Source organism: Physella acuta, unplaced genomic scaffold (assembly GCF_028476545.2).
Source record: "Physella acuta isolate Inbredline_101_S28 unplaced genomic scaffold, ASM2847654v3 ptg000694l, whole genome shotgun sequence".
Classification (NCBI taxonomy): Eukaryota; Metazoa; Mollusca; class Gastropoda; family Physidae; genus Physella; species Physella acuta.
This window is the reverse complement of record NW_026732213.1, coordinates 22,764-90,000: the sequence shown is the minus strand read 5'-3', so window position 1 is coordinate 90,000 and position 67,237 is coordinate 22,764. Positions and strand designations below refer to the sequence as shown.

Here is a 67,237-nt window from a genome sequence, read left to right as displayed (position 1 = left end):
GATGGTAGTTTATTAATGTAAGTTCGGATCTCGTTTCGGATTTGTGAATGTGGGACATCCATGTGTCCACTGAGCTATCAAGGAGGCTGGGCATTGTGCCGACCACATTATCCCTTCATATACAGAGGTCAAGAAACATGTGAACTCTATTTCATCTGCCTAATGGATCGCCAGGTCTATAGAGGAACTTAAATATTAATATAAGAAACTAATAAAAGAAATGATTAAAAAGCACAAAATGTAATAACTCATAATTTCAAAATTACTTATATCAGCATATTTACAATACAAATGGTATTTTTTATAAATTAGTGGGCAAATAATCAATTTATGTAAAAAAAAATTAAAACACAAATTAGGAATCTATAATGTCATAAAATTATAAGACATACTACTGTCAGAGACACATCATCATTCTTAAAACAAAGATATTTTAAAAATATTTTTGAGTTAGCACTAACTTGACAGACGAAATCACCCAATTAAGAAGTTGTAAATTAAATTATAACAGTTTTATTGGCTGGTGTTTAATGAGAAATTTACTAATAGATTTTAGTGACCTTTTGACTCGACTTGATCCTCTTTACTTCTTGTCGAGCCTTGACCATAACCTTTCACTTTCCAGTACCCAGCCGTGTAGTTTAGTCTCCCAAGGCATCCATGTGGTCTGTAGTGACGCCTATCCCATATCTAATACATTGAAGTAATTCCCTATATCGGTCTGTAGTGACGCCTATCCCATATCTAACACATTGAAGTAATTCCCTATATCGGTCTGTAGTGACGCCTATCCCATATATAATACATTGAAGTAATTCCCTATATCGGTCTGTAGTGACGCCTATCCCATATCTAATACATTGAAGTAATTCCCTATATCGGTCTGTAGTGACGCCTATCCCATATCTAATACATTGAAGTAATTCCCTATATCGGTCTGTAGTGACGCCTATCCCATATCTAATACATTGAAGTAATTCCCTATATCGGTCTGTAGTGACGCCCATATATAATACATTGAAGTAATTCCCTATATCGGTCTGTAGTGACGCCTATCCCATATCTAATACATTGAAGTAATTCCCTATATCGGTCTGTAGTGACGCCTATCCCATATCTAATACATTGAAGTAATTCCCTATATCGGTCTGTAGTGACGCCTATCCCATATCTAATACATTGGAGTAATTCCCTATATCGGTCTGTAGTGACGCCTATCCCATATCTAATACATTGAAGTAATTCCCTATATCGGTCTGTAGTGACGCCTATCCCATATCTAATACATTGAAGTAATTCCCTATATCGGTCTGTAGTGACGCCTATCCCATATCTAATACATTGAAGTAATTCCCTATATCGGTCTGTAGTGACGCCTATCCCATATCTAATACATTGAAGTAATTCCCTATATCGGTCTGTAGTGACGCCTATCCCATATCTAATACATTGGAGTAATTCCCTATATCGGTCTGTAGTGACGCCTATCCCATATCTAATACATTGGAGTAATTCCCTATATCGGTCTGTAGTGACGCCTATCCCATATCTAATACATTGGTGTAATTCTCTATATCGGTCTGTAGTGACGCCTATCCCTTATCTAATACATTGGAGTAATTCCCTATATCGGTCTGTAGTGACGCCCCTATCTAATACATTGGAGTAATTCCCTATATCGCTACATCTTGTCAGTCACCAGTGACCCCTAAAATATGTCATACAAATACTATAAAGAACCAATTAACCATGACTAAACGACCAGTTAACCACGATTTAACCACCAATTAACCATGACTAAACGACCAGTTAACCACGATTTAACCACCAGATAGCCACGAGTGAACGACAAGTGACCAGCCAACGAACCATTTTTGAACCACCAGTTAACTACGATGTAACCACCAGTTAACCACGAAAGAACCACCCAGAGCCGGCGTTAGGGGATGGCTAACGGGGCGGTCGCCCTTGGCACCGCGCTTGAAGGGGCCCCGCGCTTCAGCACTGTCATTGTTATCTGAATTTGTTTGTAAACTTAAATAAATTGTTGCTGAATTCAATGGGGAAAAACTAAATGATCGAATGCCGAAGTTGTTGATTGTTATAACTGAGGCCACGGTTGATGTTAGTGAGTTATCACCCACCTAACGTGGGATAGGCCATATTTCGATACAAAAACAGTGTCACACCTCCCCTTTGTGTAGGGTACGGTCGCCTCGCATTTGACCTGAGCTGACTGGAGATATTTGACGCGAATCAGCCCCCGACCTGACATGGGATGTAAATTTGGGAAACACGTAAAGTGATACCGATGAAGACATCCTATTAGTGAGCAGACTGGATACCTGTAGTATACAGTTAGTGACCTGATGAACGCTAGTCCTGACTTTCTTGTTGTAGATGTCGTATATGTAGCCCTACTTGTCTTGATATAACAAAATTAACATTCAATTGCGTGCAGAGGGGTGGAAGAGGGCGATGAGGGGGGGGGGGGGAGGCCCTTAGGATCTATGTCAAGGGGCATTAGACAGAGTGATTTATTATTCTTTTTTTTGGAAGAAAGTTAAAAGTGTTGATGTAGCATGTTTTCTCTATCATTAGCAGGTTTACGTCATTGTGTCACCAAACCCCCCCCCCCCCCCTCCACCCTTGTCGGGATTTATCAAATTTGCTCTTAAAAGACTATTTAACACTCTAATTAACCACTTTTTGAAGTGAAACTATCATTTTTGTATATGTTTTGCTATTTTTTTTTGCCTTGGTGTCACCCCTCCCTAAATGGTGTCACCCGGTGCGGTCCGCACGCCCCCTCGCTACGCCCCTGATTTAAATTTATCAATTAGTCATCAACAAACAATAAAAACAACTTTATTTTCCTAATACTTTGGCACGTGATTGAATTTTCTTAAGTGATTTGGTATGAATTACATAACTGTCAAAAGTGATTTAATATCTTAGCAAGGAAAAAAAAACTAAGAACATTTGGTTAAACCGTGGGAGAGGTTAACTTCTGTTATTAAAGTCTTATAGACTCCAAAACATTTACGTGTTATTATGTGTGTATGCATATTATATAGGACTATACACACACACACACATATATATATATATATATATATATATATATATATATATATATATATATATATATATATATATATATATATATATATATATATATATATATATATATATACTAGCCGTCCCGACCAGGCCCTGCTCTGGCCTATGTGAAAAACCTATCTGTAAAGGACCATGACATTTGTGTTTTGTAATCAGCATATACCCGGCATTGCCCGACCTAATCACAACCAGCCAAAACCAAAACACGCAGAAAAATAACCGCGAACATAACACAAACACAACACAACACAGCCACAACACAATACAATCACAACACAACATAACATAAACAAAACACAACACAAACAAAAACACAACACAACACAAACCAGGACGGCTAGTATTATATAAAATTGTATATCTTCTTGTAGTTTGGTGCAGGTGTCTATAAAAGAGCTTTCTGAAACCTATCTGTAAAGAAACATGACATGTGTGTTTAATAAACGGCAAATACCCGGCATTGTCCAACCTAACCACAACCAACCAAAACCAATTAAAGAAAGGAAACATAACATAAACGCAAACACTAATACAAACGATAACACAAACACAAACCCAAAACCAACCACAAACACAAACGAAAACACAAAACCAACCACAAACACAAACACAAATACAAACACAAAGAAAAAACACAAACGAAAACTAAAAACGAAAAAGAAAGAACGAAAACGAACCAAATCAAAACGCAAACCCAACCACTAACGCAAACCCAAATCGCACCATGCTGGGGCGCCGGCGGAATCGCCTGTTTCAGCTTAATAAACGACTATAATACACCAACCTATTTATAGTCTTTTGCACTCACTTAAACGAACGTAGGTGCCAAACCGAACACGGGAATGCCAGGGGCCCCAAATAGCACCCGGTCTGGGCGCTTGAGGACTCCCGGATTCGATTCACTTAAAGACTATAGTAACCTTTCTTATCCATACTATATGGCACTGAATAAAGCGAAATTATGCACCATAGCGCTCACAGGATAGCCCAGGGCGCCAAATTGAACCCTGGTGGGGCGCCGATGGACGCGCCTATTTCAATTTAATGAACAATTATAATACTCCAAGCTTATCCGTAAACGGAAAGAAATAAACATATAGGACATGTAGGACCTGGCTTATTAACTGTTATTGATTTTTTAAAAATAATTAGTAAACAGTAATTTCAGTGTAGTGAATAAATAAAAGGCAGTATTCAAAAAATACCTACAACATTGTACTTGATCAATCTGCGCTAATTATGTAATTATTTTTCCCAACACCAAAACTAAGTAATAAAGAGTAAATTCTGTTCCACCCGATGGTTTTTTAAAGGGAAGTAACCGTGTTTTTTCTAATCAAGGGACTCAATGCTGACCGGCGCCTTATATGGGCTATATTACAAAAAAAACTTTTGCCCGACGACCCCCCCCCCCCTTGAAATTTTGTGAGGTGGTAGGAGATCGCCTTGGGGTGTCACAAAAAACTCGCCATGTCCGGGAAAAATTGGGAAATGGGTCAAAACTGACCAGTCGTATTTCCCTATGTAATCTTTGTATTTTATGGGAAAAACAGAGGGTCATTTCAAAACGGATTTTTTGGGCACTTACCGTCTTTACATCTGGCTAATTTTTGGCATGCTTATAGGTAAAGGGTTTGGCCGTAGGGCAAACCTGTCGGTTTCACTCAAAGCTCTCGAAGAGGGCTAAAAAGTGACCGCGAGTGAAATTCTCTTTATATGGGCTCTATTACGAAAAAAAAAACTTTCGTCCGACGACCCCCCTTGAAATTTTGTGAGGTGGTAGGAGAACGCTTTGGGGTGTCACAAAAAACTCGCCATGTCCGGGAAAAATCGGGAAACGGGTAAAAACTGACCAGTCGTATTTCCCTATATAATCTTTGTATTTATGGGAAAACTTGTTTGTGAAAAAGTAATTAAAGACTGTCATTTTATCTATGAACAGGGGAGTTAACTTTTTAATGTAATAATTTTTAAATATTGTATATACTATTTTTAAGAAAAAAAAAAAAATCATAAACAATAGCATTCTTTTAAATAGATATTTTGTTATAAATTAACTTTTGTATTGTACTAAAATTGTAAAAATTAATTGCGAAAGTAACTTAAAATAGTATTTGTGTTATACTATTAAGAAAGCCCCCCCCCCCCCCCAGTTCTAATAACCTTGTGAGTAATAAGTTTGCGAATATTCCATCAATGTTTACACGAAACAAAATTACTCAACTGTATAAATCTAGGCCCTACGCATTTAACATCTACGCCGCTACATGCCAACCCTTTAAAAAACGAATCACCAAATAAAATTCTGACAACATGGGATCCTCAGGAAAGTCTAAAAATACAGCTGTTCGTTTCATTAAAAGTTTATATGTTGATCCTTTTAAATGGTCCTTTGTAAAAAGTATCTCCATCTTTGCTGTAGCTGTCTTGTTTGCCCGGGAAATGGCTGCTGCCAGTGCTGAGCCCATTCCCAGCTAAAAGAAATGTTTTGGAAATAATGAATATTTAATTTTATACAAGTGAGATGTGCCCCTGTGTGAGAGCTGTGGACAGATCATCTCTCCTTATGTTTGGCTTGTTTATGAAATAACACTGTTCATGGAATAAAGACATTTGTTCCTCTTGTTTCTACTTCCCTTGTTTTCTTTCTTGCGGGATCAATGTTGAGCTCAAAAATCATCAACTTTGTCGTCCATCTGCGTTGGGTCAAACTCTGACTGAGTAATTAGTTGACCAGCTTTGAAGATACCACATTTAATTTGTAATATAGAGCTAAGATATGAGAGGGGTATACAACAAGACAGTTTGTGCTATCACTTCAGTCTATCTTTTGTACTTAAACTTAAATAACTTCATTATTTACTTTTGTTAAGAACATTTAGAATGTTGCAACAATAAACATGTTATTACCTGGTTAAACATAACTCATTCATTGTTGGCATCCCATAATATGGAGTTAGTTTGATAAGTGTGTGTCAATGGTAGATTTTTAAAGTAGACTTTCATAATTTTCTTTCTCAAAATCAATTTCATTGTAGGTGTTAAGCAGCTGAATCAAATGTTTATGATTTAACCACGAGTGAACCATAACTTAACCAACAGTTAACCACGACTGAACCACCAATTAACCCCTAGACAACCATGAATGAACAACGAATGACCCACCTCTCAACAACACTATTTTTTTCGATAATTTCCGCCAGTTAATCACAGCATTTGGATAATTTCGTCAATTATTTTAGCAGGCTCGTTATGAGTGAGCAGCATAACGTACTGTGTGAGTCTGACACTAGCGACACTGTGCTCACAACCAGCAGGTCTTAACATGTTCTCCAGGCTGTTTCTTCTCTTGGTCGTGTTCCTTCACATTTCTAAACAGCAAGTTGGTGAGTTCATTCACAATTTCAACATCTAGTTATTGTAAAAAATGTTTTGTTGATCCAGATCGTAAAGTTAATGCAGGAGTTTTAATAATATTAGAAGTAAATAAATACATTATGTGATATATATATATATATATATATATATATATATATATATATATATATATATATATATATATATATGTGTGTGTAGATTGTGGAGTTAGTTTGGGTTGTATTGGTATGTGGGTCTAAATGAGTGCATATGTTGCGGGGTGTGGGGTGTGGGTGGTGGTGTTTGTGTTGGAGCAGGGTGGCGTGGAGTGTGGTTAGGGTGTTGTTCGTGGTGTCGTGTGAGTTGTTATATGGTGTCAATGGTGTGTTTAAAGTGGGGTGCCTGTGTGGGGAGTGGTGTGTATGGTATGGAGTGATCCGGTGTGGTTCGTTAAGTTAATGGGCGTCGGGTTGATTGCGGGTTGAACATCGGTTGTTGTGGTGTGTGGTTTGATTTACTTTGGCGTTGTATGTGGGTTGGGTAGGGTGCGGTGCGTGGCTTATGGTGTGCATGTGTGTGATGTGTTATTTGTGTGTGCTTGTTAGGGTGAGATTTTGGCTGGTTTATGTGACGAGGGTTATGGTGTGCAGGTGTTTGATGTGTTATTTGGGTGTGGTTTATTATGACCTGGCTTATGGTGTGAGGTGTAAGTTGTGGTGTGTCGTCTTGGTTTCCAGGTGGGTTGAGGTTACAGGGTAAGAGCGGGTGGTGTGCAGTTTGGTCTGTTTCATTGTGTCGTGCGAGTTGTGGTGATGTTTATAATTTTCTCTTCTCTAATTCACCCCCCTTACTAAATTTCAACATTTTTACAATAATAAAAACAAAAACCATCTCTTTTCTGTTTCGTGCTATCATTTTTATTTTAAAAAATACATTTTAAATGTTGACACAGTAGCGAATTTCGAGTATGCAGCTCGTAAGTATATTTGTCGGTCTGTGTAATCTATCTACATACCTATCTGTCCATCTATTTATATATATATATATATATATATATATATATATATATATATATATATATATATATATATATATATATATGGACATTTAGGTTTATACTTTATAATGGTGTTCTTGGGTGGGTCAATTTTTTCTGAACTTTGATGAGCTTACTTACATGTTTCAAACTGATATGATAAGCAGAAGTAATATTTACAGCTGACACAATGTTTTCTATTCTATCAACTGTACTGGAATAACTAGTTGGGTTTGATCTGGTAACACGTTTTATTTCATCTAGTGCACATAGAACTAACTCAATACTTTTTCATGTGTTATTTCAAAATATCTTTTTTTAAATTAATATCCCTTATAGCCATGTGTTGCAAGTTAATAATAAATTATATACAGGGTTTAGATGGCCTACTGTCCAGATAAGCTGGTAATAGATTTGCTGTAGATATGTTGTATCTACTAGGTATGGAAGAAACTAAAATGAATTCTTCATGCTTTATTTTTCTCTTACCAAGGAAACCTCAGCATTGCAAACAGATATATTTTAAGCTAAATCCAACAGAAGACATTTTATTTTTACATTTCACCTCAACTGGAGAAGGGTTTCTTTCAAACCTTTTCTCTGGACTCGGGTCATATACAACTTATGGAAAGGGCCTGAAAAAACACTGGACAGGCATATTTGTTATGAGATTCAGCTGGTTTGTTATCTGTACTAAGGCATTCCAATACTTTGATGGCCATAAATCAATTAAGTAACTGAGGTAGCTCTATAATGGCTTGCGAGAAATAAATCAAGTAACTAGGTAGCTCTACAATGGCTTGCCAGTAACTAGGTAGCTCTACAATGGCTTGCCAGTAACTGGATAGCTTGTACAATGGCTTGCCAGTAACTGGATAGCTTGTACAATGGCTTGCCAGTAACTGGATAGCTTGTACAATGGCTTGTCAGTAACTGGATAGCTTGTACAATGGCTTGTCAGTAACTGGATAGCTTGTACAATGGCTTGTAACTGGATAGCTTGTACAATGGCTTGCCAGTAACTGGATAGCTTGTACAATGGCTTGCCAGTAACTGGATAGCTTGTACAATGGCTTGTCAGTAACTGGATAGCTTGTACAATGGCTTGTCAGTAACTGGATAGCTTGTACAATGGCTTGTAACTGGATAGCTTGTACAATGGCTCTCCTGCTGTTCACACAATAGCCCCCCCCCCCCGAGTGTTCATCTAGGGGCCCACACAACAGATTAGTACAGTCACAGACGTCTTTATTTAATTGTGAATGTTACAAAAGTTCACATTCTAAAATACATACATATATATATCTATCTATTACAGCAGCTTCCCGTCCAGATTTCTGCAGCCTACCACCAATTGTAGGGAGCTGTAGAAAGTACGAGCGCAGATACTACTACAGTGAAATAACAGACCGCTGTGAGATGTTTCAGTACGGGGGGTGTGGGGGTAACGACAACAACTTCAAGAGTGTGGCCCTGTGTACGTCAACCTGTAAACCCACGAGTAGATAAAGTGCTATCAACCTGTCAGATGAATCAGCTGACAGATTATCTCAGCTATGGCACTTAACGATAAGATTAACCTTGTTACATAATAACATGGCATTAAAGTACTAAGTGAAGTTTGTGTTTTAGTTTTTATGTTCACAAATTTGATCAGTGTAGCCTATATGATAATTTTCTAAAAATTATAAATTATTTGTGTTGGTGGTCAAAAAACAGATAGGAGTTTTTATTGAGCTGTGACGAAGTCAAATATCAGCAGAACCCAAAAAAGAGCAACACCACATGATGAGAATACATTCAGACGCACATTTGAATGAAAACAACGGTAGCATTCTATCACATAGACAAGCTCTCAAACACTACTTTAGACAAGCCCAGCTACACAATGATTGGTTAGTTGCTGAACATACGTCAGATAACAAGGTGTCTGATGTTATGTGGGTTCCCAGAGAAATTGGTCTGCACATTTTCCCCTTGTGGTTTATTGCATTGTGAATTTTTCTGGTAGCCCAGTCTGGCATAGCTTGCTAACACTATCATGACCTGACTTCTGGGGGAGGGGGGAATATTTGATAACTGTCCAAATGAGTCCATACAGTCAGCCACACAGAAGGTTTGTAACCAGCAATTAGTTTTAAAAATTTTAATTTTTTTTACAATTCATGTGCTTAAATATATGAATATAATAATAGTATGAATAGAATGTTTGAAATCTTGGATGTCTGGTGTAGAACATCAGAGGTAGGTGCTAACCTGGTCAACATTCCAGTGGTGATACCTGCTGCTCCAATCACCAGCACTGGACTTCCTGCAGGTTCTTCTGCTGCTCAGAACAAACCAAATAATTACTAAAGACTGAGGATAAAATATTACTTGTTTTTCTTATACATAGTGTGGGTGAATATAACAGATGAATCAGACAACAGGCACTTCAGAACTTTTAAATCCAGACTCCAATGTGTTGTTTAAAAGAAGTGCAGTACTTAAATTAAGTTGGCCAAGTAGTTTCTATATTTGACCAGCTCTTAAGGCTAGATCAGAAACCTTTGGTCAGTAGTTCAAATAACTTATCTGGCCATCTACTTACCGTCTCTTGTCCTTAAGATCTTCAGCATGACAGATGGCCCTGAGAGTGGGCAGATAATCTGTGTAAAGTGCTGGGTTAGATCCTAACATGATGGGCTCAGATGTTTTGCACATCCTCCTTACAGCAGTCTCTTGTGATCTACAACAGTTTGTGGTGGTTAGAACATTCAGTCAATTATTCAGTCAATCAATCAGATAGAAGAATTCAAGTTACTTTGTAATTTTTAAAATAAACTATCATAAAATATTTTGTAGAACTGTACAGATAAGATATAAAGCACAACTAAATATCAGCCAATGAAATCAAAGAAAAACTCTACTACCTGGTGTGTGCCTTCCAGATTTCTGGTATCTTTTCCCCAACTGGCAACTCTAAAGAAGTTTTCCAATCTTGACATTCTGTAGACCCACTAGTCTGGCAGCCACTTAGCTTTGTGCCATCTCTCACACACCTGTCCCAGTGTCCCCTGCAGCTATAGCCCAGTCTCCAGCAGCCAAGGATTCTGGCTGTACCAGCTAGCTGCCAGGACCACTCACCACACACCTCATCAGGGCCAGTCTGTTCCTCATCATCCATCCCTGGACTCAGTCCTTTACTTCTATCTGAAGTTGCCAATGTAAACGTTTCTAGACAGTCAACATATGAGGTGGTATCATAGTACCTGGCCATCTCAGTTAGCACAGAAATGGTTGCACTGTTACAGACTTTATTCCATTCTGATTTAGTGGAGTCTTCTACTTGCTGAACATTTGTAGCTTCCATTTCAACAGAACTTTTAAAACCAGAATTATCTCTAGAGATGCAACTGTTTGCATCTGATGAGAATTTAACATGAGTGTCAAGGGCTGCTGGGTTATCCCCCACGTTTGTTTTGATAGAGCCATCAAGGGTTGCTGGGTTATCTCCCATGCTTGATTTAATTGGTGGATCGTCCTCATCATCACTATCAAACCAGTCACCCTGAATGATCCTTTTTCTGATTTTCTTCCTTGGCTGAGCAGAGTCATGTGACTCCACTGACTGTGTTGTAACCAAAGTGCCACTGGTGACTGGGACAGCTGACTTAGGTAAGGGGAGACAATGTAAAGCTAGCAGGTAGGTGACATCCAGCTGCAGAGCTTGTCTCAGTACATGACACAGGTACAGCAGCTCATTCAAGTCTCTGCTTTGTAGAGTGGACGACTGAAAATAGTTGACATCAATGACTTTATACAGACAACAATTTTTTTAAAACAAAGGGGTAAAAAAATACAACTATGGGCAAGAATATGTCAGCAAACATTTGTTCGGTTGCAATATGATGACACTTTTAACACACACTAACTTTAAAAAAAAACTTAAAAATTACAAGAAAATAATTGAAATTAAACCATACCTTCAGATGTTTGATCACAGAATGAATGGAAACTTTACAACCAGGGGCTAACCCTAGCATAGTTTCTTCCAGCTCTTTATGAAGTTCTGGAACTTGAACCCCACTCTCACCATCAATAATGACACCATTTTTGGCACTTGTGCCACTGGAACTTGAAGAACAAGAAGAGTTTGACTTTCCACTGTCCTCGTCATCACAGATCATCCTGCCAGCCCTTCTGCCTGGCCTCAGACAAACAAAGTCAGTGTCAGAGTCCCTGTCATCTGGCGTGTCAGTTGTGTCACACTGTGACGTCTCCTGCACCACTCTGGGGTGGGGTGGGCTCAGACATTTTTGTGCTTTGACTCGGCCCCCACCAGAGCCACACCAGTACTGCAAGTAGAGCAAGCAGCGCCTGACATCACCTTTCATGTGCTGCAACATGTTGGAGACTGACCTGCGACTCACTCGTACACCGTGGGCTAGACACACAGTACACAGGAAGCTTGTGGCTGACACCTGCACATACAAGGTTTTAATTACTTTGTTGCAAAACTTATCAGGGCAAAGGCAACAAAATAATTTTAAAAGTTTTCTGTTAGAGATTTGATAGAAAATTCTGTAGTAACGACAAAGGTAAAGATATTTTGCAGTCTACTTATACCAACTGTGCATATGAGCAATCTTTCAATAACTAATCTTTAACAGGCACGAAATATTCACTGGTCAGAGTGAGTTCATACAACAGACTAGCAATCCTTGACTGACATGTTGCGTAGTATCATGTTGGGTTAGATGTGAGACTACAAAAACATATAACATAATTTAACAACTGAAAACATTAGTTAGGACAAAGAAACTTCTAATTGAAGTTGTTTGATTTTTAAGTTTTAAAGTGAAGGTATTTGCCATTGAAAATTTATGTTTTGAATTCTTTTTGAAAATTTATTTTGAACGCAACTCTTCCAACACAAGGAAAAACCATAACTTGGGTGTAAGAATCAGGACATTACAGAGAAAAACCAGACAAGTTAGTAGCCCAGCAGCTGACCACTGGCCCTTACAAGAAGACACACACACAATCATGACATTACAGAGGAAACCAGACAAGTTAGTAGCCCAGCAGCTGACCACTGACCCTTACAAGAAGACACACACAGAATCATGACATTACAGAGGAAACCAGACAAGTTAGTAGCCCAGCAGCTGACCACTGACCCTTACAAGAAGACACACACAGAATCATGACATTACAGAGGAAACCAGACAAGTTAGTAGCCCAGCAGCTGACCACTGACCCTTACAAGAAGACACACACAGAATCATGACATTACAGAGGAAACCAGACAAGTTAGTAGCCCAGCAGCTGACCACTGACCCTTACAAGAAGACACACACAGAATCATGACATTACAGAGGAAACCAGACAAGTTAGTAGCCCAGCAGCTGACCACTGACCCTTACAAGAAGACACACACAGAATCATGACATTACAGAGGAAACCAGATTAGTTAGTAGCCCAGCAGCTGACCACTGACCCTTACAAGAAGACACACACAGAATCATGACATTACAGAGGAAACCAGACAAGTTAGTAGCCAAGCAGCTGACCACTGACCCTTACAAGAAGACACACACACAATCATGACATTACAGAGGAAACCAGACAAGTTAGTAGCCCAGCAGCTGACCACTGACCCTTACAAGAAGACACACAGAATCATGAGATAAAAGAGAAAAACCAGACAAGTTGGTGGCCCAGCAGATGACCACTGACCCTTACAAGGACCCCACAGATTCCATACCAGAGGTGGCTGCCTGTAACTGATGTGCTCATGTCTGGCTGCCAGCTGTTGACTGAAGCCAGAGTTGGTGGAGGTGAGGATGATGGGGATCTTGGTGGATGTCATGAAGTGTTGTACTGTTGACAGGAAGCCTTTGTCTTCTTCAAACACCACATCCACCTGAAGACAACAACATGTTCATTTCAAGGCTTTGGGTGAGAACCTCTAAACACGATTCAGAGAAATTTCCTACATGTACACATATTTAGTGATAGAACATTTCTCTTTTTTGCATGATCAAACATTTATAAGCATTTTCTACTAATTGTTAAAAAATGTTTATTAAATATAGTTAAATTGAAACTTATATTAAGTTAAATTATATAATCATTAACATTTTACTTATTATCAAGTTTAAAATATTTTCTTGGTACTATGAGCAGGAAAAGCTATTGCCGTTAAATTCATATTCCAGTATTTATCAGGTATTTTGCAGAAATTTAGTACGTGAGATCAGAAAATATATTAAGTGTTCCTGTCTAAATATTTAAAAGATATTTTTAGATTATGTAAATCTGATCCCTTAATATATGCCACTTATAACCACTGATGTGCTTATTTTTTTTTAGCTGTAATGCCTTTCATGTTCATACATTTAGAATATCAACCTTTGAGGTGACTATCCTTCAACAAAGGTAAACAGACAGGTATAAAATTTTGTCATTTCACATGTAACCTGGAACACACCTCATCAAATAGAATAAGAGAAGCTGAAGCAAGATTGAGTGACCCTGATGTACTGCCACCAGCAACAAGTTTCACATCAACACAGCTCTCATTCTTCTCAGCCTTGGACTTGCTTTCTTTAAAAAAAAATTGGGTAAAAAAATGAAACAAAAATATAATTAACTAATTTAAGAAAACGTATTAGACAAGATACTGGTCATTCATGACAAAAATGTATAAAATGATGCTAAACCAAAACAAATGAACTATCAAAGAATGATAACTTAAAATATAGAAAATAATTGTGTGAATACAATATTTTCTCTTACTTGAATCTTTCTTTCTGTTGTTTTCAAACAGTTTATTTTCATGTTTAGTTACTTTGCCATCTTTAGATTTTTTGTTTGCGCTACCTTCATTCGGTGCTTTACTCTCACTAGGTTTTGCTACCTTAGAGTGAGAACTGAACAGATTTGCAAAGCCAGATGCTTTAGATGCTGCTGATTTGGATTTTGTTTTCTCAGATTTCTTTGACATGTTTTTTGAGGATTCTAAAATCATACAATAAAAAATTACCTTAAAAGGATTCATTTAGGAGTAAAATACTGGTTAATTAAAGCAATTTTTTTAGAAATAGATTTTAACTGAAGAAAAATGCTTCAGATGATTTAAAAATTTATTTTTTCAGTTTTCTTACATTATTTCTCACATCTATTTAGAACAAAACTATATATTTAAAAAGGCGTGGGTGAAAGTTCCCACCTGTAGGTAGATTGTCTTGTGGCGCAGGTGTGGCAACTTTATTCTGAGCTACTCTGTGTGACTGCGTGGCCTCCTCTAGCTGTGACAGGAGCTGTTTGCCACTACGCAGGGATGATGAGTTCACCTCAAACACCTGCATCAGGGGCGACATAAGTTGGTGATAAATATCTTTAAAACAAAACCTCAAAAATAAGATCTTTTGTTACTTTTTGTTAAAAAATCATCATCAAACAGACCTTATAGTCTAGCTCCTAAGCTAAAGCATTTTAACAGACCTTAATCTAGCCCCTGAGCTAAAGTGTTTAAACAGACCTTAAAGTCTAGCTCCTGAGCTAAAGCGTAGACTGAAGATGTTTTCCCACAGCCATGTGGTCCAGTGATGAGAAAAGTATTGCAGAGAGCTGAGTCCTCGTCCTCGCTGTCTGTGAAATCACTGTCTGACCAAGTGCTTGCTGGTGAGTAATTTAAAATAAATTGTAGCAGAAATCACTGTCTGACCAAGTGCTTGCTGGTGAGTAATTGAAAATAAATTGTAGCAGAAATCACTGTCTGACCAAGTGCTTGCTGGTGAGTAATTTAAAATAAATTGTAGCAGAAATCACTGTCTGACCAAGTGCTTGCTGGTGAGTAATTTAAAATAAATTGTAGCAGAAATCACTGTCTGACCAAGTGCTTGCTGGTGAGTAATTTAAAATAAATTGTAGCAGAAATCACTGTCTGACCAAGTGCTTGCTGGTGAGTAATTTAAAATAAATTGTAGCAGAAATCACTGTCTGACCAGGTGCTTGCTGGTGAGTAATTTAAAATAAATTGTAGCAGAAATCACTGTCTGACCAAGTGCTTGCTGGTGAGTAATTTAAAATAAATTGTAGCAGAAATCACTGTCTGACCAAGTGCTTGCTGGTGAGTAATTTAAAATAAATTGTAGCAGAAATCACCGTCTGACCAGGTGCTTGCTGGTGAGTAATTTAAAATAAATTGTAGCAGAAATCACAGTTTGACCAGGTGCTTGCTGGTGAGTAATTTAAAATAAATTGTAGCAGAAATCACCGTCTGACCAGGTGCTTGCTGGTGAGTAATTTAAAATAAATTGTAGCAGAAATCACTGTCTGACCAAGTGCTTGCTGGTGAGTAATTTAAAATACATTGTAGCAGAAATCACTGTCTGACCAAGTGCTTGCTGGTGAGTAATTTAAAATAAATTGTAGCAGAAATCACTGTCTGACCAAGTGCTTGCTGGTGAGTAATTTAAAATAAATTGTAGCAGAAATCACTGTCTCATTTAAAATAAATTGTAACACTGCTACTGCTGAAAAGTGCTACAGTCCCATGAGTGGTGCCAACAGAACTACAATTCCAAAAGTGGTTACATAAGGTGCTTTTGTCCCAAAAATAGCTATATGAGGGGCCAGAGTCACAGGTCAATTGACTATTTCTAACCGACATCTATTGTCACAGATAAAAGACATCTATTGTCAGAGATAAAAGACATCTATTGTCACAGATAAAAGACATCTATTGTCAGAGATAAAAGACATCTATTGTCAGAGATAAAAGACATCTATTGTCAGAGATAAAAGACATCTATTGTCACAGATAAAAGACATCTATTGTCAGAGATAAAAGACATCTATTGTCACAGATAAAAGACATCTATTGTCAGAGATAAAAGACATTTATTGTCAGAGATAAAAAGACATCTATTGTCACAGATAAAAGACATCTATTGTCAGAGATAAAAGACATCTATTGTCACAGATAAAAGACATCTATTGTCTGAGATAAAAGACATCTATTGTCAGAGATAAAAGACATCTATTGTCAGAGATAAAGACATCTGTTGTCAGAGATAAAGACATCTGTTGTCAGAGATAAAGACATCTGTTGTCAGAGATAAAGACATCTGTTGTCAGAGATAAAGACATCTGTTGTCAGAGATAAAAGACATCTATTGTCACAGATAAAAGACATCTATTGTCACAGATAAAAGACATCTATTGTCAGAGATAAAAGACATCTATTGTCACAGATAAAAGACATCTATTGTCAGAGATAAAAAAAGAGCAAAAAGTCACTCACTTCCTTTAGTTTTAGACTTCATCTTGGTTGAGTTCTCCTTCCTTGCTTCCCTTTGCATGAGATTCTTCCACTCTAGCAGCCAGTGCTTGAGCTGTTTGACAGCTGCAACATTGCCAATGATTTGCTCTGAGCTCTCTGGTTGATGCAGCTCAGTCCACAAACAGTCTGGGGAAGTCAGCAAGTCAAATCCAGTCTAATGGCCACATACAAGAAAATACAATAACATGGCAATAACTTAATTTTTTACCTACAAACTACCCCAATTAAAACATTAAATCAAACCTTAGTGCAAAAAAACAAGACATTAGACTAAATGACCAAATCACCTTTAGGGTCAGACCATGTTTTTGTACCAGGTGTTGAAGCAGGGGACGGGCTGTCGTCAACAATTACCACATCAGGATCAGCCAACTCAGTTGACTCTTCATGTTGATAAGAGAATACAAAATCATTGGGTCTAAATTTTTATAAATTGCAGAGTCAAAGAGAAAAATCCTACATATTTCTGGATCTAGGAGAGATCCCCATCAATTACTCCCCTTCTTGATTAGTTTAGAAACTAGACATGCCTAGGTATTCTACAAAATGGGTTGCCTGAATACAAAATAAATTGAATAGTATACTTTAGGGACTCCATTTAATACAAAATATGGAAACCAGCTGATTATATCCAGAACAATTGCTAACCTATATATAACAATCCCTAATTAAAATCCAATCTCTAACCTAACAACTATCTGTAACCTTACCCTAAGGTATCCCTAATGCTAACCCTAATTCTATCCTTATACCAGAGGTGTATTCAACGCTTTCTTACATAAGTTTAAGACCATTAGATCTAGGCCCTAAACCTAACCTAAAAACTATCTGTAACCTTACCCTAAGGTATCCCTAATGCTAACCCTAATTCTATCCTTATACCAGAGGTGTATTCAACGCCTTTTAATATAAGTTTAAGACAATTAGATCTAGGCCCTATTTGATCACATGTAACCACATCATAATAAGCCTACATAAGTGTTTTGTATTAAAAGTTAAAACGTAGACTGAGTGGGTATTACGGGTCAGATTGGAATAGGTTAGGATAGTCTCGTACTTGGGGTGGGGTGGGGGTGGGTGGGGTGGGTGAGAGTTGAGTTCACCCTACTGTGTAGTGACCCAGTGTGTTGTAATCCCAAAAAAAAGGCGAGTGAACGGTTGTAGGGGGTGAGTCAGTGGGTTAGTTGCTAGTGATTAAGACGAGGGCTACGCTTGAATGTATTTGAGACGGAATAAAAGTAGCGAACAAAGTCACGAAGCGTTGTTGTTTGTCTAACCCGAACATAACAGTGGGTTTTTTCCTTCAAATATTTAGTAAAAAACTAAAAATAACCTTGTTAAAATTAGATATTTAAATAAAAGAGCTTGTAGAATGTGCTTGTACGCTCTTGCATTGTAAGCCTCACTGTCAGCGCAACCATGAATCGAAATAAGAGTCTAGGTCGGCGTAAAACTTTTCTGTCATTCTTTTAGGAATAAACAGTTCCTTAATATGGAAAAGTTACATATCTGCTTCAGATAATCATATAAAGAAGCCCTTTTCCTCATTCATTTACAATCAATTAGTAGTTTAACTTATTAGTAAGGCTGGCATAATGTCCTGCCCCCATATTTTACATAGATAAAAAACACAGCCGAGTGATATTACCAGATATGAGATTGCAGCTTAGTAGCCTAGCCTGCAAGTTGCTGTAGACTTGAGAAAATGGAAACTTAGGATCTGATAACTGGAAATGTTGAAGTACTTGATTCACCTGCATGTCTTGTAGGGCTGGCAACAAGGATAAGTTCTGGGGGAAAATAATCAAAGATTAGAGGGATAGCCTAGAGACTGCAGACAACAAAATTAATTCAAGCTTTGGTGAAGCAGGCACAAGTCATGCTGGGGCTGTACAGCAGACATGGATAGATGGATGCCTGCTATTATCAACAGTTAATAATTAGTTAAATCTACAGATCAGCTGTCATCAGCTGACTTAATTAAAACAAAACATGCTGAATACTAGCAATCCCAATATCAATGAACGATCAAGCCAAGGTTACTACTCAACAAGAAATGGGAGTGAAAGTTACCAGAAAGAAACTGAATTTAAGTTTAAAGTGTTTTATAAAAGAATTTTTAAAATTTCAAATTTAAGGAAGGCAAATTGAGAATACAATCAAATCAATCAAACCACTAATGAACTTACATGTCAAAATGGTAAGAATACAGTGACAACAGTACATGTTAGCTCTGTCTAATTTAAACAAAAAATTGGTATAGCTTTACACATACAAAAATAAGTTATTAAATACTCTACTTCAAAGTACAAAATTTTCTAGATAACATTATTAACATTGAAAAACCAAACAACTTAGAAGCACCTCTCACCTGAGAAACCAAGTTGCCAGAAAAATCTTTCACCCTAAAGCAACTCCAACTAGAAGAGTTCCACTTGACCGTGTCCAGTGAACTGCCTACTAATCTCTCTTTAAGATTTAAATTGGCTGGAACATGGCAGGATGTGCTCGGCAACTGCTGGACATGGCTAACTTCAGGCCAGGGGGGATAATCCAGTGAAATGGTTTGACTAGTGGATATTGTGATTTGACGCTTCAACTCCTCTGGTATGCCACTCATTAAAAATTCTCTCCGTCTCCTCAAGGTTTCAGGATCCTCTTTGGGAACAGCTGGCTTTTGATCTTCTTTTGTTTTTACAAGTGTAAAAATTGGTGCTAATTTACCTGAAAGCATTTTTAGACATGAAAACAAAATCAACAGATGAGTAATAATAGTAAAATAAAAAAATAAACAACAGTAAGAAAATTCCAAGAATTATTAAAAGCCCAAATACAAGCACTGTATTAAGTTGATGGGTCTGCCTAGATGATTTATTTAATTAATTTATTTGTGTATTAGTGTTAATAATAAATACTTTTGAGTACTTTTATTAAGGAATACTTATCTATAAATATTTCATTTTTTGTGCACCGTAGATAAGTTAAGTAGGCTGCTCGTGCTACAATATTTTTAAGCTCCAAGTAGAAATAAATTCAATTTGTTTTATTACCAGTAGTCTTTTTGGTGGGCTTTCTCTTGCTGCTTTTAGACAAATCAGTGTCTTCGCTGCTGTCACTGTCAACTTCCATGACGTCATCTTCCACCTCCACAAACTTGACGGAGCGAGATATTCTAGAGCTGCGTCTTAGTGTGGGATATTCAGGTGTGTTGACTAGGTCAGCTGTGCTCTCAGGTGTGCTGACCACAGCTGGTGTGTCAGTAGACAATGACGAACTTAAATCGTCTGAGTGACCTTTGACCCTGGAAAACATAGTAGTGCACTAATTAAAAGATGACAGTATGAACAAATGCTTATGTTGGACTTCAATAAACCACAAATCTAAAATAGATCTGCATCACACTGTTCTTATGTTAAATGATCAACCACTAATTAAGTTATTAACAATCCAAATAGAAGGAAATATATTATGTAAACTTAAACCATGAGAAATCAGAATTAAACTTAAAACAATGTTGAGCAGCTATTGAATTATTACTAAGAAACACTTGAATATATACCTTAAGTTTCTCTTACTTTCCCTTCTATTAGAAGATGTGTTTTTAGAAGAGCTTGACTGGCCTAGGACCTCTCTACTGCTATTAGGTTGGTGACACAAAGTACTGGCTTCACCCAACTTCTTGCAGTGATCATCAGATTTCTTGGTTTTTCCTTCAGTTGTCTGGGCCTGCCCATCAGATTTCTTGGTTTGTCCTTCAGATGTCTGGGCCTGCCCATCAGATTTCTTGGTTTTTCCTTCAGTTGTCTGGGCCTGCCCATCAGATTTCTTGGTTTGTCCTTCAGATGTCTGGGCCTGCCCATCAGATTTCTTGATTTTTCCTTCAGTTGTCTGGGCCTGCCCATCAGATTTCTTGATATCTCCACTTTTCTTGCTAAAACCATCATTTTGGGGAGGAAGTTGTAGACTTATATCCTTCTTGTGTTCTGATTTAGACAAAGACAATCCCTTTTTGCCAAAACAAAGTGTTGACTGCGAGTGTTTAGAGTGAGATCCAGCAGAGCCCTCAGTGATTGCATTAGATAAATCCTCTGAGGTCAATGCTTTAGAATTAAAAACTGAGCCAGGGTCTACAGATTTACTGATAGATTCAATCTTTGGATTGACACATTTTGCAGTATCTTCTTTATTTTTAAATTTCTGAGATTTGGATTCGGTTTTTGGAACTTCCTCAATTTTTCTTTTCTTAGAAAAGAAATTCAGAATGTTACTTCCCTTAGGTTCAGCATCTTCTATTGTCTCAGTACTAAGAAGGATAATATCATCAGCATTCTCTTCTGACTTGTGTGCTGCAGGTGAGGGCTTGTCAGGGGAGTGAGATCTTTTACAAGCATTCCTTTTACCAGAGTGTACCTCTGCAGTCACCAGCATTGTTGCAGAAGCTTTGTGATGGCTAGGCTGGACTGGGCTGTTGACAGTCTTGGTGAAATATGATGTTATAGACTTGCACTTGACAGGTGCAGCATGGGTATCAGGGGCTGCTTCATCAGGGTCAGAGGTTACTTCTGTTACATTCTGTTTACCAGGGGGTTTGAAAAGGTTGAGAAACTCCTTATAGGACATCTGTGATTTGTCAGCATTATCCTCAACTGAATGATTTATTTTCTTGGCTTTCTCCACACTAGAGTTACTGATGTGATTGGTGATACTTCCTGTAGATGTTGAGCTGTGGCTTACAGCTGTGGGAAACTGTTTTAGGCTAGCTTGTTCCAGCTTATGGTGTGAGCTGGATTTTTGTGATGATTTGTTCACTGGTTTATCCCCTGATGCTAGCTGCTGAAGATAATCTTCATAAGAAACAGATTCAGCAATTTGGTGGGGAGCTGGGTCTGAAGACTTTTGTGGGGCGGGCGCTGGTGAATTCAGTTTGGCACTCCTTCCATTTGACAATGACATACTTTTTCTTTTCTTTTCTTGTGTAGACTTTGGTGTATGAGACAGAGAAGATTCAGGCTCTGTATTGTAGTTACTATGAATGGAAGTCATTTTGATAAGTCTGGAAATAAAAAGACAAAATTTAATTCAAAGAACTTTGTTTTAAAACATCTTGAATATTATAGCCTAGGCTACCTTGGTTCAGTCAAGTGCTAGAATAAATAAATAATCGAATTATTCTGTAATCATTTTAAATGAACACAGAAAGTTGTAAATCCAATAAAATTGGAATTATTCCTAACCTAATCCACAATAATAAATTATTATCAGTTATAAATTAATCATGCTAAGACCAAAGAGTTCTGAGTTATAGCTTTATTCAAAAAACATAAATCAGTATTGCGCAAGTAACAAGCCTAATCAAAATTCAGCCTATATAGACCTATTTAGCCTACTATTAGAGTATTTTTAGATAATTTGAGTACATTTTATTGAACTGTGTAAGGGGTATTCACGGTTACTTTTACTTGTTGATGCTGTTAAGTTACAATAGTTATTACAATTAGTAATTAGGAGAATACTAAAGTGTAGGGTTAATGATACTTAAATAACTGCAGATTTAGTAAAATATAATATTCAAGGTTGCTATTCAGACCTGGGTCTGTATAGCAAAGGTTCATTATACGGACCTGGCATGGCTTAGTTACACAGAACCTGTATTGAACCGTATACATTTAAATTTAATGCATTGTTTGTTGTGATTTTTTTGAGTGGATTTGCAGCATTTTTAACCAGTATATAGGCAGCATTAAATTTAATATTTCACTCTATAGGCATAACTGGCAATAATTCCTCACGTCATCTAATTTTCTTATAACTAGGCCCCTAAAAACAAACCAAAGGACATGTGGCAGCATGGCTGAGTGGGGAGCATGTCATCTGAATTAATTTTGTATAAACCTAAGTCTGTGGGCCTACTTGTCAATGTTTATTTTCCTTCAAAATGCTAATGACTGACCAGGGTCAGCATAGCCAATGCAGAGTCACAAACTATACAGACCCAGGTTTTAAATCAAAGATTTATAGATCTACCTCTAGATTCTAGATCCAAATTTCATTGTCAAAATGCAGCGTTATCCTCCCCTACAAAAAATACTTTGACGACCCAAAATATGTGATTATAATAAATTGTACGCATCAGCATCTAAACCTCTTTGTTTTGAAGGAGTGGCTAGATCTAGCGGCTAGAAAATCTAGATTTCTATGCCAAAAAGCTAAACTAGATCTAGTAAACAGCGAAACTGCCTTCACTAGTAAACTAGTATTTTAGTAATTGTGACTAGAGATTCTAGATATAGGTATTTAGTATTGATTAAGGGTAGAGATAGGCTTAGTAATAGTTTAGGGCTTAATAGCTAAGTCACAACTAGATAATAATAAGGCCTTATAATATTAGGCTAATTTTTAAATATTAGATCTAGGCCCTAAAAGTCAAAGAAAAGTAAGAAACTGAGGAAGTATTCAAAGTAAGGAAGAAAGTCCAGTCCGAGTTACAGTAAAACTCCATTTTAGCATATTGTATTCGCCGCTTCACGTGCACCTCTGGTTGAGCGTATTTTATTATGTCAAAACATACAAAAACGTTAGGAAAACACTAGGATTAAGTAGGAGATTAGATATGGATCTACTTATTATTTAATATATGTGTGTTTTTTAATTGGAAAAGGTAAAAAAACATTTTACTTAAGCATTAGGGCATACGGGTCCAATTAAAATAAATAACATGTGATCTTTGGCGGGAGAAAAATCCCTACATGGTGAAGGGTTCAGTAAAACCTTAGTTTAGCGTCATAAATTCCAACGAAGCTAGATCTAGTAATGTGCGATGGAGGTAACTAATGAATATTTCTTTCATTGGTTGTGACTCTAATTAATAAAGAGAGTGTCTATTGGTAGTTTACTACAAATAGCCCTCAGAAGGCTATTCGTACTTAGCTATTTTTAGCCGACCAATCAAATTTATTATTTTTATTAACTTGTGTATGACATTCCAATTTTGAAGCTGGTTGTAACTTTTCCGGTGGTCGAAGTGGTTGTGCATTAGCTAGTTTGTTTTCGAGGTGTGGGTTCTAGTTTTTTTTTCTTCTATTTTTCTTTTTTTTAAAAATTTAACTTAAGGATTATGGTTAAGCCTTAGGGTTAGGCATAGGGCTAGGGTTAGGCATAGGGTTAGGTATTAGGGTTAGGTTTAAGGTTAGTGATAAGGTCAGTTCTGAAAAATAATTAGTTCTCGATCTACACAACATGAAAAATCACAGAAACAATGCCTCACGTTGATTGGTCAGAGTACGAATAGCCTTCATAGGGCTATTTGTAGTGAAGTACGAATAGCCGCAGCCTTAATAAAATTATCAGTAATATCAGCATACGTCGTTGTGAGTTCATATATGTTTATTGGCCGATGCTAGCCGGAAAAAGATACGTATGCGCAATGGAGAGAAACTACGACTTGCCATCAGGGTGATTTTTTCGATGGTACTCAACTGCGCATGCGTGTGTTTACAAACCTAACCCTATCCCTCACCCTAACCCTAGGTCACTGCGCATGCGCAGAGCTATATTTTGCCGACTAAGTTGAGACGTTGGGGAGAAAAACCTTCTTCCGAGTAGTCACTTTGATGTTTATTTATAGATCTAGTATCATGAGTGCAAGATATTTTTAACAATACAAACTTAACCTAGATCTAGATTCTCTACTTGCATTTATGAGTTTCTCCTTAAATGACACGAACCTATTTTCAACAGAAAAAAAAAAAAAGCTAAATCAAATCTAGACAGAGCACATTCAAATTCAATATTCCAAATTGGGATTTTACTCAAGTTTTGACAAAAAAATATTAGGCCTAACAAAAATTAAAACAAAAGTTCATAAAGAAATACTAATCTAGATCTAGATCTCTAGATCTAATAAATAAATTATAGGCCTAGTGTTTTTGTGTGTTTTGGTTGTGTTTATAACAGTGGCGTAGCTAGGATTTTTGGGCCCCTATGCAAAAAGTTTTAGTGGGCCCATGAGAGGCGTAGCGACCCTTCCCAGCGAAAAACTTTCGATTTGCACCCCCCCCCCCCCTCAAACACTTTCCAAAAAGGGCCCCTATGCCTTGCCTTGCTTACGCTAGCTTTACGGTAGCTACGTCACTGGTTTATAAACATAATGCTTAACTGGAGTTGAACGTGAAGCGGAGAATAAAATACTCTAAAATGTCTGTGTTTTCAGATCTGTTGATTGCTTATTAGTTGGCGAAGGATATGACCCCTCAGATTGGGTTGACCTTTTGAGTTGATTGTAACCTGGATGGTGGGTGAGTCAGCAGGGAAAAGTTCCGGGCAGTCTTCTTCAGGTAGATCCAATATGGCGGTTGTGGCTGAAAAGGGTTGGGCCCTGGATTTCATTAAACCCCCCGGACCGTAGTCCGGGTGGCTCCTCCCCAAGTCTCTCGACCAAGGGGGAACATCCAAGGGCGCAACCCCTTTGCTGGCATAGACTATATTTGCATATGTCGTCGAGCTAGGCTGTGACATTGTTGGATGAGAAAATGAGTAATCTTTAGTAAAAGGCGAAAGATTTACTCGATGTGAAGAGAAACCAGATTTTTGGGCCCCTATGCAAAAAATTTTAATGGGCCCATGAGAGGCGTAGCGACCCTTCCCGGTAGGCCGTTCGGTTCAACGCTTCCGGGTTTGTCATTTTCGTGGCATCTCACGGCTCATGCGCTTACTAAAAATGGCGACCAGTTTCGCTTTCACTAAACGGTAGAGGGATAAAACTAATAATTACGAGGCCATCGTTAATTTTAGACTATCCGTTTAGAACTATCCGTTTCTATTTCAGTCTGTTATTTAAGAATTCCCAGATGTACTTTTGACCTAATTTCTTTGTTTGTCTCGCAAGCGACGCGTTAGTGAAAATAGCTCTATGAATTCTTGTCTTTTATATCAAATAACTCTTACATATCGCTTCCAGATGCAAACCAGCTTATGTCAGATGTAAACTCTAAAGTATTAATTTTACACACATTACCATTAACTGGTAATAATTTATTGTGTTAATGAGATATGTGCGTGGGAAAACGATCACCCCCCAATAATGCCATTTTATTATAATCTTGCTTAGTGAAAACGAGGCGCGGGAAAATGTGTGCTGCGCAAGAATCCAATCATTTGGCTAGATTTATGACTTTTTTTTTTATGTCACACCTAAAAATAGAATGTTTACGCTTTCTTCATTGATGATCGTTTTTATAACTGAAAGTATGGATTATTAGTTAGATTGCAGGTTTTGTAACTTGGTATACTTACCATTTATCAATTTTAAAAGCATAGCATCCTGATTGTGTACAAATATACTAATATAGTCATAAAACACAGAAACATTAAGTTATAATTGCGATGTGCCACACCCCCTCAAGAAAACATGTGTTTATTAAGCAGGGATGTGACCAGATCAGGAAAAAAATTAGGAAATTTTCTTCGGATAATAACTCAATATGTTTTATCTACTTTTTATCGCAGTTAAGCAGCTTCATACTGTTACTGTACTAATTAATTGTTTAATGAAGTTAATATTTTTAATACAAGAAGTTTATGTTACTCTAAAATATTTAACATTGAAAGTCTTGTCTAATTGCAATTTAATGTTTACCTTATAAACAACTTTTTAAAAATTACAATGGAAAAAAAGTAGCAATTAAGTTTTATTTTACCATTAAGCTAATTTAAACTGTACTAATCCAGTGTACATTCTAGATGTACTCCTGTTTTCAATTTTAAATAGGGGGCCTAATGCCTTATATTCTTTTAAAGATTGGATTGGTAAAAATATGTGTTTTCAACTGTAAAGAGCCTAGATTAAGATTAGTTATAATTTGAAAGTTTTAGGTTCATGTGATGAAAAAATGAAATGGACCAGCTAAAATTAGAAAGGGTCTGACGTGTGAACCAAAGTTAATCATTTTGATAGCCAAGCCATATCGATATTTATGTTTTTTGGAATAAATGTAAATTGTTAGGGGTCATCCACGTTTTTTTTGACGATATTTACCTCCCCTCTCTCCTACAAAAGCCAGACTCCCCCCCCCCTATAATGACGTCACATCTCAGTCATCAAATGCTCCCCCCCTCGAAATTAATTTGATTTTTTTTTTTTAAACATCGATTTTTTTCTAAAATATTGTCTGAGGTCGACCAACAAAGGGTATTTTATTCAATCTCTATTACAATGCTTTACAACAGTTTTTTAATAGCGTCTAAAATGCAGTTGTTTCTAACGTTACTTTTTTAAAATACAAAAAAATGACGTTACACTATCTTACGAGTGTGACGTTATTTATGGAAGACCTCTGAACATATTTTTTCTTCCACAAACAAGACACGGTCGTAGTCACGTTGAGTTTAGTTGTTTTTTTTATCTGTAGGCCTACGAAGCATACGTATTGCAGGAACAGCCATTTGAAATTGACTGTGACGTCATTTTTTTCCACAAGCAGTACTTGGGGTCAAGGTGAGGTCACAAGAGCCACCGTTGCTACGGGGTGGGGCGAGTTAGTCTAGTCATTTTGCAAGGATTTCAATATAAATTTGAGATTGCGAAATAAAATAGAATCAGAGAGAAACTCTAGATTTAGACGGGTTAAAATACCGATAGGTAAATTAGGCTATATCGATAGCTAGATAACCAGGCTTAAGAGATGTCAGTTTCATTTGAATAACTGCATTATTTTAGATTACCTTTTCCCGTGTAGTTGATAAATAGTAAACTGAATATAGCGGAAAATTTGGACTAAAAAAAGTGTGCTTTGAAAAATTCGAAAGTCCGCCGAAATTCCGAATCTTAATCTACATTTAATCTTGATCTAGCACTGTCAGACCTAGCGCAATCGACCAATCGAAAAGAAATGCGCATATTCGAGTGTCCGTTTGACCTAAGTATAGTACAGTAGTTGTCAATTTAAATTTAAATACGAATAAGTGGAATGAGCATGTTGGCCCTTTCCGTAGAAGACATTTCCGTTTTTTTTCCTAATTTTTTTAAAATTTCGTAAAAAATCGACAAAAATTGAAAGACGGCGGAAAAAATTCGGCGAAAATTAAATCAGCGGAGGAAAATCGCAACTAAAACGGAAAAATCGGATTTCCGCTAAAATTCGGAAAAGTCACATCCCTGATTAAGCTGTTAAACTTAATCTCACTTTACAGCAGTAATTAGGATTCATTTTCAAATTTTTATCACTTATTGGGTAAGATTAAGCACATTTTTACTAAAAATAAAAAAAAGATAAAAGCAAATTCTGTTTTAATGAAGATCACGGGTCAATTTTTTTTTCCTTCTGTCAAGTTCATTGGAGGTTGCCACAGACTGACCTGACTTTGGAATTTTTTTCAGTAATAATGACTTTACACAGAAAGTTAAAATATGTTAAATTAGCTTAGTTTACTAGTGTTCTAGCTATTATTGATACATTTTTAATAAAAAAAAAATGGTAATCCCTTAGTTTAGCGTCGGTTATTATTCCGGAATCGTATAGCAGTAAAAAACAGTAAAACAATGCCAAAGTCTGTCACACACTTCCGGAATTCACCGGAAGTACCGTAAACCATACTTTATTTGGCGTCTTCTTTTATTTTTATACAGAATGTTTAAAATTTGGATAGATTTATTTTTGTAATCATTTTTACATTTTGTATTCATTTTTACTATTTTTGTAATCTAGATTTTTTTACTTGGCCTAGCAGCTAGATATCTAGCTAGATCTAGATCTAATTAATTAATGGTCGCAAATCCGCTGCAAGCCAAAAACATTAAATTATTACATTTGATACATTATTTATATTTATATTAATAGGCTATATGTTTTTATTTTTAGATCTACTAATTTAAATCTACTATTATATTTATTCTTGTTTCCTTTTGTCGATTAAACTTAAAAAAATAAAACATTAATTTAAATTTAATTTACTACAATCGACTTTCAATTTATTATTATTTCAATGGTCAAATAAACCATGGTTTACCGTAACTCTAATTACCGAAACTCAACAAACATTACCCGATAATTTCCGACGCTAAACTAAGGGATTACCAAAAAAATCATTCTGTAATTCTCATCAAAAAGCCTACTTCCCGGCGACGATTTGCACCCCCCCCACCCTCAAACACTTTCCAAAAAGGGCCCCTATGCCTTGCCGGTAATCTATCGTTTTGGGTACGTAAAATCGCCCGCGACTTGTAATGTGAAAACCAGGTGACTCCTTAAATTTTAATAATTATTTCACATTTTGAGGAGGATTTATGTTTTTTAAAATACAAAAATGTTTCCTTGTTTCATTTATCTACCTGTTTTTAAAGAATTGAATTAAAACTTTTCAGTAATAAATGAAGACTAGCGATGTTTCCAACAGATGCAATCTTGCTCATTTACTATAGCAGCCATCTTGTTTAAGTTTTATTTTTATAAGCTTTTAGCGTGAGATCAGGGGGAAGCCACTCTTTTACAAATGGCTGCTGTTTATATAGTATATAGCAAATCTTGCTCTCAGACACTGCTGTTTAAAGTTAATTTCTGGCCTATATCGATATATGTAGCCATTGATTTAGGTTTATTATTCATTTATCTATAATATTTGACACAAACATATGACAATATACTCCTATTAAAGCCTTGACAATGAGGTAACGTTTTCGTACATTAATAGCCGCGGGCGATTTTACGTACCCAAAACGATAGATTACCGCCTTGCCTTGCTTACGCTAGCTTTACGGTAGCTACGTCACTGATTTATGAACATAATGCTTAACTGGAGGTGAACGTGAAGCGGAGAATAAAATACGCTAAAATGTCTGTGTTTTCAGTTTTACCTTTACCAGTTTACCAGAGTTACCACCTACCGTGCTTAGTTTAGGTCAGTTTAGAACTTTCATTTACTATGATTTAGGCTATGAACATAAATTGAGAGAAATCTTATAAATAAATGAATTATATTAATATTGCATGTTGTATTAATTTACAAGAAAATAAATAAAGTTAGATCTAGATTCTAGATCGTAGGTCTATGTGAGGTCCTAGAAATTTGTTGTGATTCGCGCGCTTAGTCGAACATTAGTTGCTTCCCTTTTCTAATCTGATATCATGGTATATTGTGCTTTAAGAACACTATTAAATGGTACAAAATTTGAAACTAAAACAAGGAAGTGGCTATTGGGACCCGGGTCCTAATAGCCTCGGCCGCTATTGGGACCCGGGTCCTAATAGCCTCGGCCGCTATTGGGACCCGGGTCCTAATAGCCTTGGCCGCTATTGGGACCCGGCATTAAGTTCAACCTGTATTAAAATTATACCTTTTATGTTTATTTGATTTTTCTTGTGGATTTGCTCGTATTTTGTTGTCTTTTATTGTAATTAGTTATGCGGATTATCTAGCGTTAGTTCTTGTGTTGCTATTTCTAAATACCCTATATTTAGCTGTATATACAAAATCATTAAATATATGTGTTTATCGTAAGACGTCGTGGTCGAGAGGAGAACGAGTATCTCCCGCATCTCGATCAGTTACGGGATCGGAACTTATCAAAGCTCTAGTTTTTGCGTGAAGTAAGTGTATTTATCTATTCGTGTTCAAGAAAACGGCCCTGGTAGCTGTAGTCCGCAGCAACAAACACATTTTTACATGCGCGCTCAACATTCGCTCGGCCATAGAAGTTCATACCATAGGGCATAGGCCATAATTCTATTATAGACCTAACGACACCCGCTCATCATAACATTTCTCAGTAATGATATCGGGTATTTAAAGCAAGATCTCAGTATATCATTTAGAATTACAAGGAAAAAAATCACAACAGAAAAGATATATTATGCATCTTAAAAGAATTTTTGTATAACTAAATCTAAACAATTCTATTGGCTGGTCCCAATAGCGGCCGAGGCTATTAGGACCCGGGTCCCAATAGCGGCCGTGGCTATTGGGACCCGGGTCCGAATAGATGCATCCCTAAAACAAAGCCCAAGAAACGCGCAGTGTTAAATAAATTTTCGATTACAAATAATTTCCAAAATTGAATTAATAACTCATCAAAACAAATAATTTATTTCTGTGTGTCTTTGTCCTAAATAAATTTACTATAATCCTACAATGAACAGTAAGACTTGACTATTACCATGTATTAGAGTAGAATTAAATTAAGGCTTATAATTTAAGTACTAGGAATACACTTTTGAGAAAATTAGTAGCCTACTAATAACAAAAAAATATTGATAACTGACAATATTGTTAGAACTTTAAAGTAATTTTATTTTCTACTGAAACATGTCGCAGCTGCCCAACAGACTCAAGACAGCAGAGCCGGCGTTAGGAATACGCGGGGCCTAGGGCCAACCATCCGCGCGGGGCCTTTCCATTATATATATATATATATATATATATATATATATATATATATATATATATATATATATATATATATATATATATGTATGTATGTATAAAGGCCTATATAATGTGATGTACACATAATAACACAAATGTTTTGGAGTTTATAAGCTAATGTCAAACTTTCCACTATAATAACAGATTTTTATCTCTCCCATGTATTAACCCAATGTTCGTAGTTGTTTTTTTTCCTTTGCTAAGATATTAAATCACTTTTGACAGTTATGTAATTCATACCAAATCACTTAAGAAAATTTAATCACGTGCCGAATAATTAGGAAAATAAAGTTTACAATACAGCGAACTCGGCCTGATGTATCAAAACAGTATAGACTTCAACATTTCAAAATTCGTTTAGAATTCATACAATATTTTAAAACCAAAAACATTATTGTCTTAATTATTGAACGGGTGAATCCTTAATGTGACACAACATAACAACAGTTTTAACTTTCTTCCAAAAAATAATTATAAATCACTCTGTTTAATGGCGCCTGATATAGATCCTAAGGCCCCCCCCCCCCCTCGTCGCCCTCCTCCCACCCCTCTGCACGCAACTGAATGTTAACTTTTTTATACCAAGACAAGTAAGCCTACATATAGAGTTTCTTCCAGGCATCTCTTCGGGGGGGCATGCCCCCCCCCCCCCCCCGAAAAATCTACCCCCTCCCCCCCGAAAATTTCATGTGCCCCTCCCCCCTGGAGAAAAAAGTCTGGAAGAAACACTTTACATATACGACATTATACGACATCTACAACAAGAAATTCAGGACTAGAGTTCATCAGGTCACTAACTGTCTACTACAGACATCCCGTCTGCTCACTAAAAGGACGTCTTCATGGGTCCGCATACAATAGGGTATCTCTTTACGTCGTGGGCTAATTCTCGACCGCCATCTCCAGTCAGCTCAGGTCAAATGCCAAGCGACCGTACCCTACACAAAGGGGAGGTGTGACACTATTTTTGTATCGAATTTCGGCCTGTCCCAGTTCAGGTGGGACTCACCAACATCAACCGTGGCCTCGGTTATAACAATCAACAACGTCGGCATTCGACCATTTAGTTTTTCCCAATTGAATTCAGCAACAATTTTTTTTAAGTTTACGAACTAATTCAGATAACAATGACGGTGCTGAAGCGCGGGGCCCCTTCAAGCAGTTGAATTTTTTTAAACATCGATATTTTTAAAAAATCTTGTCTGAACTCTGTCAAAATAGAGTACTTTAATCAATTCCTATTACAATTTATTAAAACAGTTATCTAAAACGCGAAATAACGGCTAAAATTCGTTTTCTAACATTGCTTTTTTATAATGCAAAAGTGTGACGTCACACCATCTGAACTCATCACACATCGTCACAAAATTACGGACCCCCATGTCAACTCAAAGATTTATGACAACATGTCAACTCAAAGATCTATGACAACACGTCAACTGAAATGTGTAAACTGCCGTGGAGTATTTGTGTGAGTATGTGTGTATGGCTGTTTGCCTCTGATAGGTGTGTGTGTGTATGGGGCTCCTGTTTGGTAGCGTGAGCCGGATTTTATTTGATAAAAGATGCGCTGTATTCAAGTTTAGATCATCAATACAAAAATGTAGTATTCATTTCAAACTGTCCAATAATGCAGAAGTCTATTTTAACGTCCAAATATGGTGTGCAAAAACTCCGTTGCGCACGTGCACACCGGAACAAACTGCTGGTGAAAATCGCAACCAATCACACATTTTGTTTCTAAGGCCATAACCTCAGTCTTCCTGCTACACACGCACAAAAGATGTTTTGGGGACATCTCCCTGACGAGATTTTATTGCTGGTATTTCAGTTCCTTCATGTAGGTATTTTATTGACATATGTCGGGAGTTCATTGTTCACAAAATGACATTTAAAGCTGAACTTGGTGAACTTGACTCAGTAACATACAAAGCCTTCCTTGGTGACTTGTCTAAGTGATAATTGAAGCTGAACTTGGTGAATTGACTAAGTGACAATTAAACCTGAACTTGGTGACTTGACTAAGTGACAATTAAACCTGAACTTGGTGACTTGACTAAGTGATAATTGAAGCTGTACATGGTGAATTGACTAAATAACAATTGAAGCTGAACTTGGTGACTTGACTAAATAACAATTGAAGCTGAACTTGGTGACTTGACTAAGTGACAATTGAAGCTGAACTTGGTGACTTGAATAAGTGACAATTGAAGCTGAACTTGGTGAATTGACTAAATAACAATTGAAGCTGAACTTGGTGACTTGACTAAATAACAATTGAAGCTGAACTTGGTTACTTGACTAAGTGATAATTGAAGCTGTACATGGTGAATTGACTAAATAACAATTGAAGCTGAACTTGGTGACTTGACTAAATAACAATTGAAGCTGAACTTGGTTACTTGACTAAGTGATAATTGAAGCTGTACATGGTGAATTGACTTAATAACAATTGAAGCTGTACTTGGTGAATTGACTTAGTGACAATTGAAGCTGAGCTTGGTGAATTGACTTAGTGACAATTGAAGCTGAGCTTGGTGACTTGACTAAGTGACAATTGAAGCTGTACTTGGCGAATTGAAAATTTTGTGACTTGACTTAATGTCATTAATAGCTTCACCGGGTGACGTGACTTTACTACAGACAGGTGTTTGCAAGTGATTGCACTACATCACTGATTCCCTCAATATATGAACTTGAAATGACTGAACCTAGCTTGGTTTATTGGACACAACACAGAGGTTAACGATCGTTATGGACCGTCTTGCGGGATTATAATGACGTCATTACCCTTGCGGACAGACAACTGTGTATAAATCAACTACGTCACCGCCGTGTTATCTTGTGGCGGAAATGATTCGTCTCGACCACTGTGAGCGTTGCCATTGGCTACACCCCATCACGCGGATACATTTGCCTAATTTGTCACGGGCTGTCAGCAAAAGGAACGTCATCATGAATAATTAGATCTTAATTTTCTTGTAGCAGATCTGGTCTGGTATCTGACACACGAGGGTTCTCAATAGGTTGAATGTCTGGCCAATTTGACGCACTTCTTTATAATTTACTTCCCCCATGATTCCAAATGTCTACATCAGGGTGGCCTCTCTCCAAACTTGTAGTTAATTGTCACTGTGAATGGTTTGTGTTGTAGCCAAACTCAGTTAGATGTCATTGTGAATGGTTTGTGTTGTAGCCAAACGCAGTTAGATGTCAGTGTGAATGGTTTGTGTTGTAGCCAAACTCAGTTAGATGTCATTGTGAATGGTTTGTGTTGTAGCCAAACTCAGTTAGATGTCATTGTGAATGGTTTGTGTTGTAGCCAAATGCAGTTAGATGTCAGTGTGAATGGTTTGTGTTGTAGCCAAACGCAGTTAGATGTCATTGTGAATGGTTTGTGTTGTAGCCAAACTCAGTTAGATGTCATTGTGAATGGTTTGTGTTGTAGCCAAACGCAGTTAGATGTCATTGTGAATGGTTTGTGTTGTAGCCAAACTCAGTTAGATGTCATTGTGAATGGTTTGTGTTGTAGCCAAACTCAGTTAGATGTCATTTTGAATGGTTTGTGTTGTAGCCAAACTCAGTTAGATGTCATTGTGAATGGTTTGTGTTGTAGCCAAACGCAGTTAGATGTCATTGTGAATGGTTTGTGTTGTAGCCAAACTCAGTTAGATGCCATTGTGCAAGGTTTGTGTTGTAGCCAAACGCAGTTAGATGTCATTGTGAATTTTTTGTGTTGTAGCCAAACTCAGTTAGATGTCATTGTGAATGGTTTGTGTTGTAGCCAAACTCAGTTAGATGCCATTGTGCAAGGTTTGTGTTGTAGCCAAACGCAGTTAGATGTCATTGTGAATTTTTTGTGTTGTAGCCAAACTCAGATGCCATTGTGCAAGGTTTGTGTTCTAGCCAAACTTGCAGCTAGATGTCATTGTGCAAGGTTTGGTTTCTAGTGAAACTTACAGTTAGATGTTATTGTGCAAGGTTTGGTTTCTAGGGAAACTTGCTGCAGATGTCATTGTGAATGGTTTGTGTTGTAGCCAAACTTGTAGTTAGATGTCATTTAGCAAGGCACGATTCTAACGAACATCGGAATCAAACCATGGTTTTCTTTGTTTCGCTTGATAATCTCATAGCGGTACGCCTTGTATCATAGGCCTTGTGATCGAAGCCTTCTTGCTAATATTGAAATTGTATCGAATTTGAGATCGATAAATGTCTTACATATATGGTCTTGTGACTAACAATTGTCGCGTTTTATTGGGATCACGGTTGACAGACTCTTCCGTTTACAGACACATAGCTTGTTCTTATCAACATGCCTCACAATCGTCTTAAAACTATTCGAATGTGAAGCTGCAGGTTTGGCCGAAGGAGGAGGGGTGGGTCAGGGTGTATTGCGTGCATTTTTAAAAGGAATTTATCAAGACATGCTAATCAGGAGCACGTGATGTTTTTAAAGTTTACCGCGGACTAATATAGCATTTGAGATGTTTGACTACAGGACCACTCTCCTATCACTATTACTTTTATCGTAAAGCCCATTTGACTATTATTATTACTTAGAATATAAGGCCCATCTAACTATCACTATTACCTATATCATAAGTGTATCTAATGAATAAGCCGGAACTTGAATTGGGATGTCCAAATACATTGTGTTCCACTTTGTCCGTATCTTAACTTGTGCGCCAATGTGGTTTGGTTTCTCAGTTGCCTCATGGTGGTGTGTAAACAGGCAACACACACACTCACACACACCCATGCACGCATTCACATACGAACTCACACGTACTCTCACACACTCACACATACCCATGCACGCATGCACATACGAACTCACACTCACACGTACTCACATACACCTATGCACATACGCACACTCACACGTACTCACACACACCCATGAACGCATGCAGTTGCACACTCACACGTACTCACACACACCCATGCACACATACACTCACACGTACTCACACACACACCCATGCACGCATGCAGATGCACACTCACACGTACTCACACACACCCATGCACGCATGCAGTTGCACACTCACACGTACTCACACACACCCATGCACGCATGCACATACACTGGTTGTACACTACTTGTATACCGACTACCCACTTGAGACTTCTGAAACTTCCCAGGACTCGGATCTATGCAAGGCGTCCACAGTCTGTAGGAAATGGCGACGAGTTTATCATGAACCGTGTCTATGGAGGTCACGGACCTTTGAATTTCGTGGCTATTGCAGGTCACACCCTCAACGACTAGAGGTAAGGTTTTGTCTGCATGTGTTTCTATGTAAAAAAAAAAACAATAACAGCGGCAACAATCTTCATGTAGACGTGTATCTAATGAAGATTTTTGGAACAATGACGAGTTAACACTTTGTACAAATGCTCCTCTTCTTGACCTTACAATACAATTTTAATTAACCGTTCCAAAAATATATGTTAAAACGATATTAATATTTAATATATTCATATTTGCAATGATAAATTGTATTGTGTCGTAAACATTTTCTAATGCTGCATTCGCTATATAAAAAAAACTTTTTCCATCCTTGAGATGCTGGGCATCTATGCGGACACGATGGGTAAATACCTCCAGGAGATCCGCATCGTGTGTCCTTCACCCAACCTCCTGACGGCCAACAACGTGGCCAAGTGCGTGCACACACTGCTGAGCAAACTCACGTGCCTGAAGTACGGGCAGGAAATGATCCGCTCGCTCACCATCAACAACCTCTACTTCAACGACACGTGGAGCAGCTTCCGGTCATCTAAATGTCTGCTCGTGGACAGCTTGTCCGTTTTCCTGGAGACCCAGAGGGCGCTGGAGAATGTGGACATTTCCGAGGCTTACATGACCCCGCCCTTCTCGTACCGTATCATCAAATCTCTGACCAACAGCCGATCAGCGAGAAGGTTGGAGCGTTTGAATTTGATCAACTTTTATTTCTACGAGATGACGACGTACACGGCCGGCAAGCAGATACGGAACTTGTGCAGAAAGTGCTGGAACCTGTCTGAGCTGTCTCTCAACTACTCGTACCTTCTGGCCGCCAAGGTGGTGGATGTGTGTGAGCTCCTGTTCGACTGCCTGCAAGTGCTCACCGTGCACATGTCGGCCTTTGATTTCTCCAGCCCCTGGCTCATCATCACCTCAGACAACTGGCGGCTCGCGCTCAGGGTCATACCCAAACTCAAGGTCATCGTGGAGTTGGAGGGCTGGCCACGTGACCTAACAACGCTGCTCGTTCCCGGCATTCCCTTGACGAAGCTGTCAGTTTTTGGCGGCCAGTGCTGCCACTCTTGCATGAAGTTCGGAGAGAAGCTGAGTCTGTACCTGGACCACTTGGCCCGCCACTTCAGCGGCACGCTGGAGTCTGCTAGCTTCGTGGCTGGGGTCAGCAACGTCTACTCCCCGCCCAGGAAAGACGCCCTGGTCAATTTCTTCACCAAGTGCAGACGACTGAGTCACGTGCATTTCTCCAGCGCCCTCATGTGTGCTGAGCTGGTTGCAGAGGTCAAGGGTGAGATCACTAATGAAAACGTCTCCATATCTATAGTGCAGAAATAATGAGATCAAATACGCATGTTTTTAAATCTAAACTATCTATACATATGAAAATTGTATGATTGTATTGACCACAGTATATTCATTACTTTTTTTATACTGTTACTTACCTGTTATTTACATGACATAGTCCCATGTCTTTCAACGTATTTCTGTTTACACATTCATTCTAAATGTAAATATTTTTGACAGCCACATTTCTATCTCTATTTTCTATACTTTAACTCTGTGCCTGTTTTGATTAGGTTCAAATTTCGATGATTATGTGTAGCAAATTATTTGTTTTGCGATTTATTCTAACAATAATCTATGTGTATCTGATTTTTATATTTACATATTTCACATACTATAAGTTTGAACTTATCTTCAATTAATAAATAATGTTACTTTTATTAATAAGGACTTCGAAAAATTATTTTCCACAATGAAATGTGTTGGTGGTCTAATGTAGGCTATGTGTTTCCCTATCGTGTGATTTGGTTTCAAACTCTATTAGATGTAGCATATTCAAGTCCTAGACACATTGTGAGACAATTACTGCATCGTACTTGTGTTCACACAAAGCGGAGAATAATGAAACTATAGACGTGGAGGTTAACTTTTCTAGTCCAATGTATTGCTCACAACGTGATAGTGATGGACCAGTGATTTATATTCAAGATGCGGAAATCAGCGTATGCAAAGCAAAGGCTTTCTGAAGACAATAATAATATGTAATCATTTTAAAAGGGAGATAACATTTTAAAAGAAAATATTTTAATGGTTACCTCCCTTGCCTTTAGATTGCACCAGTAAAGGGAAATATGGTGACAGATTTTATTATTGACAAACATTTTGTGTACGTAAAAGGCTACAGGCAACGTTTTTAGTTTTTTGACGACCCCCGACATATTGACGCCCCCGCCATATTGACGACCCCCATCCATTTGACGACCCCCGCCTTAATGGCGACCCCCAACAACTGGACGACTCGTCACGTTAAGTGTTTGAGTTTCTAAAGCGCAGTCTGCTATCGTTTATGCCCTGTAGTGTGTAGTGTGGGTCATGTTAGATTTGAGTTCATTAAGTGTGACAATACATGTGGTTTGAGTTCATTAATGCGACAGTAAATGTGGTTTTTGTTATTAAGTGACAGCACATGTGATTTGAGTTCACTAAGTGTGACAGTACATATGGTTTGAGTTCATTAATGCGACAGTAAATGTGGTTTTTGTTATTAAGTGACAGCACATGTGATTTGAGTTCATTAAAGTGACGGTACATGTGGTTTTAGTTCATTAAAGTGACAGTACATGTGGTTTTAGTTCATTAAGTTTCAGTACATGTGATTTATTGATCTGGTATCTAAATAAAAAAACATTGATAAAAGTATACGATGATTGATTATTGAACTGAACTTCGATCAGTAAATAGCAAGCTGATTAATGTTTTGTTGTTTATTTGCTAATGGAGTAAGGATCTACTTGAGATTTCTCACTAACATGTACGTGGCTTCTAAGACTAAAATATTCTGGTCGTAACTATTTAGTTTAAAGATTAATTGTGAGTACATCGTCATCAAAGTTAATTAATTTAGTTAATCCCCTTTGTCGGACATTGTAGTTACAATGGGGGAATGATAGTAGTTGTAAGTTTAAACCCTGAGTGGTTTAGACGGGATCTTTGTTAATTGTCCAAGAGTTAATGGCATTGGTCTACTGGACAAGACATCTCTACAGTGTCGTTACAAATTGTACAACAAAATCAGATCTCCTGATACTTCTAACAGTGACTGCAGTACTAGCAACAAAACCCTGGATACGACACGGTACCACCAGGAACAAAACCCTGGATACGACACGGTACCACCAGGAACAAAACCCTGGATACGACACGGTACCACCAGGAACAAAACCCTGGATACGACACGGTACCACCAGGAACAAAACCCTGGATACGACACGGTACCACCAGGAACAAAACCCTGGATACGACACGGAACCACTAGCAGCAAACCCTTGATGCGACACGGTACCCACAGCAACAAAACCATGGATACGACACGGAACCACCAGCAGAAAAAAACCCTGGATACGGCATGTACCACCTAGCCGTAAACCCCAAAAGTTGAAAAGAAAAGAAACAACATAACTGCTGATTAGCGATGTCCGTGGTTTCTAGCTTTAGCGGTGTGTGCAGGCCTACGTCAAGATTTACCGGCTTGAACTCATTCCACTTTTCGTCTTCCACTAGAAGCCATCTTGTGATTGTAGAAACCAAGGGACTCACAAACCCACTTAAACTTTGTACCACGGATCAAACCATCGGCTGGCCAGCGCTGGGCTGTCCATCGGCCGGCCGGGCGGGCGAATAGCGGCGAGTGGCTCTGATACTATTAACTACAGAGACCCCGCTCTTTTATTGTCCCCGCGCCTCCCCGCCATCGGATCGTTCTTGTCATTACTTGACGTCTGCGGGGACTCCTCCCGCCACGTTAGCCAAGTCCCCTAACCCAGCCAGACTTGGGGCAAATTTCTCAGGGGAGACGACTACCACAACCAAATTTTATTTTCAGGAATGTAGTTTTTTAAATTTTCTGTTTACTATGCAGCTTTCAACCCTATTTGACCTTTCAATAAACATTTTTCTTTATTCTGTAGAAATGGCACAATTGACTATATTTTTCTTTACTCGTTAGTCCCATTGGTGCTCGACAAACTGAACTGAATTCTAAAAATATAGTAGCCGCCATGTTTATGGAAAAATCTCATTTGTGTCAGCATCATAGGCGGAGACCTGATCAAAATTGTGTGGGGGTGAAAGGTAAAGAGATATGTGACTTTCTCAAGATAAAGTTAGATGTGACCTTATGGAGAAAGATGTGACTTTATGAAGGCATGCCGTGTAGACACACATTCCAACACAAGCCTGCAGAGTTAACACACATGTAAGCATAAGTATTTTATACAAAACAATCATACGGTATAGAATGTAAGTAAAGACAAGCTTAGAATGTAAATACGATTTTATAAAGCTATTTTAATAAAAGTCTTTACACACGAACATACTGTGTAAACAAAAACAAGCAGTGTAAACACTAGCGTACCGTGTAAACACCATCCTACCGTGTAAACACTAGCGTACCGTGTAAACACTAGTGTTCCGTGTAGACGCTAGAGTACCATGTAAACACTAGCGTGCCGTGTAAACACTAGCGTGCCGTGTAAACACTAGCTTGCCGTGTAAACACTAGCGTGCCATGTAAACACTAGCGTGCTGTGTAAACACTAGCTTGCCGTGTAAACACTAGCGTGCCATGTAAACACTAGCGTGCTGTGTAAACACTAGCGTGCTGTGTAAACACTAGCGTGCTGTGTAAACACTAGCGTGTCGTGTAAACACCATCCTACCGTGTAAACACAATCGTGCCGTGTAAACACTAGCGTGCCATGTAAACACTAGCGTGTCGTGTAAACACTAGCGTACCGTGTAAACACCATCCTACCGTGTAAACACTAGTGTTCCGTGTAGACGCTAGCGTGCCATGTAAACACTAGCGTGCCGTGTAAACACTAGCGTGCCGTGTAAACACTAGCGTGCCATGTAAACACTAGCGTGCCGTGTAAACACTAGCGTGCTGTGTAAACACTAGCTTGCCGTGTAAACACTAGCGTGCCATGTAAACACTAGCGTGCTGTGTAAACACTAGCGTGCTGTGTAAACACTAGCGTGTCGTGTAACTTTAGCGTGCCGTGTAAACACCAGCAGACACCAGCCCCCCTTCAAACAAGGGACCCCAAACTGTGACGACTGACGTCAACATACCGAGACAGGCCACTGCATGCAACCATCGCATGCTTGCAACCTGTGGTGTAGGACACGATACAAACGTGCTTAAAACACAAACCGGATCTAGAGAGTAGACAAAATAGAGCAACTCAATTTTGACACGTGAAATATGACCTAACGTTTGACATTTCATCTTTAAAACGGTTATCCAGCTTGGAGAAAGTCTCTAGCTCCTGATACTCAAGTAACGCTCTGTAGCCCGTAACAGCTGCAACTGGACACCCCACCCCCGGGCACCCCCTGCAATTACCGACCACCCCACCCTCACCCTACAATCCTGACAGGCGTGGTGTAAGACGGCTTCATCCAATCACAAATGCGATTTCCTTGTAGTTGAAATGTCGTGATCAGCTCTTGTCTGTTGATGTGTGCTGCCTCGTATCCCACAACACTTTGATTTGTTGGCAATGACCGCGTACCCTAGCGGTTCTCAAAAACTGAGGACCTGTGGCAACTTTCTTGGTACAGTGGTTCTAATGTTGTGCGTTGTCAACTTTCTGTGTAGAGTGGTTCTAATGTTGTGTGTTGTCAATTTTCTGTGTAGAGTGGTTCTAATGTTGTGCGTTGTCAACTTTCTGTGTAGAGTGGTTCTAATGTTGTGTGTTGTCAATTTTCTGTGTAGAGTGGTTCTAATGTTGTGCGTTGTCAACTTTCTGTGTAGAGTGGTTCTAATGTTGTGTGTTGTCAATTTTCTGTGTAGAGTGGTTCTAATGTTGTGTGTTGTCAACTTTCTGTGTACAGTGGTTCTAATGTTGTGTGTTGTCAATTTTCTGTGTAGAGTGGTTCTAATGTTGTGTGTTGTCAACTTTCTGTGTACAGTGGTTCTAATGTTGTGTGTTGATTGTTAATTATTTAAGCTGTATTTCGTATTTTCTGTTTTCTAATTAAATCATTTATTTTCCATGTTCAACTCAATCTTTCACACCCAATCCCTTTTCTCTTATTCAATAAATACCTGATTCCAGGACAAATGGTTGTAAAATAGAAACTCAAGCTGCTGACGAATGACTATAAAATAAGAGTACTATCCCTTGGTATCATTTGGTGCAGAAGTTTTACTCGGTTATTCCCCTTGGTTTTATCCAATCGTTCTTGTCTCCCATATTTTGATCACTTGGTCTTTCTTCCACTCTTGGAACATCAGGTCTTTCTTCCACTCTTGGATCATCAAGTCTTTCTTCCACTCTTGGATCATCAGGTCTTTCTTCCACTCTTGGATCATCAAGTCTTCCTTCCACTCTTGGATCATGAGGTCTTTCTTCCACTCTTGGATCATCAGGTCTTTCTTCCACTCTTGGATCATCAGGTCTTTCTTCCACTCTTGTGTCATCTGGTCTTTCTTCCACTCTTGGATCATCAGGTCTTTCTTCCACTCTTGGATCATCAGGTCTTTCTTCCACTCTTGGATCATCAGGTCCACTCAACATTCCTCTATCAGATCCCGTAAACTACTGCCTCAAATTGTGAAAAAAAAAAACAGCGTCACTTTATGCATTAGACTAGGGTTGAGACTATGTAACTTTAACCCATCAATTAAACATCATGTCCGATTGGATTCCTCCGCCAGTTTGTTGACAGTAGCTGTAGAAACGAAAGTAGAGGCTGTGACTTAATAAACAAAGGTGATTTCCAACACGCGAGAGTTCCTATGATACGATTTTGTGTGAAGGGCATCCAATCAACTACTTAGAGGTACTAAAGAATTCTAAATCCATTTTCAATTGAGTTTGTGGGTGATAAGGTCGTTGATACAGGAGAAAAATTGGAAGAAATTTCGCAGCGAGTTTAGTAACAGGCAATTTCAGTGGATCAGATTGAATTTTATGAGTCAGTGATTCTCAAATTTACGAACTGAATAGCCATTCATTCCATAATCCTATAATTCTGTTACTTTTATTTTGTGCTGTAGGCTGGTTAAGCAAATGGCATTGAGTACGACAAGCTGAATTACGTCATTTTTGTTGTTATGGCCAGTGCATTATGCCATTTATGATGACCATTACATTATGTCATTTATTATGTGAATATGACCATTGCATTTTGCCATTTATTATGAATATGACCAGTGCATTATGCCATTTATTATGTGAATATGACCATTGCATTTTGCCATTTATTATGAATATGACCTGTGCTTAATGCCATTTATTATGTGAATATGACCATTGCATTTTGCCATTAATTTTGTCACAGAACTCAGCTGTAGCCTGGGTGGTCAGAAGACACACACTGGCATATTTACATTTCACCTCTCCACTGTTTCTATCAGGCATCTGTACGAGGGGGGGGGGGGGGGGGATGGATGGACGTCTACCGCTTCTCCCCTTCCCCGAATGAAATAGAATTTATATAAAAAAATATTTACCAGTGTCTGCCCCCTCATGCCCCCCCCCCCCCCTGGAAAATTTAGTTCACCCCCACCATCAAATGTTTTAAGCCCCCCCCCCCCCTTCCCGGAGAAAAAGTCTGAAAGAAATACTGCACGTCTCTATGGCACAAACAAACATGTCTACTGGTTTGTTTACTTCTTGCAGCTCATTGTGCCAGATACATTTTCTCATTTCTAAGTCTATTAAAATATTAAACCGATTTCCGTCTTTCTGATGCGTTAAATGGTGGGAAATAAATAAGCGTCCCTTTTCTAAATGAGAAAAATATCGCGACGTTTTCTCTAACACACACTACAGATTCCAGACAAGTGGTCGATACTGCTTAACTTAACGTCACCACCCCCTCCTCTTCTCCCCTCCCCCCCCCACTGCTGGGGACTGGAATACTAAAGTGCTGCAAACTATAAAAGGCAGAAGTCTAAAATTTACTGCAAAAATCAAAGTAAGACGTATATAAAGCGATGCAATAAATTAAAGAAAGACGTCTATAAATTTGCTGCTGAAATAATAGACGGCTATAAAGTATAAATTATTGTTCTAAATGAATTAAAGTTGGAGTAATCTCATCTACATTTTCTGGTATTTCACATATTTTAAATATATTATAATCTAAACAATGTGTGTATAATAGAGCGGAGAATTAGTGCTTTATAAAGAAAACATTGTTTAATTTTTTAAAAAGTTAACGAAACATCTAATTCAGCCAAACTGAATGTAGCAAGTATGTGCAATGAGTCTAGACCTATGTGAAACGTTTTGGAAGTAAATCTTTTTTCAGAAATCGGAAATAACGTAAAATATTACTACTGTTGACAGAAAATCACTTAAACTTTGAAAGAATTAAGAGAATAAGCTCTTATAACTATGTTAAACTTTAGTCCACCAAAGTGAAACAGTATGAAAGTTATCGGTATTATAGAAACCAGACATAGATTGAAGCACCACTTGCGTTTATCAAAGGTCACTACAATTTTTTAAGTAATCCAAGTATAAGATCTTATATTTATGTATGAAATTTCGTCGACCTAACTGAAAAGTACTCAAATTATAGTGTTCACATGGAAATAAAGTTCCGCTTTTGGTTTCTCAGAAATCTTCCAATACATACAGACGTTTTAAATGTGCTGCAATACATACAAACGTTTTAAATGTGCTGCAATACATACAGACGTTTTAAATGTGCTGCAATACATACAGACGTTTTAAATGTGCTGCAATACATGCAGACGTTCTAAATGTGCTGCAATACATACAGACGTTTTAAATGTGCTGCAATACATACAGACGTTTTAAATGTGCTGCAATACATACAGACGTTTTAAATGTGCTGCAATACATACAGACGTTTTAAATGTGCTGCAATACATACAGATGTTTTAAATGTGCTGCAATACATACAGACGTTCTAAATGTGCTGCAATACATACACACGTTTTAAATGTGCTGCAATACATACAGACGTTCTAAATGTGCTGCAATACATACAGACGTTCTAAATGTGCTGCAATACATACTGACGTTTTAAATGTGCTGCAATACATACGGACGTTTTAAATGTGCTGTAATACATACAGACGTTCTAAATGTGCTGCAACACATACACACGTTTTAAATGTGCTGCAATACATACAGACGTTTTAAATGAGCTGCAATACATACAGACGTTCTAAATGTGCTGCAATACATACAGATGTTTTAAATGTGCTGCAATACATACAGACGTTCTAAATGTGCTGCAATACATACACACGTTTTAAATGTGCTGCAATACATACAGACGTTTTAAATGTGCTGCAATACATACAGACGTTTTAAATGTGCTGCAATACATACAGACGTTCTAAATGTGCTGCAATACATACAGACGTTCTAAATGTACTGCAATACATACTGACGTTTTAAATTTGCTGCAATACATACGGACGTTTTAAATGTGCTGCAATACATACAGACGTTTTAAATGTGCTGCAATACATACAGACGTCCTAAATGTGCTGCAATACATACAGACGTCCTAAATGTGCTGCAATACATACAGACGTCTTGTGCTGCAATACATACAGACGTCCTAAATGTGCTGCAATACATACAGACGTTCTAAATGTGCTGCAATACATACATACGTCCTAAATGTGCTGCAATACATACGTCCTAAATGTGCTGCAATACATACATACGTCCTAAATGTGCTGCAATACATACATACGTCCTAAATGTGCTGCAACACATACATACGTCCTAAATGTGCGCCAATACATACATACGTCCTAAATGTGCTGCAATACATACAGACGTTCTAAATGTGCTGTGATAAATAAAGACGTTCTAAATGTGCTGCTATAAAGACGTGTGCAATACACCAACAGACATTACCCCTCACCATCAGACATTACCCCACACCATCAGACATTACCCCAGACATTACCCCAGACATTACCCCTCACCATCAGACATTACCCCAGACATTACCCCACACCATCAGACATTACCCCAGACATTACCCCAGACATTACCCCACACCATCAGACATTACCCCAGACATTACCCCAGACATTACCCCACACCATCAGACATTACCCCAGAAATTACCCCACACCATCAGACATTACCCCAGAAATTACCCCACACCATCAGACATTACCCCAGACATTACCCCAGACATTACCCCACACCATCAGACATTACCCCAGACATTACCCCACACCATCAGACATTACCCCAGACATTACCCCAGACATTACCCCACACCATCAGACATTACCCCAGAAATTACCCCACACCATCAGACATTACCCCAGACATTACCCCAGAAATTACCCCACACCATCAGACATTACCCCAGACATTACCCCACACCATCAGACATTACCCCAGACATTACCCCAGAAATTACCCCACAACATCAGACATTACCCCAGACATTACCCCACACCATCAGACATTACCCCAGACATTACCCCAGACATTACCCCACACCATCAGACATTACCCCAGACATTACCCCTCACCATCAGACATTACCCCAGACATTACCCCAGACATTACCCCACACCATCAGACATTACCCTAGACATTACCCCATACCATCAGACATTACCCCAGAAATTACCCCACACCATCAGACATTACCCCAGACATTACCCCAGACATTACCCCACACCATCAGACATTACCCCAGACATTACCCCAGACATTACCCCTCACCATCAGACATTACCCCAGAAATTACCCCACACCATCAGACATTACCCCAGACATTACCCCAGACATTACCCCAGACATTACCCCAGACATTACCCCAGACATTACCCCAGACATTACCCCAGACATTACCCCACATCATCAGTCATTACCCCAGACATTACCCCAGACATTACCCCAGACATTACCCCAGACATTACCCCAGACATTACCCCAGACATTACCCCACACCATCAGACATTACCCCAGACATTACCCCAGACATTACCCCACACCATCAGACATTACCCCAGACATTACCCCACACCATCAGTAATTACCCCAGACATTACCCCACACCATCAGACATTACCCCAGACATTACCCCAGACATTACCCCACACCATCAGACATTACCCCAGAAATTACCCCACACCATCAGACATTACCCCAGACATTACCCCAGAAATTACCCCACACCATCAGACATTACCCCAGACATTACCCCTCACCATCAGACATTACCCCAGACATTAACCCACACCATCAGACATTACCCCAGACATTACCCCAGAAATTACCCCACACCATCAGACATTACCCCAGACATTACCCCAGAAATTACCCCACACCATCAGACATTACCCCAGACATTACCCCACACCATCAGACATTACCCCAGACATTACCCCAGAAATTACCCCACACCATCAGACATTACCCCAGACATTACCCCACACCATCAGACATTACCCCAGACATTACCCCAGACATTACCCCAGACATTACCCCACACCATCAGACATTACCCCAGACATTACCCCAGACATTACCCCACACCATCAGACATTACCCCAGACATTACCCCATACCATCAGACATTACCCCAGAAATTACCCCACACCATCAGACATTACCCCAGACATTACCCCAGACATTACCCCACATCATCAGACATTACCCCAGACATTACCCCAGACATTACCCCTCACCATCAGACATTACCCCAGAAATTACCCCACACCATCAGACATTACCCCAGACATTACCCCAGACATTACCCCAGACATTACCCCAGACATTACCCCAGACATTACCCCAGACATTACCCCAGACATTACCCCAGACATTACCCCAGACATTACCCCAGACATTACCCCAGACACTACCCCACACCATCAGACATTACCCCAGACATTACCCCAGACATTACCCCACACCATCAGACATTACCCCAGACATTACCCCACACCATCAGACATTACCCCAGACATTACCCCACACCATCAGACATTACCCCAGACATTACCCCACACCCAGGGGCGGAACTACAGTGCCGCCAGACCCCGCAATGCGGGGGGGCCCACGCCATTTAGGGGCCCACATCCGACCAAAATAATTTTTTTATATTTAAAAAAAAATTTCCTTGCTTTTTTTACTTGATGGTTGTTTTGTAAAAAAGATTACCGTAGCTTCTATAGACACCATCCCACGCTCTTGTATATTTTTCCCTTTGTTTTTAAACCACTGTGAAAGCCAAGTCTTCTTTCTCCTACAATCAAACTTATCAAAGCTAAGCAAACGTACAAACCACTTCCATGACTTATTTCCCTTTTTTAAATAGTCAAATAAGGGTGCTAATTAGCTCCTTTTAATAGATTTGTACTAAACAAATTAAAAAGCAATTACTTCTCTTAATTATAATTTGTTTGTAAAGTACTTACTTATGAATAACATTGTATAAAAAGGAAATGTATTTAACATTAATAATATAAATTCGAAAAAAAACACATGAAAATAAACATAACACGAGACACCATAACTTACATACAAAGCTTTCATGGTTTATATTATTTTGAACGACTAGAGGTTAAGAGGTCTCATAGCAGAAATAAAATAAAACTGATTTTTACATAACTCACTAATGCACTTACACACATGGCATGATGTTGCAATTTGTTTTAATTGAAAAAAAAACACCATTTTTTTTCAAAACCCGAACAGGCCAGCAACGAATATCCTATGTTCGCATGTCGTGTTTGATATATATATATATATATATATATATATATATATATATATATATATATATATATATATATATATATATATATATATATATATATATATATATATATATATATATATATATATGGAGGGGGGACCTAAAAATTTTTTTGCGGGGTGGCCCAATTTTTCTAGTTCCGCCACTGCCCACACCATCAGACATTACCCCAGACATTACCCCACACCATCAGACATTACCCCAGACATTACCCCAGACATTACCCCACACCATCAGACATTACCCCCTCACCAAGGTTCTTTATTTGTACTGCTAAGATTCGAATGATTAGATGGCTAAACATTGGCGTCACGTGACTTGATCTTTCCCGCCATCTAGGTCACGTGCCGCAGTAAACAGCCATGGCCTCGTATATTAGACTTAGCTGTGTCTTCATGTATTTCATGGATCTGTGTCAGATCCGAACTGTGTATTTACATATTCCTGGTCTCATCAACAGCTCTGGAGGCACTCAAATGGACGTTTGTTTGCTTTCCTATTATAACTAGCCATGGGTACCCATTTACGTGAATTATACGCTTATATATTTTTAATGTGATACTTATTTGGAAAAAATCTATATATCTAATTCTCTTCATGGAGACGATGGAAAACACCAAGCTGTAAGCGCGCTCCCTACCACCCCACCCCCACATGGTCTGGTGAGCTGTGGTTCACGTTTACAATCGTAGAGCCGGGATTAGTGACGGCTAATAGGGGCAGATAATTTAGTTTGATATAATTTAGGGGAGGTGACTAAGAGGAGGCTGCTTTCACGGGGGGTGGGGGGGGGGGGGTAGGGGAAAGGAGGGGGGGGGGGGGTTATCGTCCTTAACGAGCTACGTATAGTGTTTTAAAGCAAATATATTCAGTGGCAGCATTGGTACTGTCGAATTCACAAATTATGAATTACTGAAAAGTAGAAAATAAAACAACTAGATAGCGGCGTATGATACGCCGCGGGTCGGCTCGTAATTTATAAAATAGTTATTGGTAAAAACGCAATGTGCTTTACAATACGTTGAACGCTATTAAAAACAAAGCAAAGAAATAACAAAATAGCTAAAAATCCGACACATTTAAAATAACATAGGCTACCAATACTTATTAGAAAAATTAAAACCAAATAATATACATTATTATACCAAACAGTGACGTCACAATATAGGGTCCCACCCGGTACCATAACTCAGGGACCCACATGGTACCACAACTCAGGGTCCCACAACCCAGGGTCCCACACGGTACCACAACTCAGGGCCCCACACGGTACCATAACTCAGGGCCCCACACGGTACCATAACTCAGGGTCCCACACGATACCACAACTCAGGGTCCCACACGGTACCACAACTCAGGGTCCCACACGGTACCATAACTCAGGGTCCCACACGATACCACAACTCAGGGTCCCACACGGTACCACAACTCAGGGTCCCACACGGTACCATAACTCAGGGTCCCACAACTCAGGGCCCCACACGGTACCATAACTCAGGGCCCCACACGGTACCACCACTCAGGTCACCACAACTCAGGGTCCCACACGGTACCATAACTCAGGGTCCCACAACCCAGGGTCCCACACGGTACCACAACCCAGGGTCCCACACGGTACCACAACTCAGGGTCCCACAACTCAGGGTCCCACACGGTACCACAACTCAGGGTCCCACAACTCAGGGCCCCACACGGTACCATAACTCAGGGTCCCACACGGCACCATAACTCAGGGTCCCACACGGTACCACAACTCAGGGCCCCACAACTCAGGGTCCCACACGGTACCACAACTCACGGCCCCTCACGGCACCATAACTCAGGGTCCCACACGGCACCACAACTCAGGGTCCCACACGATACCACAACTCAGGGTCCCACACGGTACCACAACTCAGGTCCCCACAACTCAGGGTCCCACACGGTACCACAACTCATGGTCCCACACGGTACCACAACCAAGGGCCCCACACGGTACCACAACTCAGGTCCCCACAACTCAGGGTCCCTCACGGTACCACAACTCAGGGTCCCACACGGCACCACAACTCAGGGTCCCACACGATACCACAACTCAGGGTCCCACACGGTACCACAACTCAGGTCCCCACAACTCAGCGTCCCACACGGTACCACAACTCAGGGTCCCACACCGTACCACAACCAAGTTCCCCACACGGTACCACAACTCAGGGTACCACTTCTCAGGGTCCCACACGGCACCATAACTCAGGGTCCCATACGGTACCACAACTCAGGGTCCCACACGGTACCACAACTCAGGGCCCCACACGGTACCACAACTCAGGGTCCCATAACTCAAGGCCCCACACCGTACCATAACTCAGGGTCCCACACGGTACCATAACTCAGGGTCCCACACGGTACCATAACTCAGGGTCCCACACGGTACCATAACTCAGGGCCCCACACGGTACCACAACTCAGGGCCCCACACGGTACCACAACCCAGGGCCCCACACGGTACCACAACTCAGGGCCCCACACGGTACCATAACTCAGGGCCCCACACGGTACCACAACCCAGGGCCCCACACGGTACCACAACTCAGGGCCCCAGAAAGTACCACAACTCAGGGCCCCACACGGTACCACAACTCAGGGTCCCACACGGTACCACAACCCAGGGCCCCACACGGTACCACAACTCAGCCCCAGAAAGTACCACAACTCAGGGTCCCACACGGCACCATAACTCAGGGTCCCACACGGTAGCATAACTCAGGGCCCCATAACACAGGGTCCCACACAGTACCATTACTCAGGGTCCCATCCACAGTCATAACTCATAACTTAGGGTTTCATTTCTTCGCCAACCCAGGGCCCCACACGGTACCACAACTCAGGGTCCCACACGGTACCACAACTCAGGGCCCCACACGGTACCACAACCAAGGGCCCACACGGTACCACAACTCAGGGTACCACAACTCAGGGTTCCACACGGCACCATAAGTCAGGGTCCCACACGGTACCACAACCCAGGGCCCCACACGGTACCACAACTCAGGGCCCCAGAAAGTACCACAACTCAGGGTCCCACACGGCACCATAACTCAGGGTCCCACACGGTACCACAACCCAGGGCCCCACACGGTACCACAACTCAGGGCCCCAGAAAGTACCACAACTCAGGGTCCCACACGGCACCATAACTCAGGGTCCCACACGGTAGCATAACTCAGGGCCCCACAACACAGGGTCCCACACAGTACCATATCTCAGGGTCTCATCCACAGTCATAACTCATAACTTAGGGTTTCATTTCTTCGCCAACGTCCAAAATTAGGGTATACTAAAACAATAGGGCATTAGGTTTTACTCATTAGGTTTCACTCATTAGGTGTAACTCATTAGGTGTCACTAATGTGTCTCTATGAAACCTAACACAGAGGATATACAAACCTAACCAACGTTTTTGCATGCTATAGGACAGGGGTCTCCAAACTACGGCCCGCGGGCCGGATGCGGCCCGCGAGGTCCTCTCATCCGGCCCTCGGAGATCTTTTAGTCTACGGAAAAAAATGTTTGTTGGAGGTGGCTGAGGAAAAATGCCACCCCAATGAGATGCCTGGAATAAACTATGGCCCCCGAACTTATACTTGATAGTTAATGCGGCCCTCGGGCTGAAAAGTTTGGAGACCCCTGCTATAGAAGACAGTGTACAGCTAAGTGCCTAAGCAATATTGTTGTATCAATAAGACTTAATTAAATCAAGCACACTCAAGCAGTCAGGTTTTAAATAGCAAACTAAAAGCAGCTGTCATTCAAATTGTGACAGAAGTGATAAACTCATCCAAAATTAATTTGAAAACTAATTGAGATAATGCAAGAACGCCCACTGCATATGAAATTATTTTTGGTGCACAAACTAAATAACTTGTTATCGTTCTTTGTCGTTTTGTTGCAATCAGAAGCGACATTGTTTCAGTTATCTCGAAATGAGATTTTTAAAAGTTGAAAGTCTTTACCAAGCTGTTAAGCTATTTCAGATATTGAATCCAGTGTTTCTTCCGGGGGGAGGGGGGGGGGGGGGGCGGACACAGTTAAAAGTATATGTTTTCTATAAAAATTCAATTTCGCCCCCCTCCCTCCGAAAAGATGCATGAATCAAAACTATGTTTTCTCTCATGTGCACGTTAAAATTTACTCTCTTATTTTAAAAATAAAATACTTACATATAGAAATTTGTATATGTTTAAAACTTCGTAAGTAAAAAGTATTCGTTTTTCTGCCTGATCTATAGTATAAAAAATTATTAGAGCTAATAATTTTTTATGGGTACGTGTTTCTAAAAATTAAACAAGACAAGATTTTTGGGTCACTTTGCATAAGGTTGTTTCTTTTCATTTTAAGTAGCCTATATTATTAACCTTACACGTTATTTTTTTAAATAACCAAACACGAGACCTAATGCAGGCAAACCTAAAGTAAGCAGGACGTAATACAGGCAGACATGAAGCAGACAGCAGGACGTAAGTCAGCAGAAAGACAGACCTAACTGGCGTAAAGTGAAAAAAAAAACACGATGGTAAAAGCGTAAGTATTGATTGAAGGGCTCTACCTTGTCGACTTGTGGCTGAACTAAGATCTACACCTAAGTCTCGAGGTCCCTAATTTCCGTCAGTCTGACGCCCTCAGTAACAGTGGGCTGCTTTCTAGAAATCCACCGACTTAGCACAATGTTGAGAGACGAAGCAATTCACGCATCAAGCAGGACCAAACACTCGGCCCAAATATCTCGCCGACTGTAATTGTTCTTTTTTTCTCAGGCGCCCACATAAACATAATGGTTTTATATGCAAGTCTACTCTCACCGCAGTTGCCTAGAAGATTAGTGAATTGGTTTCGTGGACGTTTATCTGAATAATATTAGGGAGATTTATTTAAAAAATTAATTTTGTTTCAAATGATACACTTTTTTCATAGTTCGCCAGTTTAAATTACTAATTGTCAAGGGGGAGGGGGGATACTAGGTAGACATATTTGTTGCGGCGCTGAAAGGGTTCGAACCCTGGAGGTTGCAGCAGCGCTGTTACCATTTTACTTAGAGACTTAGATAAACGTCTTGAAAAGAGAGAATCAGTTTATTTAAGTTTATTAGCTTGACGACAATATTGTATGAGCTTGAGACTTTATAACTTCATAGCTTTATAACTTGTTTGCTGCACAGAAAATAGTCTGAGAAGAGAATATCCATTTTTATGTCAGAGTGAGTTTAGAGCAGGATAGTGTAGGCATGTCATCTACATCAACACACATCACCATCTACATCAACACACATCACTATCTACATCAACATACATCAACACACATCACCATCTACATCAACATATATCAACACACATCACCATCTACATCAACATATATCAACACACATCACCATCTACATCAACATATATCAACACACATCACCATCTACATCAACATATATCAACACACATCACCATCTACATCAACATATATCAACACACATCACCATTTACATCAACATACATCAACACACATCACCATCTACATCAACATATATCAACACACATCACCATCTACATCAACATATATCAACACACATCACCATCTACATCAACATATATCAACACACATCACCATCTACATCAACATATATCAACACACATCACCATCTACATCAACATATATCAACACACATCACCATCTACATCAACATACATTAACACACATCACCATCTACATCAACACACATCACCATCTACTTCATGCCTTGTCTCTTCCCTTTATCCGCCTCACAAAAATGTCGTCTTCTGGAGTCAGCCTAGCTATAAATATTTATCTGACCCTCATCAGGTTGTCCAGCCAGGGGTCAAGTTAGGGACACAATGACCCGTCCGAATTACCGCCTGGCCTTTGCTTAATTACACACTGGCGCAGAATGCAATTAGAACCAATGAACCTGGCACCGTGGACCAGATGTGACTATGTTGTAGCCTCTATGGCTACCAAGTCTTAGACAACAGATGTGACTATGTTGTAGCCTCTATGGCTACCAAGTCTTAGACAACAGATGTGACTATGTTATAGCCTCTATGGCTACCAAGTCTTAGACAACAGATGTGACTATGTTATAGCCTCTATGGCTACCAAGTCTTAGACAACAGATGTGACTATGTTATAGCCTCTATGGCTACCAAGTCTTAGACAACAGATGTGACTATGTTATAGCCTCTATGGCTACCAAGTCTTAGACAACAGATGTGACTATGTTATAGCCTCTATGGCTACCAAGTCTTAGACAACAGATGTGACTATGTTATAGCCTCTATGGCTACCAAGTCTTAGACAACAGATGTGACTATGTTATAGCCTCTATGGCTACCAAGTCTTAGACAACAGATGTGACTATGTTGTAGCCTCTATGGCTACCAAGTCTTAGACAACAGATGTGACTATGTTATAGCCTCTATGGCTACCAAGTCTTAGACAACAGATGTGACTATGTTGTAGCCTCTATGGCTACCAAGTCTTAGACAACAGATGTGACTATGTTATAGCCTCTATGGCTACCAAGTCTTAGACAACAGATGTGACTATGTTGTAGCCTCTATGGCTACCAAGTCTTAGACAACAGATGTGACTATGTTATAGCCTCTATGGCTACCAAGTCTTAGACAACAGATGTGACTATGTTGTAGCCTCTATGGCTACCAAGTCTTAGACAACAGATGTGACTATGTTGTAGCCTCTATGGCTACCAAGTCTTAGACAACAGATGTGACTATGTTGTAGCCTCTATGGCTACCAAGTCTTAGACAACAGATGTGACTATGTTGTAGCCTCTATGGCTACCAAGTCTTAGACAACAGATGTGACTATGTTATAGCCTCTATGGCTACCAAGTCTTAGACAACAGATGTGACTATGTTGTAGCCTCTATGGCTACCAAGTCTTAGACAACAGATGTGACTATGTTGTAGCCTCTATGGCTACCAAGTCTTAGACAACAGATGTGACTATGTTATAGCCTCTATGGCTACCAAGTCTTAGACAACAGATGTGACTATGTTGTAGCCTCTATGGCTACCAAGTCTTAGACAACAGATGTGACTATGTTGTAGCCTCAATGGCTACCAAGTCTTAGACAACAGATGTGACTATGTTGTAGCCTCTATGGCTACCAAGTCTTAGACAACAGATGTGACTATGTTGTAGCCTCAATGGCTACCAAGTCTTAGACAACAGATGTGACTATGTTGTAGCCTCTATGGCTACCAAGTCTTAGACAACAGATGTGACTATGTTGTAGCCTCAATGGCTACCAAGTCTTAGACAACAGATGTGACTATGTTGTAGCCTCTATGGCTACCAAGTCTTAGACAACAGATGTGACTATGTTGTAGCCTCTATGGCTACCAAGTCTTAGACAACAGATGTGACTATGTTGTAGCCTCTATGGCTACCAAGTCTTAGACAACAGATGTGACTATGTTGTAGCCTCTATGGCTACCAAGTCTTAGACAACAGATGTGACTATGTTATAGCCTCTATGGCTACCAAGTCTTAGACAACAGATGTGACTATGTTGTAGCCTCTATGGCTACCAAGTCTTAGACAACAGATGTGACTATGTTATAGCCTCTATGGCTACCAAGTCTTAGACAACAGATGTGACTATGTTGTAGCCTCTATGGCTACCAAGTCTTAGACAACAGATGTGACTATGTTATAGCCTCTATGGCTACCAAGTCTTAGACAACAGATGTGACTATGTTGTAGCCTCTATGGCTACCAAGTCTTAGACAACAGATGTGACTATGTTGTAGCCTCTATGGCTACCAAGTCTTAGACAACAGATGTGACTATGTTGTAGCCTCTATGGCTACCAAGTCTTAGACAACAGATGTGACTATGTTGTAGCTTCTATGGCTACCAAGTCTTAGACAACAGATGTGACTATGTTATAGCCTCTATGGCTACCAAGTCTTAGACAACAGATGTGACTATGTTGTAGCCTCTATGGCTACCAAGTCTTAGACAACAGATGTGACTATGTTGTAGCCTCTATGGCTACCAAGTCTTAGACAACAGATGTGACTATGTTATAGCCTCTATGGCTACCAAGTCTTAGACAACAGATGTGACTATGTTATAGCCTCTATGGCTACCAAGTCTTAGACAACAGATGTGACTATGTTGTAGCCTCTATGGCTACCAAGTCTTAGACAACAGATGTGACTATGTTATAGCCTCTATGGCTACCAAGTCTTAGACAACAGATGTGACTATGTTGTAGCCTCTATGGCTACCAAGTCTTAGACAACAGATGTGACTATGTTGTAGCCTCTATGGCTACCAAGTCTTAGACAACAGATGTGACTATGTTATAGCCTCTATGGCTACCAAGTCTTAGACAACAGATGTGACTATGTTGTAGCCTCTATGGCTACCAAGTCTTAGACAACAGATGTGACTATGTTATAGCCTCTATGGCTACCAAGTCTTAGACAACAGATGTGACTATGTTGTAGCCTCTATGGCTACCAAGTCTTAGACAACAGATGTGACTATGTTGTAGCCTCTATGGCTACCAAGTCTTAGACAACAGATGTGACTATGTTGTAGCCTCTATGGCTACCAAGTCTTAGACAACAGATGTGACTATGTTATAGCCTCTATGGCTACCAAGTCTTAGACAACAGATGTGACTATGTTGTAGCCTCTATGGCTACCAAGTCTTAGACAACAGATGTGACTATGTTGTAGCCTCTATGGCTACCAAGTCTTAGACAACAGATGTGACTATGTTGTAGCCTCTATGGCTACCAAGTCTTAGACAACAGATGTGACTATGTTGTAGCCTCTATGGCTACCAAGTCTTAGACAACAGATGTGACTATGTTGTAGCCTCTATGGCTACCAAGTCTTAGACAACAGATGTGACTATGTTGTAGCCTCAATGGCTACCAAGTCTTAGACAACAGATGTGACTATGTTGTAGCCTCTATGGCTACCAAGTCTTAGACAACAGATGTGACTATGTTGTAGCCTCAATGGCTACCAAGTCTTAGACAACAGATGTGACTATGTTGTAGCCTCTATGGCTACCAAGTCTTAGACAACAGATGTGACTATGTTGTAGCCTCAATGGCTACCAAGTCTTAGACAACAGATGTGACTATGTTATAGCCTCTATGGCTACCAAGTCTTAGACAACAGATGTGACTATGTTGTAGCCTCTATGGCTACCAAGTCTTAGACAACAGATGTGACTATGTTGTAGCCTCTATGGCTACCAAGTCTTAGACAACAGATGTGACTATGTTGTAGCCTCTATGGCTACCAAGTCTTAGACAACAGATGTGACTATGTTATAGCCTCTATGGCTACCAAGTCTTAGACAACAGATGTGACTATGTTGTAGCCTCTATGGCTACCAAGTCTTAGACAACAGATGTGACTATGTTATAGCCTCTATGGCTACCAAGTCTTAGACAACAGATGTGACTATGTTGTAGCCTCTATGGCTACCAAGTCTTAGACAACAGATGTGACTATGTTATAGCCTCTATGGCTACCAAGTCTTAGACAACAGATGTGACTATGTTGTAGCCTCTATGGCTACCAAGTCTTAGACAACAGATGTGACTATGTTGTAGCCTCTATGGCTACCAAGTCTTAGACAACAGATGTGACTATGTTGTAGCCTCTATGGCTACCAAGTCTTAGACAACAGATGTGACTATGTTGTAGCTTCTATGGCTACCAAGTCTTAGACAACAGATGTGACTATGTTATAGCCTCTATGGCTACCAAGTCTTAGACAACAGATGTGACTATGTTGTAGCCTCTATGGCTACCAAGTCTTAGACAACAGATGTGACTATGTTGTAGCCTCTATGGCTACCAAGTCTTAGACAACAGATGTGACTATGTTATAGCCTCTATGGCTACCAAGTCTTAGACAACAGATGTGACTATGTTATAGCCTCTATGGCTACCAAGTCTTAGACAACAGATGTGACTATGTTGTAGCCTCTATGGCTACCAAGTCTTAGACAACAGATGTGACTATGTTGTAGCCTCTATGGCTACCAAGTCTTAGACAACAGATGTGACTATGTTGTAGCCTCTATGGCTACCAAGTCTTAGACAACAGATGTGACTATGTTGTAGCCTCAATGGCTACCAAGTCTTAGACAACAGATGTGACTATGTTGTAGCCTCTATGGCTACCAAGTCTTAGACAACAGATGTGACTATGTTATAGCCTCTATGGCTACCAAGTCTTAGACAACAGATGTGACTATGTTGTAGCCTCTATGGCTACCAAGTCTTAGACAACAGATGTGACTATGTTGTAGCCTCTATGGCTACCAAGTCTTAGACAACAGATGTGACTATGTTGTAGCCTCTATGGCTACCAAGTCTTAGACAACAGATGTGACTATGTTGTAGCCTCTATGGCTACCAAGTCTTAGACAACAGATGTGACTATGTTATAGCCTCTATGGCTACCAAGTCTTAGACAACAGATGTGACTATGTTGTAGCCTCTATGGCTACCAAGTCTTAGACAACAGATGTGACTATGTTGTAGCCTCTATGGCTACCAAGTCTTAGACAACAGATGTGACTATGTTGTAGCCTCTATGGCTACCAAGTCTTAGACAACAGATGTGACTATGTTATAGCCTCTATGGCTACCAAGTCTTAGACAACAGATGTGACTATGTTGTAGCCTCTATGGCTACCAAGTCTTAGACAACAGATGTGACTATGTTGTAGCCTCTATGGCTACCAAGTCTTAGACAACAGATGTGACTATGTTGTAGCCTCTATGGCTACCAAGTCTTAGACAACAGATGTGACTATGTTGTAGCCTCTATGGCTACCAAGTCTTAGACAACAGATGTGACTATGTTATAGCCTCTATGGCTACCAAGTCTTAGACAACAGATGTGACTATGTTGTAGCCTCTATGGCTACCAATTCTTAGACAACAGATGTGACTATGTTGTAGCCTCTATGGCTACCAAGTCTTAGACAACAGATGTGACTATGTTATAGCCACTATGGCTACCAAGTCTTAGACAACAGATGTGACTATGTTATAGCCTCTATGGCTACCAAGTCTTAGACAACAGATGTGACTATGTTATAGCCTCTATGGCTACCAAGTCTTAGACAACAGATGTGACTATGTTGTAGCCTCTATGGCTACCAAGTCTTAGACAACAGATGTGACTATGTTGTAGCCTCTATGGCTACCAAGTCTTAGACAACAGATGTGACTATGTTGTAGCCTCTATGGCTACCAAGTCTTAGACAACAGATGTGACTATGTTGTAGCCTCTATGGCTACCAAGTCTTAGACAACAGATGTGACTATGTTATAGCCTCTATGGCTACCAAGTCTTAGACAACAGATGTGACTATGTTATAGCCTCTATGGCTACCAAGTCTTAGACAACAGATGTGACTATGTTATAGCCTCTATGGCTACCAAGTCTTAGACAACAGATGTGACTATGTTGTAGCCTCTATGGCTACCAAGTCTTAGACAACAGATGTGACTATGTTATAGCCTCTATGGCTACCAAGTCTTAGACAACAGATGTGACTATGTTGTAGCCTCTATGGCTACCAAGTCTTAGACAACAGATGTGACTATGTTGTAGCCTCTATGGCTACCAAGTCTTAGACAACAGATGTGACTATGTTATAGCCTCTATGGCTACCAAGTCTTAGACAACAGATGTGACTATGTTATAGCCTCTATGGCTACCAAGTCTTAGACAACAGATGTGATTTTGTTGTAGCCTCTATGGCTACCAAGTCTTAGACAACAGATGTGACTATGTTATAGCCTCTATGGCTACCAAGTCTTAGACAACAGATGTGACTATGTTATAGCCTCTATGGCTACCAAGTCTTAGACAACAGATGTGACTATGTTGTAGCCTCTATGGCTACCAAGTCTTAGACAACAGATGTGACTATGTTGTAGCCTCTATGGCTACCAAGTCTTAGACAACAGATGTGACTATGTTATAGCCTCTATGGCTACCAAGTCTTAGACAACAGATGTGACTATGTTGTAGCCTCTATGGCTACCAAGTCTTAGACAACAGATGTGATTTTGTTGTAGCCTCTATGGCTACCTACAATAGGATTATAGAACGACCAATTTTTCGCAACAATGATTGCCTCCATACACACACACACACACGTCTTAAAATTAATGTTGTCCTGAGATCATTACCACAATTATAAACCTAAATTATACATCACACACGTTGGTAAACCATGACCCTAACTTGACCTAACCTGAGCTCTGAAACAAACAATAATACAAACTGTATCCCTAGGTATACTATCAGTAACCATAGCAGCAATACTGGCAGAAGCAAGTGGGTTCGATAATGTGCCATACAGGGGAGTGGCGAATATTTAATATCACTAATAGCTTGGGGCGACGGAGACACATTTCAAGGAGGACTGTGGGGGTCGGGCTGATCAGAATGTGTTTCTACGTGGGGGTCGGGCTGATCAGAATGTGTTTCTACGTGGGGGTCGGGCTGATCAGAATGTGTTTCTATGGGGGGGGGGGGGGTCGGGCTGATCAGAATGTGTTTCTATGGGGGGGGGGGGGGGTCGGGCTGATCAGAATGTGTTTCTATGGGGGGGGGGTCGGGCTGATCAGAATGTGTTTCTATGTGGGGGTCGGGTTGATCAGAATGTGTTTGTATGTGGGGGTCGGTATAATCAGAATGTGTTTCTATGTGAGGGTCGGTATAATCAGAATGTGTTTCTATGTGGGGGTCGGGTTGATCAGAATGTGTTTGTATGTGGGGGTCGGGTTGATCAGCATGTGTTTCTATGTGGGGGTCGGGCTGATCAGAATGTGTTTCTATGTGGGGGTCGGGTTGATCAGAATGTGTTTCTATGTGGGGGTCGGGTTGATCAGAATGTGTTTCTATGTGGGGGTCGGGTTGATCAGAATGTGTTTGTATGTGGGGGTCGGGCTGATCAGAATGTGTTTCTATGTGGGGGTCGGTATAATCAGAATGTGTTTCTATGGGGGGGGGGGGGGGTCGGGCTGATCAGAATGTGTTTCTATGTGGGGGTGGGGTTGATAAGAATGTGTTTGTATGTGGGGGTCGCGCTGATCAGAATGTGTTTGTATGTGGGGGTCGGGCTGATCAGAATGTGTTTCTATGTGGGGGTCGGGCTGATCAGAATGTGTTTCTATGTGGGGGTCGGGCTGATCAGAATGTGTTTCTATGTGGGGGTCGGGTTGATCAGAATGTGTTTCTATGTGGGGGTCGGACTGATCAGAATGTTTTTGTATGTGGGGGTCGGGCTGATTAGAATGTGTTTCTATATGGGGGTCGGTATAATCAGAATGTGTTTCTATATGGGGGTCGGGCTGAAAAGATCTATTTTATAACGACTAAGTTTATATTTCCAAAGCTGTCACCTTGATATTTGAAATTTGGCAGCTATCATTGTGTTTAGCTCTTGCACTAGCCCTAATGTCCAGATCAATGATAAGAAAATTCTAGAAATATGACAATTTCTAAGCTGCAAAAAATGTTATCATTAAAAGATTATTCCTGAAATCGTCCATTAAATCATCCTTAAAACGAATACGATAAATGTGAATTAAAAAAAACAGCAAAAGCTAGCTCTTATGTAACAGAATGAAAACAAAGCATCGGTCTAATACAATGTATGAAAAATGAACGAGTGCGGGACAGTCAAGAAGTCATCCCTACATTCGATCACATAATGTGGAATAAAGAAAGACATTAGCATCATCTTAGCATAATTAATTCACGGGGATTAAAAAGCTTTTTCGCACAAGAACATTAAGTCAGATTTATGACACGAGCCGTTTAAGTCAGGCGCTAGTTTTATGTAGAAAACGTATTATAAATTTAAATTTTAAACACATGGGGAGGGAATATTCGAGTTGGGCGCCATTATCGATGCGGTAGAGAGTCAAATCGTGGCTTCTTCTGTCCGGTCTACTTCACACAGCACTGCTCGAATCGTCTACACATTTACAACTCGTATGGGGGGGGGGGAGTTTTGTGTACAACATTGTTGAAGAAAAGGTCAAATACATTTTAAATAGGGCTTCACTGACTTAATGATTCCTGCATTAGAAAAGGTCAAATACATTTTAAATAGGGCTTCACTGACTTAATGATTCCTGCATTAGAAAAGGTCAAATACATTTTAAATAGGGCTTCACTGACTTAATGATTCCTGCATTAGAAAAGGTCAAATACATTTTAAATAGGGCTTCACTGACTTAATGATTCCTGCATTTTTTTCTACTAGACAAATGATATAGATGAAACCATGTTGGTCGTTATAAAACAAACATTTGAACATATAAAACTATTTTCTTGCACCTACTCATCAATATAATATTTTTCTACCAGCTGAGGCAGGCAGTAGGGCATTTTTGTATATACTGTAGTCCCCACAATGAACAACATCTTGTATATACTGTAGTCCCCACAATGAACACCATCTTGCATATACTGTATTCTTGACAATGAACACCATCGTGTATAAGTGTATATGGTGTAGTCCTCACAACGAACACCATCGAGTAAATGGTTTAGTCTATACACTGATCACGTTCTAGTATGTACTGCTGTTGTGTAGTCATCGTATGAAAGACAAAAACCTGTACACTGGTGCTGTACTAGGATACTTAGCGTGTTGGATTTGTAGAAACGATCATCTCACAACCTTTATTATTGAGTCTTGTATTGATACTGTCCGTCTTTCCATGAATCTCCCCATAGGTTCAAAGTTTTGCTTCGATAAGTTTTTATTAAAAAAATTGTCACCTGATATTTTCATCAAGCTGTACCTCGTATAGAAGTGTAAAGAACACAAAATGTGGTTTACAACATCGCAAAAGGTAAAATCTGAAATACTGAAGCTACAAGATGAATACATGTGTTAAAACAAGTTTCAAATAAGTCAACGACAGCGGACCTTAGGGTCTACATTATGTTATTAAACATCATATTGGAGATGATGATTAGAAACATGCACATTGATAAAGACAAACGACAAATACCTTCTATAGACACCAAATGGTCACAATTAATGGACACTGTTTACAACCAGCCACTCCAATATCTTCCTTTTGCAGACAATATTGCGCTGATAAGAAAGTATAATGTTACATCACATTACTTGTAAACAACCAATAAAGTAAACTAAACATTGTCAAGAACAGGCGAATGAAACAACTGAAATGAAAAAAAAATCACAGTTAGGAAAAGTAAGTAACATTCAATATTTGTGATGTATGAAAACACGTTAGGTAGAAATGAAAGAAACATGAGTACATGCTACAAGACAGTCAGATTTCAGTGAGCTCAACACGTTACAAAGCAAGAACACTGTAGAAGCTTACATTAAAGTGATATCATAAATAACAATAAAACACCTACTATTCCCGACACTATTTACCCCACCTACTATTCCCGACACTATTTACCCCACCTACTTTTCCAGACGTGACACAATTTACCCCACCTACTATTCCCGACACTATTTACCCCACCTACGTGACACTATTTACCCCACCTACTTTTCCCTACGTGACACTATTTACCCCACCTACATTTCCCTACGTGACACTATTTACCCCACCTACATTTCCATACGTGACACTATTTACCCCACCTACATTTCCATACGTGACACTATTTACCCCACCTACTATCCCTACGTGACACTATTTACCCCACCCACTTTTCCCTACGTGACACTATTTACCCCAACTACATTTCCCTACGTGACACTATTTACCCCACCCACTTTTCCCTACGTGACACTATTTACCCCGCCCTCTTTTCCCTACGTGACACTATTTACCCCACCTACATTTCCCGACACTATTTACCCCACCTACTTTTCCCTACGTGACACTATTTACCCCACCCACTTTTCCCTACGTGACACTATTTACCCCACCTACATTTCCCTACGTGACACTATTTACCCCACCTACATTTCCCGACACTATTTACCCCACCTACTATCCCTACGTGACACTTTTTACCCCACCCACTTTTCCCTACGTGACACTATTTACCCCACCTACATTTCCCTACGTGACACTATTTACCCCAACTACATTTCCCTACGTGACACTATTTACCCCACCCACTTTTCTCTACACTATTTACCCCACGTGACACTATTTACCCCACCTACTTTTCCCTACGTGACACTATTTACCCCACCTACTATCCCCACGTGACACTATTTACCCCGCCTGTCTGTTCCCTACGTGACAATTTACTCCACCTACTATTCCCGACACTATTTACCCCACCTACATTTCCCTACGTGACACTATTTACCCCACCTACTATCCCTACGTGACACTATTTACCCCACCCACTTTTCCCTACGTGACACTATTTACCCCACCTACTTTTCCCTACGTGACACTATTTACCCCAACCACTTTTCCCTACACTATTTACCCCACCTACTTTTCCCTACGTGACACTATTTACCCCACCTACTATCCCTACGTGACACTATTTACCCCACCCACTTTTCCCTACGTGACACTATTTACCCCACCTACTGTTCCCAACACTATTACTTGATTCACCCTAATTGATAATTAGTATACTTCATTAACATTACTCTCATTCTACGTCTAAGTAGTTAGCTGTGTTGGATTCGAACCTAGACCATGAGCTATACTGGTACGAGCCACCACACTATCGTCTCTGCTAATCAGCTCCGTACGAGAACACAAGAACTTATCTTTATAACTGACTACATCTGACATACATACATAATGCCAATTTGTGCAACAATAACTTTTGAGGTAAATATAATTAAAAAGTTATAAAAACAAATTGCAAATTATCTAAATATGACGTCTAACGCACAAAAAATGAACTCAATATTATACACTTACTTTAGTCTAAGTTTTATTAAAAATCCTTTATTTCCTTAACCGCGACCAAATAATTTAATTGATTTGGCTTTAAGTAAACATTGGCCTTCTAAGACCATTAACTGTACATTAAATTAAACAATGTAAACTGTTAAAAAGTCCCAAAAGTTTTTACAAACATGTGCAGTGATATCTTAATTTTTTCAAAACTGTATTCGTTTATACAATTCTTTTATTGTAGACCATATGTTACGATATTTCATTGAATCAGGTAAAAACCTATTGGTGTCAATATATGTGTCATTTCTGTAAGTATCAGGATCTGTGTCATATAATATGTTGATATCTGTATCTGTATCATTTCTGTTGGTATCTGTATCTGTATCATCCCATTTCTGTTGGTATCAGTTTATGTACCATTTATAATGAAATCAGTATTTGCATCATTTATAATGGTATCAGTTTATGTACCATTTATAATGAAATCAGTATTTGCATCATTTATAATGGTATCAGTTTATGTACCATTTACAATGTAATCAGTATTTGCATCATTTATAATGGTATCCGTTTATGTACCATTTATAATGAAATCAGTATTTGCATCATTTATAATGGTATCAGTTTATGTACCATTTATAATGTAATCAGTATTTGCATCATTTATAATGGTATCAGTTTATGTACCATTTATAATGTAATCAGTATTTGCATCATTTATAATGGTATCCGTTTATGTACCATTTATAATGAAATCAGTATTTGCATCATTTATAATGGTATCAGTTTATGTACCATTTATAATGTAATCAGTATTTGCATCATTTATAATGGTATCAGTTTATGTACCATTTATAATGAAATCAGTATTTGCATCATTTATAATGGTATCAGTTTATGTACCATTTATAATGAAATCAGTATTTGCATCATTTATAATGGTATCAGTTTATGTACCATTTACAATGTTATCAGT

General features: G+C 39.3%; 2 protein-coding genes across 2 annotated transcripts; one reads left to right on the top strand and one right to left on the bottom strand.

The window, feature by feature from the left end:
• Positions 1–9,680: 9,680 nt before the first annotated feature.
• Positions 9,681–31,111, bottom strand: LOC131949408 (ATPase family AAA domain-containing protein 5). Its single transcript, XM_059311294.1, has 16 exons — positions 30,997–31,111; positions 20,410–21,903; positions 19,901–20,151; positions 19,222–19,574; positions 18,499–18,640; positions 17,138–17,233; positions 16,812–16,976; positions 15,045–15,184; positions 14,733–14,865; positions 14,300–14,521; positions 13,992–14,107; positions 13,266–13,424; positions 11,482–11,979; positions 10,429–11,288; positions 10,107–10,244; positions 9,681–9,842 (listed from the first exon to the last, which is right to left on the bottom strand). The coding sequence occupies exons 2-16, from the start codon at positions 21,891–21,893 to the stop codon at positions 9,755–9,757; spliced, it is 4,845 nt and encodes a 1,614-aa protein (XP_059167277.1). The 5' UTR covers positions 21,894–21,903; positions 30,997–31,111; the 3' UTR covers positions 9,681–9,754.
• A 1,884-nt stretch (positions 31,112–32,995) lies between these two features.
• LOC131949414 (F-box only protein 39) lies at positions 32,996–38,507 on the top strand. The gene is made up of 3 exons (XM_059311312.1): positions 32,996–33,105; positions 36,414–36,542; positions 36,838–38,507. The coding sequence occupies exons 1-3, from the start codon at positions 33,049–33,051 to the stop codon at positions 37,849–37,851; spliced, it is 1,200 nt and encodes a 399-aa protein (XP_059167295.1). The 5' UTR covers positions 32,996–33,048; the 3' UTR covers positions 37,852–38,507.
• The last annotated feature ends 28,730 nt before the right edge of the window (positions 38,508–67,237 follow it).

Bases quoted from the DNA above. Each gene is read 5' to 3' on its own strand.
- LOC131949414 (XM_059311312.1), top strand. From the start codon at position 33,049: ATGTTTTGGGGACATCTCCCTGACGAGATTTTATTGCTGGTATTTCAG. The intron at 33,106-36,413 runs GTAGGTATTTTA...GAAACTTCCCAG, and splicing joins TGGTATTTCAGTTCCTTCAT to GACTCGGATCTATGCAAGGC. The intron at 36,543-36,837 runs GTAAGGTTTTGT...TCCATCCTTGAG, and splicing joins CACACCCTCAACGACTAGAG to ATGCTGGGCATCTATGCGGA.
- LOC131949408 (XM_059311294.1), bottom strand. From the start codon at position 21,893: ATGACTTCCATTCATAGTAACTACAATACAGAGCCTGAATCTTCTCTG. The intron at 20,152-20,409 runs GTATATATTCAA...TATGTTTTCCAG, and splicing joins GAAAGTAAGAGAAACTTAAG to GGTCAAAGGTCACTCAGACG. The intron at 11,289-11,481 runs GTATGGTTTAAT...AACTATTTTCAG, and splicing joins CTGTGATCAAACATCTGAAG to TCGTCCACTCTACAAAGCAG.